The sequence below is a fragment of the Vigna radiata genome, chromosome 5 (genome assembly GCF_000741045.1).
Source record: "Vigna radiata var. radiata cultivar VC1973A chromosome 5, Vradiata_ver6, whole genome shotgun sequence".
Classification (NCBI taxonomy): Eukaryota; Viridiplantae; Streptophyta; class Magnoliopsida; order Fabales; family Fabaceae; genus Vigna; species Vigna radiata.
The window spans coordinates 31,709,175-31,772,645 of NC_028355.1; the positions used below are offsets into that span (position 1 = coordinate 31,709,175).

The 63,471-nt window shown below is 30.7% G+C and overlaps 5 protein-coding genes across 16 annotated transcripts; 3 read left to right on the forward strand and 2 right to left on the reverse strand.

Moving 5' to 3' along the window:
* Positions 1–6,351: 6,351 nt before the first annotated feature.
* On the reverse strand, positions 6,352–8,206 carry LOC106761702 (1-aminocyclopropane-1-carboxylate oxidase 1). The gene is made up of 3 exons (XM_014645272.2): positions 7,626–8,206; positions 6,862–7,219; positions 6,352–6,773 (listed from the first exon to the last, which is right to left on the reverse strand). Exons 1-3 carry the CDS (start codon positions 8,066–8,068, stop codon positions 6,564–6,566), a joined length of 1,011 nt encoding a protein of 336 aa, XP_014500758.1. The 5' UTR covers positions 8,069–8,206; the 3' UTR covers positions 6,352–6,563.
* Positions 8,207–11,981: 3,775 nt separating this feature from the next.
* On the forward strand, positions 11,982–20,512 carry LOC106762034 (ABC transporter G family member 36). Of its 2 annotated transcripts, XM_014645717.2 has the most exons (23): positions 11,983–12,272; positions 12,441–12,818; positions 13,753–13,962; positions 14,096–14,180; positions 14,304–14,463; positions 14,556–14,632; positions 14,705–14,758; positions 14,900–14,990; positions 15,513–15,814; positions 16,072–16,670; positions 16,775–16,935; positions 17,024–17,130; positions 17,223–17,376; positions 17,479–17,631; positions 17,754–17,926; positions 18,013–18,345; positions 18,434–18,724; positions 18,816–18,899; positions 18,994–19,127; positions 19,212–19,439; positions 19,532–19,703; positions 19,795–20,049; positions 20,138–20,512. In XM_014645717.2, the coding sequence occupies exons 2-23, from the start codon at positions 12,460–12,462 to the stop codon at positions 20,405–20,407; spliced, it is 4,452 nt and encodes a 1,483-aa protein (XP_014501203.1). In that variant the 5' UTR covers positions 11,983–12,272; positions 12,441–12,459; the 3' UTR covers positions 20,408–20,512. The 2 variants fall into 2 exon arrangements, 1 of the variants encoding a protein (XP_014501203.1); XR_002668029.1 differs by lacking the exon at positions 20,138–20,512 and having other exon boundaries at positions 11,982–12,272; positions 19,212–19,438; positions 19,530–19,703; positions 19,795–19,935.
* Positions 20,513–32,233: 11,721 nt separating this feature from the next.
* On the forward strand, positions 32,234–37,609 carry LOC106762185 (NADP-dependent malic enzyme). Its single transcript, XM_014645941.1, has 20 exons — positions 32,234–32,497; positions 32,807–33,084; positions 33,719–33,839; positions 33,942–34,016; positions 34,278–34,429; positions 34,540–34,645; positions 34,740–34,805; positions 34,975–35,070; positions 35,184–35,255; positions 35,360–35,443; positions 35,541–35,639; positions 35,741–35,788; positions 35,911–35,964; positions 36,051–36,149; positions 36,242–36,331; positions 36,422–36,499; positions 36,655–36,729; positions 36,820–36,910; positions 36,996–37,124; positions 37,206–37,609. Exons 1-20 carry the CDS (start codon positions 32,468–32,470, stop codon positions 37,292–37,294), a joined length of 1,932 nt encoding a protein of 643 aa, XP_014501427.1. The 5' UTR covers positions 32,234–32,467; the 3' UTR covers positions 37,295–37,609.
* Positions 37,610–43,879: 6,270 nt separating this feature from the next.
* LOC111241592 (protein ALP1-like) lies at positions 43,880–44,967 on the reverse strand. The gene is made up of 3 exons (XM_022780266.1): positions 44,383–44,967; positions 44,066–44,291; positions 43,880–43,980 (listed from the first exon to the last, which is right to left on the reverse strand). The coding sequence occupies exons 1-3, from the start codon at positions 44,965–44,967 to the stop codon at positions 43,880–43,882; spliced, it is 912 nt and encodes a 303-aa protein (XP_022635987.1).
* Positions 44,968–56,973: 12,006 nt separating this feature from the next.
* LOC106762661 (transcription factor MYBS3) lies at positions 56,974–62,892 on the forward strand. 11 transcript variants are annotated; one of them, XR_002668031.1, is made up of 5 exons: positions 56,974–57,627; positions 59,781–59,989; positions 60,467–61,029; positions 62,035–62,213; positions 62,477–62,892. XR_002668031.1 is itself a non-coding variant. In XM_022781434.1 (4 exons), the coding sequence occupies exons 1-3, from the start codon at positions 57,309–57,311 to the stop codon at positions 60,998–61,000; spliced, it is 1,062 nt and encodes a 353-aa protein (XP_022637155.1). In that variant the 5' UTR covers positions 56,974–57,308; the 3' UTR covers positions 61,001–61,029; positions 62,380–62,892. The 11 variants fall into 11 exon arrangements, 5 of the variants coding, with proteins under 5 accessions (XP_022637155.1, XP_022637154.1, XP_022637158.1 ...); XR_002668032.1 differs by having other exon boundaries at positions 62,127–62,213; positions 62,380–62,892; XR_002668030.1 differs by having other exon boundaries at positions 62,127–62,213.
* The last annotated feature ends 579 nt before the right edge of the window (positions 62,893–63,471 follow it).

Consider the following 63,471-nt stretch of genomic DNA (forward strand, 5'->3'; position numbering starts at 1 on the left):
TTCAAATATATCAAAAAGAGCTTGTTCAAATAATGTATACTCAAATTATTTAAATAAAATGAACAAAATCTGATACAAGCATGTTAGAACATGAAAAAATCATTCCATGTCTTCAAATCCCCTAGAACAAAAAACAAATTCACAAACCTCTATTTTTGTCATTATAGGATTTTTGAAATTAAAAAGAAAGAGAAGTGAGAAAGCAAAAATGTGGAGAAAAGAGAAGAAAAAAGGAAGGTGTTTTAGCTGCTCCTTGAAGAATTTTAGTGAAGTGAGGGTGAGAGCACCGTCAAATGAGAGCAAGTACCATGAAAGTGATTTGTGAGAGTAGAGGTTACTTTTTTGGTATACACAGTGAGTGAAGAAAATATTTTATTTTTTGGGATTTCATGAATAAAATAATAAATTAAGAAAATAAAATTAGGTAGGCGGGTTGGTGGGCCAACCCGGCTCACCACGGGTTCAACCCACATGAGCCGGGTCTAAATGAGCCGGGTTGAAATCTGACCCGCATATAAGTGGGTTGTATTTTTCAAACCCAACCCGGCCCGAACCTGTGACGGACCGGGTTGGCTCGCGGGTTGTGACCCATTTTGACGGCTCTAGAAAAAGGTAAAAGATTTTATGAGATTGAAATAAAAAGATGTGTGCTCAAAATAAATTTCAACTTAATAAAATATAAATTATTTTAATTTTAATTTAATTTAATTTAATAAAATATAAATTAAATTTTACTTTATTTTTTTATAAATAATAAATATCACAAATACAAAAATAATATTTATGCTTAATTTATTTATAAATAAATATTAAAATATCTGTAGATATTAATTATTTATAACAAATTTTATTTATAAATACTTATAAATATAAATATTTTTATTATTCTGATGAGAATTGAAAGAAAAAGGGAAGATAAATAAAATGGTAAATGTTGAGAATAAATCTTTCTTTTATCAGCTAATTTAATTTTATTAAATTTACTTGTACATGGTTCTTTTGAATTTTGGGTTCTTATAAACATTAAAGTGAGGCGTCTAAGTGCACAATTATTGAAGTGGAAATCTTGAGTTGCCATTGTTTATGAAAATCCCTCTTTATTTGTGGAGTGGGGCAACAATATTTATAATACCTAGCAAACCACTTTTTCAGGTGGAGAAATTGACCCTTATAGATTTAATTTCTAGATTAATCTTATCACTGTATAATGCACCTTACACACTACCTTATAAAACTATACTTTAAATCCATTTTAATATTCCTGACACCTGGATGGCATACACATATATCCACCTAATAAAATAAAAAAATTAGGCAATGAACATTAAAGTAGATTTTGCTACCAAAAATTTACATACAAGTGAGTCATGTTCAAAAATATATCTTCATACTAAAAGAGGTTTCATTAGATTTTATGTTGTTTTGAATTTGGAGTTAAGATCAACAGTTAATACTTTTCCATATTTTTTCATCAATCTTTTAATGTTGTATTAGGTATTTGTTTCAAACTTAAGTCTGTCATCTATGTTTCTCTAGTTGGATAGATAAGTATTTATCAAAAGTATTCTGACTCTCAAATAAGTCATATATTATGTTCAATCAATTAATACGGTAAAATTTCAAATTCATAATAAATACAATCACATCCTCTTTATCTTATTATTTATTTATAAGTTTTAACTAAAAAACATTATAGTTTACATAAATTTGGAATTAAAAACAATCTTTTAATGTTTTAAAAATATTGACCTAATGTTCAAAAATAGATTAGACTATCATATGATACATATGTCATTAAAAGAAATGGACATAAATATAATATAGATCTACTATATATGATAATTAATTTTGTTGAAGTCATATGTAAGATTATTTTTGAAAGAGATTTATTTAACTCAATCAAAATAAATAACATTTAGGAACAAGAGATCGTTTCGTTTGAAGAAAACAAATGAAAAAAATGCACCTGTTGTATCTAAGTGTATAATAAAAAAGATTATATAAATCCTGATTTTATTGACAAACAATATCATAATTAAATTAAATAGTTGACCATATTTATATTCTATAAACCATTTATAATGTTTATGAAATTTAACTTTTATTTAATTTAAAATGGTGAAAATTTCATCCTAAAAACATATACATGGAGAAAACAATCTCCAAGACCAATTAATATCTGTATTCAAAATAAAATAAACAAACCAATTCAAAACAATTAAAAAATATATTTTTTTTATTAGAACAAAAGTCACAATAGAAAAAATGATATATAAAAGTAAATTCGTTTCCTACCATTTTACTTTTTCTTTAGTTCAACAACATTCTTTCCTCATTTTTTTTACTTTCTTAAAATTCAATCAATTCATAACAAAATATAAATCATTGAGAGTTAGAGACACCCAATTATTTACCATATAAAAAGTATTATATAAACATAAAAAGAATCATGTGCGAAAACTTTAGCACGCAGCACAAAATTTAAATCATTTATCAGAAAAAGTCACCCAAACAAAATAATAAACAAATAGAAGTCGCGACAGCGACTTTTACACACTTTCCTTGGACAGCTGCTTTTACGGTAAGATAAAAAACAAAAAATATATTTTAACAATTATTTTTTATTAATTTATTATTTATTATTGTGTTGAATATTTTAAATTTAATGAAAAAAATACTGTAGTTAAAAAATTTATATTAATATATAATTGTCCTGAAGCAAAATATTAAGATGGTTGAAGCAGTAAGTTCAAAAATAAATAAATAACACAGAAAAGTCTTACCACAAATCACGATTTCCTAAAAATGTTAAACTTCTGAATGGTACAACTTACTCGTATACATAAAATTTTCAAAATCTATCTATTTCTATAATCTTGATTAAAAATTACAGTTGTATGATAAATTTTCGTTGTAGCATTATTAAATTAATGCATTTGAGATTTAAAATTGAGAAAGAAAGGTTGCTATATTTTGATGTTTCTTTATCGAAAATGTGAGTGAAAAAATTAAAGTGATAATTTTATTTTGTAAATTGATTAAATCGATGTTATGTTTTAAGTAAGTTTGAGAAGGGATAAAAAGGAAAGAGGGTATAATTAATGGATATGAAAGCGAGGCTCTGAAAAAGCTTATACAATGCATGTCAAAAGTGCTTTTGGCCAATTTAAAAGTTTTACTCAAGCAGATAAAGCATTATATAGTTGCCAGAAACTAGCAATCATTCAGAAGATGAAGACTATTAGACTAAGCAAAACCATGTTTTTGTTATTGAATTGAGCTGACGAGTCGCCGCGTTCCAAATTCAGTTTAATCTAAATACGTTTCTTTTGCTTTTACAATAATTATCTTTTTTTCTTTTCTCTCTTAAGCCAAATTATCCATTCATCAAAACTCCACTAAGATACAATATTTATTATATTAATTATTTCCTTAAATTGATATATATAAACACTATATTTTACCATATTGAACCTTTCTTATTAATTTCTGAAAATGGTTAGGGTTTAGTATGCTTTTCTTTTTGAGTTATGACAGAGGATTCATGGATCATCTGAGAATCCAGAAATAAAGGTTTGGATAACATGAAGTCTTATCCACTTGGCTGAATACATTTTTCTCAGAATCGCTTTTCTTATAAGAAAATAAAGATTATGATTCTCTTCAGAATCTAGATTAACTCTTCCTTAAGAATGTGTCTCCGTTGGTGAGTGGCAAACACACCATAATTGTTCGTAGAAAAATTAGGTTATCCAATGGGATGCTTAAAAGTGCATAATGAAGCCAACAATCAGGCCCACCAACATCTACGTCTCAATATGAAATTGGAAAGAAGATGCTTATTTACTTCCTTTATTTTCTTCTCCAGTATTATAATTGCACCTTTTCACCTGTCATTTCTTTTTCTGGTCAGTTCATTCTTATTAACTTGTTTATCTATAATGGCAAACACAAGATTTACATATAAAAGCAAAGCCAAAAGGCTTCACTCTTCCATTTATTTTTTGGTAATTTATTCATAATGAACATTTTACAACCATGGTATGGATAAAAAGTAATATGTTTTGAAATGCTTTGTATCATAAGACATTACTTTATTAAGTTTTAATATCTATTTTAATTTTGTTAATTTTATTTAAAATGATCTTCTTACTTTTATGTTATTCAAAGTGATTTTTTCTTTTATAAAAATGATTCAATTTGATTATTTTTATGTCAAGTTTTGCAACACATGGTAACATCATTCTAATGACAATGTTAAAAGTTTAAGTTATTGTTTAAAAAGAAATTATAATTAGGTTGTTAGAAGGAATTCGCTATTAAGATTAAATTGGAGTTGAAAAATCTGGTAAGATTGGCCTTCAATTTGATATGAGAGCTCATTCGTTATTCCATCAACCACGAATCCTTCAAAATCTCTTATTTTCAATTTCCAGAAACCTTAAATCATCAATTTCTTAAAACCTTCATCATCAATTGGGAGATCCCCAGATTCGCGAAAGACTTTCTTCTCAATTAGAAATCAAATTGCGCTCACAAAAACCTCACGAGCACCATCGCGAACCACTGTTCTCCTTCAACAGCAACATTGTTCTTATGCAACTACCCTCTTCTATCATGAAATTGCATAACGCCAAAACCTCCAAATTGTACCACCACCATCATTGAGCTATCTGCAACCACAAATAGACCTGCAAATTCATACACAAAGAAAACTAACTGTTTTTTGTTTTATCAAAGTGAACTAAACTGAACTGTTTTTTGTTTTATCAAACTGAACTAAACTAAACTATATTAAATTGTACTAAATTATAATATAAACTGAATTGAACTACTAACTATATTAATTTTAAACTGAATTGTACTAGTTTTTAAACTAAATAGTATACCAATACGTGTTCTTTTTAATTGAAATTTATTTTAATATTTATTTTATTTTATTCATAAATATCTTATAAATTAATTTTTTAATTATTTGATATTAGTATTTTCTATTTTGTTTACATTTCTTTTTTATTATTACATGTATATAGAAATTATTTTATTATTGTTGCTCGTTAAATACATACAATAATAAAATAAATAAAGTACTAGTAAATATTTGAGAATATTCGAGTTGTTGTTGCTCTTTAATATTGGAATACAACTTTTAATTCTAATTGTGTGTTTCAGTTTTCACAATAAAATATAAAAAATTTAGTATATAAAGCTAATTTAATCAACTTAGAAGTTATAAAATAAGTTACTATTATTATTATATACTAATTTTATATTATATAAGAGAATATGTTAAAGAATATAATATATTTAAAGTATTATTTTTTTTATAGTTTTTTTTTCTTTTATGATTTCTATTACTTAATTATTTGATAAAATTAAATTTAAAAGAAATATATTTTATTTTTATTATTTAAAAAGTAATATATGTTTATTAATAAAAAATATAAAAATTTGTGATAAAAAGATTTTGTTTTAAAAAATTAAAATTTTTTATGTGAAGAGTTTTTCTTATTAATATTTTATTATTAGATAATATTTTCTTGACAAGACGAAACAATTCAACAGGAACTACAGGAAAGAGTAGATACAGTACTGAACTGAAATATTTATAAGTTTAGTTTCTAAAAACTGAATTACAAAATAATATACTGAATTTTTAGTAAAATTGGATTAGTTTTTTTTCATATAATATAATACAATTAACTATAGTATAATAATACAGATCAATTATTTTTGTTCAATCCTAACTCTGGTGCCTACTATTCGCAATTCAACCTTCAAAAAAGCACAAAACAGCAGAAAACCTCATTGTCGAAAACCTAAATCACTTAAATCAAACAACCCAAAAACAAAAAAATTATCACGTCAATTAAACTAATATTGTTAGAAGAAAATTATCACATCGACATTAACGTTTTAAATAATGTCAACAAAATGAATCAAATTAAATCATTTTTTAAAAGAATAAACCAATTTAAACAATTCAAAAATAGGAGAAAACAAAATTAAAAATAAGAGAAGCATAATAAATATTAAACATCGATTAACTTTATTTAATTTTGGATTGGATTATGTTTTTTTTTTTTTTGCAGTTCAATGGGTGGGGGAAGGGGGTGGTTTTACAACATGTCCCTAACTACGGATACCACTTTTTCTTTTATCTTCCCACATTACGTTTTTTTGTTTATTGAAAACTTTATTTTATCTTCATATCTCCCTCACTGGGCAGCTCCTTCATCCCTCCTCTTTTCTTCTAATTTATTTTCCATCAACAATGTTCTTTATTGTCTATGTTGTGCATCCTCATCGTTTTTTTTCTAACCCATCACCGATATGATAGAACTATCGAAACAAATTATCATTGAATATCTTCATAAAATGAACTTCTGTTGAGTGTCTCGAAAATAATTCTAAAAGAATTCAAAAAAGGGGTGTCAATATCACGGGTAACGGGTACAATTCTGGTCTGGACTTTGCGCATGTTTGTTCTTCACTCATCTCCTTTCAACTCGGAATGTAACAGTTATATTTTGCATTCAATAACAAGGACAACATAAAGAAAATTAGAGACAAATCAGGACATGACACACAAGGGTCAAAATCATGGCCAATAGGACTTGCAAGCCCAGTGAAATAGTTCTTTCACCACTGTCTTCAAAATTGCTCTTGTTGTTTGGCGCTGAACAGAGGAAAGCCATTGAAATGCAGTCCTCTTTCTCCCCTTTAAATATTGGCCTTCCAATCACGTGCTTGTACTGCCCATCACTGAACATCTGAAACAAAGCAATGCAAAGCTGCTTAATATCACTGTTTTGTAAATTAATTTCATTTTCTTTGTTCGAAACCAGAAATTGAGAGAACCTGAGTTTGGTCTCCAGCGGTGATTACAAGGGCTCCTTTTTCTGGAAAGAAAGAGAGCCAACCTTTCTTAGAGTAAACCTGAAACTCAGAAGACCCACCACATAGATGCAAGCACAAGCAATGAGAGTATCGGTTTCCCCTCATCACCATTCTAATCACATCATAGTTTAAAGAGTTACCACATTCTCCTGACGTCTTATCAGAGCAGTGCTTATAAACAGAACAAACTGTCCCACGTTCAATCCCACCAATCATTTCCATAGAATTTGCAACTTTTCGGGGAGAATCTTCGAATATCACTTGCAAAATTTTCTCGGCCACCTTCTCTATCCTTGCCACAAGATTCTCCATCTTCTTACTGAACGTTGAACAAATTTAAAATCAGACTAATTTAAACTCACGTCGTTAGCATCATTTCATTTAAGTAAATCTATTACATTAGCCATTGCTATTGTGTAACATTAACTTAATTAGATGGCAATTATATATGGACACCTGTTCTTTCAAAATTTAACTCCTTAACCACTTTTTTTAATTATTAATATAATAATAATAAATATAAAATTTGGACATTTTTTGTTATTTTATATTAATAAAAAATTGTTAAATGTTTGTATTTTGAAAAGAAAGTGTCAAAACATATTTTTCAAAATTACTAGAAAATGAATGTATATGACTAATATTTTTCAAATTACCCTGCAACTTAGTTAGTAGCAACTGAAATGAAATGCATGCTAAATTAATTAATTAATTAACTAGTTTACTTGAAATTGGAATATCGGGCTGCCGAAAGTTGCTGCATTCTGAGGTTGAACTCCTTATCTCTTCCCCAGACGAATTCGTCATCTTCCTCGAAACCCCACGGGCTCTCCACTGACCTCGTCACGCCGCCTCGCTTCTCCGGCGGCACCTGGAAAATTGCGATGGAAGCTTCCGCCGGCGACGCGATCACGTCCAGTGGAATCCCATGGTTGAGCAGTTGAAAGCATCCGACAGTTGCGAAAGAGTCCGAAATGACGTGACGAAGAGCGTCGTCGGAACCTAAGGAGCGAAAGTCAACCTTTGGAAGCGGATTTTGGTGGTTGTTGTTAATGTTGGGGAGACGGAGAGAGGTCTCCAAGAATCGGCGGAAAACGTCGTCGTTGGAGAGCGAGGACGTTCGCCTGGCAGCGGCCACGGGAGATGGCGGCGGGGCACGGAAATCCATTGCAGTCCGGCAGAGAAGAGAACGAATCAACTTTTTTCATTCATTTCTGAGTGTTGTTTTTTGTTATTAAAAGAAGAGAAATAACAGTGAAGCACCATTCATGTCTATAATCACCATGTCCTACCTTTCCTTTACACCATCATCGGACACATTTCTTCAACTTTAAAATTAATTATATTTGTACTTTCGTACTTAATTAACCTTTTAATTATATTTAATCTCCATTTAAATATAAAACTAGAATTAATATATCCTTGTGTCGTTGGCTTTGTTCCCCAGCTTTTTTTTTTTTAATTTATATACGTACTTTAACATGCGACTTTATTAACTGGGAAATGATATATGGTAAAAATTAATAGTTTTTTTTTTCAATAAATCTCTTCGATTATAAACCTAAAAAGAAATTATTTTTTTTTTCTTTTTGAATGGATGTATCATCTTAAAGAACGTATATGAAGTAAGTTTGATTTATATTTTTCCATGGTATCGTAGAAAATATGAATGTTCTACGAAGAGTTGAGAGATAAATGGAAGAGGGGGAGGGTGCTAACTTTCTTAGGATGAGGGGCTTGAATAGCATATTTGGAGTGGCACTAGCAGTTGTTAAAAAAATCCTCGTGGAAGTTGAATAGCCCAAAAAAAGTAATCGGCCCAGTTTCTCAAGCCCAAATTTGAACTTCAAAACCGAAGATTATCCCCGAGAAATAATGGGCAGACTCAAGGAAGAAGCTTCCTACATCTCCATGTGTTTCTTTCTGCATCCTTAAATAAAACACTTTCTATTTTGTCATTTTTGGATTGAAGTAGAAAACAACTTTTGGATTCAGATTATACGATTCAGAAGTAAATTTTTTCTTAAAAAAATAATTTTCAAATTACACAATCTTAAAATTAAAAATGACTTTTAAACTGTATAATCTAAAAGTTAAAAATAACTTTTGAATTGTATAATTTAAAATTCAAAAATATATTTTTTAAATTGTACAATTTGAAAATTATTTGACTTTCAAATTGCACACTCTTAAAATCACTTCTTTTTTTTTCTTAATATACAATTCAAAAATATTTTTTTGAAAATATAAATAATTTTTGAATTACATAATTTTTAACTTTCAAATTTTATAATAAAAAAAGAGCACAATAAAAAAAATTAACATGGAAATGCAGAGAAAAACATATGAAAGAGCATGAAACTAAATTTAAAACATTCAAAAGTTGCAAATCAGATTTAGCTTACGTTTCAGTAAATACGTTGGTCAATTAGCATTGAATTTAAGCTAATATTAATTTTCCAATATTCAATTTTATAATCGATTGAAAACCAGTTCAAAAGTCGATTTTTAAATTTTTCCACCAACAGGTTTTGTAAATGAGAACAATGAAATTTCAAATTTCAATTCGTATAATTTGTTTAAAATTATTTTTTTTCTCGACAAATAGAATCAATTTAATTCAATCCTATAAAATATTGTTTTAAAAAATGTTTTTCATCCTATTTATATAATATAATTTATTCATATATTATAATTTCTTCATGAATAAATCAAACTATAGATGTTTTTCTAGGGAATTACAAATGAAAAGGAAATTCGTATTCTTTCATAGATATTAAATAAAAAAATGAAATAAGATGTCATAAAGTTGAATAAAGATTATACCAAATCAATTATATAGTATAAATTCAATGCCCACAAGAAGCACAAACACAGAAAAGATGTTCCATAGATTTTATTTCAAACCATAACCTCGGTTTTGGAGAAAAAATGTGGAGCTTTTGACTAAATGGATGTGAAGCATTATGAAATAGAACGTGGAAGTTGAATGTTGTCAGTCATAAGTTGGAAAAACCATGCCTCTTTACTTTAGCTTCTCTATCATTCCATTAAGCACTTCTATGTCAAACTGACTTCCACAGTTGAAGAAAATTATTATTAAAACTATTTTTTTTTTCGTGATCTCATTTACATATGACATACTAATATTCATATAAAAGAAATGTTTGGAACTAACTAATAAATCAAATCTATGAAAGAAGGGGAAAATTCTTACTATGAGTCCAAAGTAACATTTAATATTTTTAATAGTATATGCACTATTATCCACCGATTATAAATTGATTTCTTGTTATATTAAAAATTTTTGAAAAAGAATAAAAGAAGAAGATAAATTACTTAAATTCTATGCTGGTCATATAATGAATTAAGAGACATCATTGTACAAATACGATATCCAACCAAGAATTTGATATCAGATTGATGTAACGGCTTCTAGAAACAAAGAAGAAAACATTCACATTAATTATACGTACGTCACTTATTTATCTACTTGGAAAACAGTATTCACCCAGGATAATGATATTTATTTAGAAAATATTTTTTTTTTACAACATTTGAACATTGGTTACGTGTTAAGTGATTGGTCAAAGATTATTTCACAATAAATAATAATAATCATAAATATTATTGTAGAGTAATTTTTAACCAATCACAGATTGATATGTAATCAATGTTCAAATGTAGTTAAAAAAGTGTTATCTAAAAATATCATTATTCAAACAAAAATTATCTTCTTAAAACTAGTTAACTCAGAAAAAGAATATGATTGGAAAAATAATTATTATTATGTGAAATTCTAATATAAATAAGTATTTTTTAAAAAGCGAGCATAGATTTAAGTGAGTATTTTTCATTATAATAATATTCATATTAAGTTTTTCGAACATAATAAAATAAAATTTACACTGATTTTGATTGACACGGTCTAAAGAGGGTGGCAACCAAGTCAATCCCCCTTGAATTAAAAAAAAAATAATTAAAATTGGATTTAATTTATGAATAATTCTTTACTTATAATATAAATATTTATGAACACTCGTGAATGTTGTTTTTATTTATCTTTTTATATCATATGTTTATCTCTTTAGATACCATATAGTATATAGTCTCTGTATTACTTTCCTTTAGAAACAACATTAATTCCAGTGGTCAACTGAAGTTAAATTTCTTTGTCGGGTAACAATAGGTCTCCTAGTAAAGAAAAACAACATAGGCATACAAATTATTAAGCATAAGTAATCTAATATTTTACCATCAACATCCTTTAATATGATGAGATTTGAATTTACAGTAAAGTTTTCAACAATACTTACATTGTCTACATTATAAAAATAAAAATAAAATGGTTTAAAAAATATGAGTGGTTAGGATTGATCTTAATGTATTTTTCTTTTTATATGGGTTTAGCTGTCTGCAGAGAAAATCCGAGAACGGCATGATAACTTAGTCAAACTTTAGGTTCCGTGAAGATAAACTCAAACTTCATTGTGAATAATATTCTATTGCATAAAAAAAATGTTAAGCGACACAAGGTAGTGAATCTTTCAGAAGTAATACTTTATATATTGAATTATTCAGTTTATAGAATTAATCGAATTTTTTCCTGACCAGGTCCTCAAATTAAACAAATAAGAAATTACTAGAAAATCGTTCCTTCCATTACTTATCTTCATAATAATTTTTTATATCACTCAATAATCTTTCTGCATTTTATTCCAAGTTATTAGTCATGTTTCATGACGCTTTACTTTTTGCTACAAATATAATTACTTAGATATACTAACTTTTTATTTTTTATTTTCAAAGACAGACTAATATTTATAATTTAAATGCATCAATGATGTGATTAATTAATTGGAAGAATATTTTCCAATATTTTTCATTTTTTCCGTACAAAAACAGAGTGTGGGGATATACTGTTCACTGTTCAACGTTCATGTTTGAATGATCCGTCTTTCTTGCATTTAGCACACTACACACATAATAAGTCGTTAATTAATTATTCATCCATTTGAATAAAGGATTAAGACTAACGACAATTCTGCCACCGAACCAATCTCTCTCTTGGTCTCCTCTCTCTCTCTCTCTCTCTCTCTCTCATTCTCTCACTCATTTATCACATATTCATCTATATATGCATAATATAGTTTCCATTATTAGACTATATACAACACTTTCTTCATACCAGAAAGCCTCTCTATTTTAGTTCCAAATCTTCTCTCGTCAGTGGAAAACATGTAAATGAGAGAAACAAAATATGAGGGAAAGATATGAAAAAACTAACCTTTTACTTTTAGTTTCAACCCCCCAACAACCAAACTTTCTTTGCTGAGCAGAGAAGTTGAAGTTCTATAATTCGATACATTCATGTAAGTTCTATATTTGCACAAGAAACTTCCTAATATGTTTGATTAGTTTGAAATATGAAACAAGAAAACTGGGATTCTCATCTTTTATCTTTCTTTTTTTATGTTTTTTCTTTCATGGTAGAAACATCCTTGTTGTAACTTTGTTGTCATGTCATGTTTGAAATCCAGAGCTGCAGAGAGAGATAAAATGGAGGGTAGCAATTTAAGCAGAAGCATAAGTAGGAGCTTGAGCAGGTCAAGTTGGAGAATGGAGGGTGTGTTTGCGAGTGGGAGATATTCAAGAAGAACATCAAATATTGATGAGGACGAAGAGGCTCTCAAGTGGGCAGCCATAGAGAGATTACCAACCTACGACAGACTAAGAACAAGTATCCTTCAAACTTTTGCAGAGGGTGATCATGCTCGTCCCAACACATTGCAACACAGAGAAGTCGATGTTAGAAAGTTAGATGTCAACGAAAGGCAAGAGTTTATAGACAGAATCTTCAAGGTTGCCGAAGAAGACAATGAAAAGTACTTGAGCAAGTTCAGAAACAGACTTGAAAAGTGAGTTCTTTCTATCTTTCATCTTCGCCCTTCTGCACCAGAATCAGAGAAACTTCAGCCATAGTTTGTTTCTTATATGTTATATTATATATTCACGAACGACTTTGCTTTCTTCCATATTTACTTCTGACTTACTCAATTATGTTTTGAGTGGACATTTTGTTTTCCATTGAATTCCTTTACATACGTTAAAAGAAACAAAAATGAAGGTTAAGGTTATGTATGATACAGCTTTGACTTCGTTTGAGGCTGCCGGCAAGGTAAGTTTTTTATTTAAGCGTGCACATGACGTAACCACTCATTTCTAATATTAAACGGCGTGTCTTTGTCATTAATCAAAACCAACATAAAGAAAATGATAAAAAGATCAAATTCAAAAATTAAAAAGTCTGATTTTAAGGAGATGGGGATTATAGTAACCCACAAGAGAAATATTCCCAATGCATTATTGAAGAGAGATGGTGACATGGGGGAATGAATCATGAACAATAGTGAGCAAAGAGATCTATATAAAGAACTTATTCATGTGATTGAATTTTTTGACTTTTCTCCGTGCTTCAAAGTTGTTTATTGTCTCACTACATTTAATTATTTGTGGTTCTGAGAGGGTAATTCAATACATATGAACAAGTAGAGTGTCAATGTCTGAAATGATACGTTACCTTCTGGTGTAGAAATAGAAAATGACCCTTTCACAAAATTCAACTACAGGTGAATACTATGTCTAGAGATCCTTTACTTTGCTATCTTTTTTTTTCCCTTACATTGTCATGTTCACTTTTTTCTATTATGTGGACAAGTCATTGCTCCAAAATCATGTCACACTCACATGTTTAAGGATACACTTTTTTTTTTCTAACAAATTGTTACCATGTTCAATACTTTATGCAGAACAATTAATATGAACTTGTTTTTTCAATTGTTCCAATTGCAGGGTTGGTATCCGACTCCCAACAGTAGAAGTGAGGTTTCAAAATTTGACAGTTGAGGCTGATTCCTACGTTGGAAGCAGAGCTCTGCCAACACTACCAAACGTTGCATTGAACATTGCTGAATCAGCTCTTGGCTTGTGTGGGATTAGTACCGCAAAGAGAAGAAAGCTCACTATTCTTAAAGATGTCTCCGGCATTATTAAACCTTCTAGGTACCACCTCGAGATTTTCATCATTAATTAGCTCGAACCTATCTAACTAAAATATTTCAAGCCTGGTTTATTTGTTCATTATTATAATTCCGGTTGGTGTAATGTAACCATTCCTATTGTTCTATTTATATAGAATGGCCCTTCTGCTTGGTCCTCCATCTTCAGGGAAAACGACCCTTTTGCTGGCGTTGGCTGGAAAATTGGACAATGATTTGAGGGTAGATTTTCCAGCCCTTTCATTTTCTTGACTAAGCTATAATAGGAAAGAAAATCAAAATTCTTAATTTATACTTTTCTAGCGCGTGGAGTTGAATAACAGGAGTTTCCTTTGAATGAAACAGGTTCGAGGAGAAATCTCCTACAACGGGTACAAGCTCAATGAGTTTGTCCCAAGAAAGACTTCAGCCTACATTAGCCAGAATGATGTGCATATTGGAGAAATGACTGTAAAAGAAACCTTCGATTTCTCAGCTAGATGTCAAGGAGTTGGAACAAGATATGGTAATAAAAAATCAGTGTAAAATCCTTAACTAATTTTGTAGTTCAAGTATCTATAACTAGTAGAAACTAATCTGATAAATATGTTACTCTAGACCTATTAGCCGAGCTTGCTCGAAGGGAAAAAGAAGCTGGAATATTTCCAGAGGCAGAACTTGATCTTTTCATGAAGGTATTAATTAGTTATAAACAACCCAGAAGTTTGACATTTATTGAACTGTTCTGACATTTTGAACAATTTTAGGCCACTGCAATGGAGGGAACCGAAAGCAGTCTCATTACTGACTATACTCTCAAAGTGAGTGATTTATTATGTTTACGGTTTATGATTATTCATTCCCACCCAGAAAAGTCCAAACCATGATCTCAGAACTTACCTATCTATCTTTTCAATGAGCAATGAAAGATAATAACTTGTTAGTGTTTGATGTATGGATAGATATTGGGGCTTGATATTTGCAAAGATACGATCGTGGGTGATGAAATGCACAGAGGAGTATCTGGTGGCCAAAAGAAGCGTGTAACAACAGGTAATAACTCAAATCAAATCCTCTCTTCTCAATTCTTCTGTCTTCTGTCATACTTTTCTACTTCATTATTTTTTCTGTCAAAGATCTTTTTATATAACAAATACTAACCATTTTCTCTATAACCGTGACTCATGAGTGTGAGGAGAAAAAAAAATGTTTCTTAATAAAATAAATGGTGTGACTACAGAGATAAAATTATATTTACCATTTTTTTCTTGGACTTAGTCCTTCTTTTCTACCTTTTATATACTATTTTTAAAAGAATCTTGCTGATTACATACATAACTGTCCTTACCTAAACTTTGCTAAGTTTAAATATTAAAAAAATATTTTTTTATCTTCAATTCAATTCATAAATTATTAATATCCCTTTCAAATCGATTAAAAAAATACACATTTAAATAAAATCAAAGAAGGTTGAAACTCAAGCAATGGTTTACCAATTCAAAGTGACAGTGATATATATTATATTAATTGATTTTTGAATGAGAAGTTATGTTATATATTTATATATAAATATAGGAGAAATGATTGTTGGGCCCACAAAAACATTGCTGATGGATGAAATATCAACGGGTCTTGATAGCTCCACGACATATCAAATAGTGAAATGCTTCCAGCAGATTGTACACCTTACGGAAGCAACCATATTCATGTCTCTACTCCAACCTGCTCCGGAGACGTTCGATCTGTTTGATGACATCATCTTGATATCGGAGGGTCAGATTGTTTATCAGGGCCCACGTGAGCACATCATTGAGTTCTTTGAATCATGTGGATTTAGATGTCCTGAAAGAAAGGGAACCGCAGATTTCTTACAGGAGGTATTCCTTTTCAATTACTAAAATACAATATCCCGATAAATCCTCACTTAAAAATTATATGTTCAAAATAAATAAATAAAAAGTCAAACTGACACATGTACAAGAAAAAACTATTTGATTTAACTTGTAGAGCATAATCTTTTTATATGATTAAAATTTTTTATTGTCTTATAAAAATTATATTATTATTAATATTTTTTTTTCAAATTTAAAAAGATGAAAAGGGAAAGCAAATGATAGTTGTTAATTTTGTATAGGTTACTTCAAGGAAAGACCAAGAACAATATTGGATAAATAGAAACATACCATATCATTACATCACAGTAAGCGAATTTGCAAATAGATTCAAGCAATTCCATGTTGGAATGCAACTTGAGAATGAACTATCCGTGCCATTTGACAAATCAAAGGGACATAGAGCAGCTCTTGTTTTCAAGAAATATACAGTGCCCACAATGGGACTTCTTAAGGCATGTTGGGATAAGGAATTGCTACTGATCAAGAGGAACTCTTTTGTCTATATATTTAAGACAGCTCAAATATGCATCATTGGTATCATAGCTGCAACTGTGTTCTTTAGGACCAAAATGCATCAAAGGGATGAGTCTGATGCAGCAGTTTACATAGGTGCCATTTTGTTTACCATGATCATGAACATGTTCAATGGTTTTTCTGAATTACCACTCACCATTGCAAGACTTCCTGTTTTCTACAAGCACAGAGACCACCTTTTCCATCCTCCTTGGACTTATACCCTCCCTAATTTCTTACTAAGAATCCCCATTTCTATCTTTGAAGCTATTGTTTGGGTACTTCTCACATACTACCCAATAGGATTTGCACCTGAAGCTAGCAGGTAACCTTAATTATCCTTTTTACCTCATATTTTATATGTTTTTACGCCTACCCATGATGCAAACTAGTACTAAGTGTCACATTGGGTCCTTATCAAACTTTCAGGTTTTTCAAGCACCTGTTGTTAGTTTTTCTTGTCCAACAAATGGCAGCTGGGATGTTTAGGCTCATATCTGGAGTTTGTAGAACCATGATTATTGCTAACACTGGTGGAGCCCTCATGCTGCTTCTTGTTTTTCTACTTGGAGGTTTTATCCTTCCTAAACGTAAGTGACTAATCCTCTTAATCAATCGTGTAAAATTTTCAAAGAATGTGTTCACCTTGATGTTTAAGCTTCTTAATGTTATCAATAGGTGACATTCGAGATTGGTGGATATGGGGTTACTGGATTTCACCATTAACATATGCGTACAATGGTTTGACAGTGAACGAATTATTTGCTCCAAGGTGGAGCAAACCGGTAAGCAGCATAAATTTTCAGTAGTAGATCAAAGTGTTGATTCAATGGCTTAACATGAAGTTATTTTTCACTTGAATTTTCATATTTTGTAGGCTAAAGATGGTGTAACCCCAATCGGTTTGGCTACGTTAAATAACTTTGACGTTTTCGCCGAGAAAGGATGGTACTGGATAGGTGTAGCGGTTCTCTTGGCCTTCACTGTTCTGTACAATGTTCTCTTCACCTTTGCACTCATGTACCTTAATCGTAAGAACTCGTAACATAACAAAATTTCGATGGATTACTTCCTTCACTGGTTGTTTAGTGCTAATACTGCTTTATTGTATCTTCTGTAATTTGATTCACTAGCCATTGGAAAAAAACAAGCAATAATATCTGAAGAAGAAGCAACCGAAATGGAAACTGGAGGAAACTCTAGGGAAGAGCCTAGACTTCTAAGGCCAGAGCCCAACAGAGAGATAGCTCCTCAGCCATTATATTCTACTGATGGAAACAACACACGTAAATATCAAACTAGTTAGAGCTTTGATATTAAGGGCTTTTTGCTTAGCCATAAGTGTAACTTGTGTTAATATAACTAGTGAAACTTCTCAATAGTATTGTCTTGTACATAATAATTTCAGGAGAAGTGGCAATGCAACAAATGAGTGGCCGAGGTCATCCTAGTGGAATGAGAAATGTTGATTCAATGCGTGATTCAACCCTTGGTGTTTCCCCGAAGAAGGGAATGGTTCTACCTTTTCAACCACTTGCAATGTCTTTTGACAGTGTTAATTATTATGTGGACATGCCTGCTGTAAGAACCCTATCACACCCTTTTAGCATAACTTTATATCATTCATAAGTAATGGTAAATATCAATGAAACTTTAACTTGTAATAGGAAATGAAAGAGCAAGGAGTGACAGAAGATAGACTACAGTTACTGAGGGAAGTAACTGGTGCCTTTAGGCCTGGAGTTTTGACTGCTTTAATGGGAGTGAGTGGAGCTGGAAAGACAACTTTGATGGATGTTTTAGCTGGGAGAAAAACAGGTGGCTACATTGAAGGAGATGTTAGAATATCAGGCTACCCAAAGAATCAAGAAACATTTGCAAGAATTTCTGGCTACTGTGAGCAGACTGATATCCATTCACCCCAAGTTACTATTCGAGAGTCTTTGATCTATTCTGCTTTCCTTCGTTTACCTAGAGAGGTCAATAATGAGGAGAAAATGGTTAGCACTAAATATTATCTTTTTCTTTCTTTTCTGTGAAGTTGCATAGAAGAATGATTCTTATATTCCTTTCTCTTGCTCTTCATAGAAATTTGTCGATGAAGTAATGGACTTGGTTGAGCTAGACAATCTCAAGGATGCTATAGTTGGGCTTCCAGGTGTTACGGGGTTGTCTACCGAACAAAGAAAAAGACTAACAATTGCTGTTGAACTTGTTGCAAATCCTTCAATCATTTTCATGGATGAACCCACTTCAGGTCTCGATGCAAGAGCAGCAGCCATTGTGATGAGGACTGTGAGAAACACTGTTGACACTGGAAGAACAGTTGTATGCACAATTCACCAACCTAGCATTGATATCTTTGAGGCTTTTGACGAGGTACCAACAAACTCATAATTTGTATGTTTCATGTGTTTTCTCTCTTTATCTCCATTACTCTTTGGTAGATAAACTTTTTCTTGTGCACCAGTTGTTGTTGATGAAGAGAGGAGGCCAAGTGATATACTCAGGACCATTAGGAAGGAATTCGCACAAGATTATAGAATATTTTGAGGTATTACAACAAAATAATTATGATTTTTTTATACCAAATCATGTGATAAGGGATTCAAGTTTAGCATCAAACTCCATGTTCGTTCCTTGATCAGGCAATCCCAGGGGTCCCAAAAATTAAGGACAAGTACAATCCAGCCACATGGATGTTAGAGGTAAGCTCTATAGCAGCTGAAGTTCGACTTGGAATGGATTTTGCAGAGTACTACAAAACATCATCTTTATACCAGTAAGTCTAAAAACATCTAGGATACTAAACTAATGTTGTCAAGTTAGTTTGATTAAGCTGACATGTATACATACTTATGAGTAGGCGAAACAAAGCTCTCATAAGGGAATTAAGCACACCTCCACCAGGAGCAAAAGATTTGTACTTCCCTACTCAGTATTCTCAGTCCACTTGGGAACAATTCAAGTCTTGTTTATGGAAGCAATGGTTGACTTATTGGAGAAGTCCAGATTATAACCTTGTCAGATTTTTCTTCACCTTAGCTGTAGCTTTCGTGGTGGGGACAGTATTTTGGAGGGTTGGCAAAAAAAGGTTTAAAGTTGCTACCTTAATTGAACAGATATCTAACTTTGTTCTCTAAGCATTTTGTTATTACAGCTATTTCTTCTGTCATATTTCTGCAGGGGAAGCTCAAGCGACTTGAACACTATTATAGGAGCTCTATATGGATCTATATTTTTCGTTGGTGTTAACAATTGTCAAACTGTTCAACCAGTAGTGGCAGTTGAAAGAACAGTGTTTTATCGAGAAAGAGCTGCTGGAATGTATTCTGCTTTGCCTTATGCCATTGCACAGGTTAAAGGATGCATTTTTTTCAAACAAATATGAAGTTTTCTGCATCTTGTACTTGTTGCTTATTATGCTAGCTTTGTTGGTTCATTTGCAGGTTATCTCTGAAATACCATATGTATTTGTTCAAACTATTTATTTTGCATTCATAGTGTATGCTATGGTGAGCTTTGAATGGAAAGTGGAAAAGGTCCTCTGGTTTTTCTTTGTTAGTTTTTTCTCCTTCTTGTACTTCACATATTATGGGATGATGACTGTTTCCATTACACCAAACCACCAAGTGGCATCAATCTTTGGAGCAGCTTTCTATGGACTCTTCAATCTCTTTTCTGGTTTCTTCATCCCAAGACCAGTAAGTACAGTTCAAGTTTGTTTGTTTTTTTTGTAATACTCTTGTGATTTTCACTAACATAATTGCTTTATCTACCTTGGCATTTCAGAAAATTCCAAAATGGTGGGTTTGGTATTATTGGATCTGCCCAGTAGCATGGACAGTGTATGGGTTAATTGTCTCACAGTATAGAGATGTAGAGATAACCATTTTTGTGCCTGGTGAGAATAATCAAACAATCAAGCACTATATTGAAGACCATTATGGGTTTAAACCCAACTTCATGGGACCAGTTGCTATTGTTTTGGTCGCTTTTCCAGTCTTCTTTGCCTTTATATTTGCCTTCTCCATCAAAACACTAAACTTCCAAACCAGATAAAAATATATATACCAGTAAGGAAGTTATGCTCTTGCAGGTTTTACCACTCAATTTAGCTTGTGTATGTTCAGAGATAGCAAATTTATACACAAATTTAGAAAACCATGATAGCATTTTGAGTCTGTTTGTTTGGAAAATATAAATTATATTGATTCTGTAATTTCTATGCTACTATTGTGATCTAAACTATGTTGTCAACTTTTTGCGACATGTATTACTGTTATACTTGCAACACGTAAAAAAACTGTTTTTACTTTTCTATTGACATGTAAATGTGTTACTCCGCGCAATAGTAAGACTCTCTTTTCTCAAATAGCTTTTCTTGGACGTACTAATATGTATTCTATGTATTTTTTTCGTACAAATTTTGTTGGGCCCGTATGAACAATATTAGAAAGAGGACAGTAATACTATGAGATTTTGTTTCGTATACTAAAGTTGGGCTTTCCTCTCTTTTTCCTTTCTGCACCTTCTTTTTTTCCTCCTGCACCTTTCTTTTTTTAGCACCCCCAAAATACTCATAAATCCAAATTATGTATCATTAAAATCATAATATAAAAGTAAATATTTTCTCACCACCTTCATCTCTTAACTTATTCCAAAGTTGATAATTCAAAATATATTTTAAATTATGAAATTCAAAAAATACCTTCAAATCTAAAAATATCTTCAGGTTGAAAGATTCGACATCCAAAATATCTTTCAGTTAGTATTGGTTGATTGGGCTGCTGAAAACACCAAAAGTATTATTTTTTTTTACATAAATACAAAAAATAGTGATGATCTGGAATGATGAGATAGAATTGTCTATATCAAACCGTTGAAATTGACATGTTTGGGTTTTTTGTGTGACAATTATAAAGGATGAAAATAAAAAAGCCCAATTGCCCAGAATTAGCACAAAGAGACATTAAGGTCAACTTTTGGTTCTAGGAATATGAGTTTGGATTATTTTTATTTTATATAATTATTTAAAGAAAAAGAAAGCAGGATGAATAAATAAAATATTTATAGAAAGAACATCGATTATGGGAAAGCGTGTGGTGCGCAATTGGCAGGTTTCAGTGGTCCTCCTTTCTTTTCTGACCTTCTTTTAAAGGACGCGGCGACCTGAACGTGGTTTATCTCTGCCCACAAAACCACAACTTATTTTAACTACTTTCAAAATGCTCATCATATTCTTGTATTTTAATTACTTTAATCTTTTACAGCACGCAATACAAATTATAGAATATCTACATTAAAGTATATGCACTGTATGAAAATATCACAATTTTATTTGTAAGTATTTATAACATAAAAGGGAAATAGTTTCAATTTTAATTGTTTAATCAATTATGTTTCCCTTGTTATAGAATATTTATGATTAGAGTTAAGTTATTTAAATTTTAAAGATAATAATAAAAATATTATATAAGTTTTAAGTCCATTGAAAATTTAATATATTCATGTTTATTAAATTTTTTATTATATTGGATACTTAAAATTTTATATTTTTAATTATTTTTTCTGTTTAATTTTTTATATGTTGTAATTGTTATGACATCATTTTGTTTTATTATTATATAAGATTGGACAAAAATAACTAATATGTATTGTATTATAATTAATTGTACTATATTATATTAAAGAAACTGATCCACTTGTACTAAAAGTGCAGTATACTATATTATGATTCAGAACTTATAACAGTTTCGATTCAGTTAACTGTGAGAACTAATTTTCTCTTCTCTAGTTACTGTTCAACTGATTTGTCTTCTCAAGTAAAATACAATAAAATAATGTAATAAAAAAATGTAAGAAGTGTACTAGAAATGTAGTAAAATTAGCATTTTATATCTTGATTAATTAATTTACTTGTGAAACGATATGTTTGTGTAGTAAATAGATGAAATAAACATATTTTCATCAATGGTTTTAATGATATCATATATGGAAATTTGCAATAAAATTTATAATACAATAGTAAAAGAATTAACGTAAAATCGATATATAGTGGAGAATTTGATGACATTTAATTTGACAATTTAAATTAATAATTTTTAGTTTATATAGTGGAGAAATAACTTAATAATTGGAAAAGTAGAGAAATAACTTAATAACAAAAGAAATATAAATAAAATAGAAAATAATAATATCAAATAATTAAAAAATTAATTTGTAAGATATTTATGAATAAAATAAAATAAATATTAAAATAAATTTCAATTAAAAAGAACATGTATTGTTATATTATTTAATTTAAAAATTAGTACAATTCAGTTTAAAAGTAGTACGATTCAGTTTAAAATTAGTATAGTTAGTAGTTTAGTTCAGTTTATATTGTAATTTAGTACAATTTAGTCCGTTCAATCCAGTTTGATAAAATAAAATTTATATGAACTGTAATCGTTTAGAAAAATTAGTTTTTAGTTCAGTATAAATTTCAGTAATATAATGCAGTTCAATTCTTTTTGTCCATTCCTGTTATTATACATATTATTTGAACATGTGTAATTAATATAAAATGAATTATCATTAATATAAAATAAGTGACATAGTTATGTTTCTTAGTTATTCTTTATTATCAACTACAATCAATGATTTGTCATTATTACTACTATTAACACATATGATCATTATTATCTAACATGTTTTAGTTAAAATAATAAAAATTATTTGAATAAAATTATATAACATTCAAGTAGTATGATTAATTAAGAGATACTCAATTAACAAGACATAAAAATAATAAATATTTAATACATAAAAAAATTAATAATTTTTTATTAGAAATACTCATATTTATTATATACTTAAATTTTTAATTAAACTTAATAAAGATATATAAGAGTCAAAAGAAAATCTACTAAAATATCTATATTCTCTTAACAAATACTTACTTTCATTAACATTTGGAATCAATTATAAATAAAAATTAGTGCAATATTAAAAGTTGAGAATTATTAATTTGAATTTATGTTTAAACATTAATTTTTGGATAACTTTTATTCATATTTATTTATCCTTCGTAACTTTTAAAATCATCTTAATTATTGCTTTATTAATTATACTCTTATGAATTTTTATTTTTTAAATAATTTAAAAATATATTTATTGCATCAAATAATTGGATAAAATAAGAATTGTATAGTTATTTTATTAAAAAAATATTTTGTTCCTTAGTTTTTGTAAAATATTTTAAAATAAAATGCTAAATTAAAATTAAGAAAAAAAGTTATCCTATTTTAAGAATACTATATAAGAAACTATCCTGAATATTAAAAATAAAAATTAAATATATTTTTAGAACATAAACTTAGACAGTAAATTAAAAATTTATGTGTCAAACTTTAATATATTTTAATCCATAAATTTTAAAATAAAATAATATATTTATAATGATAAGTATTTCAAAGAACGAGAGAAGTAATCAATTTTGACAATGACTGTGTTATTTGTAGGTTATTTCTTTTATAGTTTTAAGTGTAAACTATTAATTTTAGTCATTTAATTGAGCTACGCTGATAGTTCTTTTGATGAAAAATTTAATTTAAGTAAAAAATATTATTGTGTGTTTATTTCATCCAAGTTACAAATTTACAGTTTTAATTTACTTCTTCAAATGATTTTCCATTATATTTAACATGGTTAAATAATTTTTTACTTTTATTTTGTATTCAAATTGACACTGTAAAACTTCAGTATGTTCAGATTATTAATTTAAAAATAATAAAATCATTACAAAGACCAAAATAATATATTATACATTATGAAATACCAAAATCTTAAAAACATGTAATGACGCTAACCTTAATTTGCACAAATTTGAAAGTACCAAAATCTTATTTAAATTTTTTTATTGTTATTTTAAATTTAAAATAATTTAAAATAATCATATGTTTTATTTTAACTTATATGGCTTCAGTTTTTATCTCTGAAGTTTAGTGAAATTTTGATTTTTTTTAAAGTGAGGTATATTTTGTAATTATCTTTTAAACAGTATTTCATTCTTATCTAAAAAGAACAATTCGGGTTTTAAAGTATAATTCTATTGAATTACTTAAATACCACACCATGTTTTAAGATTCAATTATTTTTACTAGAAAAAATAAACATGAGATATTTTATCATAAGTGTTAATTAATATAAAGCAGAACTTTTTGACATGGACACTTTTCTTAAACTTTATATGTTTCAATACAATTAGTACAAAATTTATAAAAAAAATATATTAACTATTTTTAGGTTTTATGTCGTACGAGAGGAAGAAGCCTCCACCAGATGCATCTTAAGAAACAGTGACGCATTAAAATGCTTTGGAATTATCGCATTGCTAAAAGGAACAGCAAATAGGGTTGGTGAACGTGTTATGGTGATGGCTTGAAAGTTTGATGATATGAGAAATTGGTCATGTGAGCCTAAATAGCTTGACATTTTGGTTGGACGTTGAAACCAAAACCATTAATATAATGATACCAATTAAATTAAAATCTCAATTTTTCCAAATTGGATGATTTGACTACACCAAAACCACCTCTATATCCACCACTTAGAAATTCTGACAAGAGTTAAATATTTTCAGTATTTTTAATAAAATCTAGACTTAATTGGTACCTTTTGTTTTTGTTATATTTGTTTGATTTAGTTTTAATTTTTTTTTTCTGTTAATGATATCTTAATATTTGTTCAATTTAGTTTTTTTATAAACGGTGTTTAAATCGTTATAAGTATAGTGTCAAAGTCAGCAATAAGTAAATGATGTAAGTTTTTTTTAACTGACATGGTTGTCTCTCGTCATCTTCATTCTGACCACTTCATCATCTTTCATCTTTTAGAATTTGGGAACCAAATCTCTTTCACCATCGCCTTCTTCAAAATTTCTCTTCTTTTCCTTCACGCTCCCTAGACCTACATCCACCCCGGTTCCCAACCCCAAGCCAATGGCCTCAAAGCCGTCATCCGTCGCCCCGACATCGATGGCTATCAGCCCTTCTCCTCCAAAATCATCGTCGAACTCAAGAAGAGGAATGAGTCCAATTATCCCCGAATAATGTGTTATTCGCCAACGTGGTTTTCATTCTCATTCTTTTATCCATTTTGAGTCTTTACATGTGGGGGACGCTGCTCATTAAAGTCACATTTGAGAGATCCACATCCAGGAGGTCTAATAAGCAATTGAGCATTTTTTTTGGTTTTTGGGACTTTACTCATTTGATCCTTTATGCAAATCAAGTGCTAGTTATATTTGTATCTTTGTTGTGGATAACCCCCTTGGTTGAGATTTTTGTGAATAATGGAGATGGTGTGACAAAGAGTGGATTTGGTAATGCGGAGAAATTGGTGGGGAAAATGGGGTATCTTGCCTTTTGATTTTGGAAGCTTTAGGAAGTGGTGCTTGTTGGGGTCTAGTTTGTTGCAGATTGTGGCTTTGAGGCCTAACCTGTAGATTATTGTAAATGGGATTATCCCTACCCCCATTGAACCACCACCATGTGAGGAATGACAGCTTTGGTGGCCCAAGCTATTACAAAATAAAGAAGAAGGAGATTAGGAGTAGAGATGGCTCATCAACCACCAAAATTGGGAAGAAGATTGGTTAACCTTGAACCTCACTATGCCTTTCACAAAAGAAAAGTAAAAAAACCCTAATTTCAAAATTCATCCTCATCAAAAACCCTAAATGACATTTCTTTAAGAATTCACCTCATTGTGTCTGAAGGGAATCCACGTGGGTAGTTAAATGCCATCTCATTAGTCTTTTGCACACTTGGACTGTCGGTCGTTAACGATTTAAACACCATGTGTTAGCTGTTGGCCATTTTACCTTTCGCCGTTGATCCTACCCCAATTCAGAGGAGCACATTACCCTCATTCCTTCTTCTCTCTTCCTCTATTTTGATTTTTGTATTGTGATTTGGATTCACTATTGTTGGTAATTATTGATTGTTGGTTGTGGATTAATGTTATGTAGAAGGTGAGGGCGATGAAATAATTTCCAATGATGGAGCAACTAGAGAAGGAGGAAGTTGTCCTTCCATTTTAGAAAAATGGAGCCGTGTTGGTTTAATAGTCTTTATTTTTTATGATTATATGTACGATAATGGTGTTGGGTGGTTGAAGATAATCATTGTTGCGAAAACTCAACTAGATAAGGCTTTTAAAGATTAGGGAATCTACGATGTTTTTGAACCATCGTTAAACTTTTTTAAAAGGAAGACAGGTCTAGATTTTAAGTGTTGTTAAAAATTTAGGATTTAGGGTCTAGAGGTTGCATTATTTTCTTGTGGATTGTTTGCAAATAATATATTGGGTTTCACATGGCTGGTTGCAGAACTTTGATGTTGCAAAAGGTCACTGGTAGAGGTACAATGGTGTAGAGTGGCGAGGAGTTACGAGAAGTGAGTGGTGTGGTGCGGATGAGCTTTGCGGGATGCAGATGTTACACAACACAATGTGATGGAGCTTTGTAGGTTGTAGAGTGCGCGATGTGATACGACAAAGCTTCACAGGATGTAGAGGTTTGTGTTTGTATAGTACGGATCGTGAACTGATACTAACACAAGTAGAGCGCGTAGTAATGACAGCACAACTAGAATGTTTTTGTGCTACACCACTTTCAACAATGACTGTAAATGAACCGATGTTAAAAATTTCACCATAATTACAAAAATGTTATTGTGTTTCATTTGACAACATTTATTTTTTAACCATCATTATTTGGAGTCGGAAAAGTTCCTTGTGAATGTTTCACAAAAACAAAGGTAATGGAAGTGATAAATTAGATTGTCAGGCTTTGTGTTAAAGTAATGAAGAATATAATTCATGTATTTCGCCACTAGATCCTTATGGTAGCAATGTTTTCAAGCAATGATTTTCAATTTCTTTTAATTAATTTTAAGAATTTAGGTTAGGTCAACGCAATAATTTAAATTTTTAAATAAATTCATAAATTAATTATAAATTTTTATTTTAATTAAATAAATAAATGATACATGTCAGGCATGTATTACCATACATGTCAACATCTTTAATACTGAATTAAAATGCGATAATGTAATTGAAAAATCAAAATCAAAATCGTCTTAGAAATATATAAACTAAACTATATCAAAGTTTCAACCAGAAATCATTTTCAATTTTATATAATACATTAAATTTAAAAATAAATTTATTCTTTATTTTTATTAAAAACGTCTCAACATAAATATTTAAGTCAATATTATATATGATAATGTTATCTTAATAATGATAAGTGATCACATGAAAATCATTAAAAACCATAGTAACTTATTATTTAACACATTCTTAATTAAAATAATAAAAGTTATTTGTCATTATCTACTAATAAACAAAAACAATTAAAGAACATGAGTCAATGAATGAATAAACTAAACTACAAACAATTAATTGAAAATCATAGACATTTTTTTTTATTTCACAGAAGAAATTATATTAATAAGATTTTAATTAAGCATACCTAAATTTATAAATAATATAGTTGACAAAATAATATCAACTTTATTTCATTATATATTAATTATTCAAAGTATGATATATAAATTTATATCTCGAAAAAATATTTTATGACAATAAATATCCAAAAATTATTAATAATGAATATAAAAAAAATAAAACTAAAAATGTTAATATTAAGGTATAGATAATATATCATTAATTAACTTAAATGTTCTTTAAAATATATTAGTTACTTGAAGTACTTATATACAGTATCATAAATTTCAACAATGTATTAAATTAATTTTATTGACAAAGCATCATGTGTTGGTTTGATGACGATTTTGATGGATGGATGTACTTTTTTCTTATTGTTACTTATTTTTCCTCTGACTCATGAAAAGGTGAATGTATAAATCCATCTCTAAAATAATTGTGAGTATTTTTGTATTTAAAAAATGTTTTTTGTTCTCTTTTAACATAATAATAAGTTTATAATTGATTATCACATGTTAAACCAGATTTTATATTATCAATCTTAAACAATGATATGATTATGTCAACTAAATCTAAACACTTATTTTTACAGATAATCCATGGTCAACAATCAATAATTGATTATTAACCGTAAATATTTGCTTTTACATGGATTATGAACAGTGAATAATTAATTATGAAGAGTAAATAATTAATTGTATAAAATCTCATGAAAACTCATTTTTTTATAAACAATCAATTAAAAATATAATTAATTAAAATGTTTTAAAGTATTTTTTATTGATAAATAAACAAATTAATTGACTATTGTTGTTGGGATTTGTAGAAATTTTTAATAGTACTTGCACATGTTTCATTTGTTTGTTTGAAAAGAAAGTTTGTTCAAAATTTATCAAAAATGTTAATCACATTATAAGATAATTATTTATAAAATCAATCACACGTCATGTTATATATATACACATTTTAATGACATAATTTTTAATTTGAAATTTTTCGTATCAATGTTTGGTGTGATATAAGTAATTTTTAAGTGTTTTTAGTACATTCATAAGTATTTTTTAAAGATATTTCAATGACTAATTTGTATATATTGTAATTTAATAATTTAATATTACATTCAAAGTGAAAAATCTAACTCAAATTATCTTGATTAGCTACTACACTAAAATTTTCCTATTATTAACAATTTTAAGTAAAAAAAATTAATTTTCAGAAAACATTTTTCAACCAACTGGCCCCTTTTAGTCATGTTTTTAACAATTCCTTATTTTACAAATTTACTTCATAAACTCTATTTCATAAGATATTAGTTATTTTAAAGTATCTAAGGGTATCATAAAAATTTGTCTTGCATAAATATTTCACAATAACTAATAATGAAAATGAAAATGAAAACTAAACTAAATAATATTAAAATATAACCAACATATTATTAAATGAAGTTTATATCACATTTATTTGAAGAAAAAATAAACATTATAAATTGAGGTCAAATAACGATATTTCTAAAAAAAATAACGGTATAACTTTGACATTTTCAAAATGTCTTATAATACTTTGTAATTTATAATTTATAATTTATTTATTAATTTTATTAGCATTTACATTTAATAATTTTTTATTATGCTTAATTTTTTACTTGTTTAAATTTTATAAAAACAAATAATTATTATATTAATTGTAGTATTTATTTAATTACTGTTAAATTTTTCATGTAGTTTAAATTACAAAATTTAATGTAACAAATTGAAATAAATGAAGATTGCAAAAAAAAAAATCAATATCGGGAAATATATTTAAAACAAATAAAAAATAAACTTGATCAATATTCATGTAATAAAATGAGTTAATCAAATAAATTTTTTTATAAATCTAAAAAATAATGTAAATAATAAAAAAATAATAAAATAATTATTTTTTGAAAACAATAAAATTGCAATCATACAATAATATATTTTTATCCAAAAATTACAAGTTTCTAATAAAATATATATATATATATATATATATATATATATATATATTATATAATTTTATATCACTTTCAACTAATTTAACTTTTCTTTTTAATTATTTCAACATAAATTAATACTTTTAACATGATTATATGTATCAATAAAATAATTCATTTTCATTACGTAAAGTTGTAACATTATAAAATTAATATTTTTCATGACGTATATATTTACGAGTTAAATTTACACATAATCGTAATATAGTAAAATGGTTAAACAAAATCATAAAACTATTTTAATTGTCATTCTTGTTCACTATACCACATATTTACCTTCTTAGTTTTATAAAAAAAATGATAATAAATTTTATGAGATGAAACTCAATTAACTTATTTTTTTATTTGTACTTTAATTTTCCAATAATAAAAAAAATCAAATATTGTTTATAAAAATCAATTTTAATTTTTATAAGTATTTTCTAGATTCTTAATGTAGTGTTTATTAGTTATTAATATAGTAACAAAAGATGTAATAGCATAAAAGTTTAGAAAAGTATATTTAACAAACCACTTTCACTAAAAAGAGATTTAACCACATGTTCACAATCAGGAAGAGGATCTGACAAGATCTAATCTATTTCTTCATTTATTTTGATCTTTAACTAAACTGTCTAAGAGTTTATATCATTAGTACAAAAATTGTTTAATTAACATTAAACAAGTACAAAATATAAATTAGTATTAAAATAATATAAAATGAATTTGATAACAAGAATGTTGTAAGTGTAAATGGAATTAGTAAGATAGAGAGAATCATGATGAGGTGGTGTAGGACATGACATAATAGCACATTGAGTGTTTGACAACACTGCATTGTTATCACCCACAACATCATATGGTCATCTCCATCTATGACCCATCCAATGCAACTCTCTTGTACCACAAACCACTCTAATTTTCAGCCATTCATTTCTCTTTTCACTGTTGCCAAAACATCAAACTCCAACAATACATAGACACCTAATTCCACATTTAATTTATAAAAAGTCGTGAATTTTAATTATATTTTAATATTATTTACGTGTTATTACGTAATTAGAAACATAAAAATAAATTTTACCTTCTTAACAAAGGGTTTTATAGATTCACACTAGTAAAAACAACCATCATACAACAACAAAAACAAAAAAACATCATTCTATGTTCATAGTAATCACAGTTACCTGTACCAAAACACGAAGATGCTGTTTGTCATTTCCATATAATTTTAGAGTTACCATTGTCTGTCGTGTTATAAGTTTATATGTTAATTTAACCATGTTGGGGTTACTTTGATTCATATTTATTTGAAATACAAAATTATTTTAAACATTTTTTTATTAAAAAACAATTTTATTTAATACATTTTCTCATAAAATAAAATATTTAATCATAGTAAATAGAGCGTATTTAATCATCCTTATCCAATTTATAACGTATTTAACATTAACTATTTTCCATAAAAACACTATTAACGATGACAATTTTGTGAGTCTAATAAAATTAAACCCATTAATGTATTATTCAATGCACTATTATTAAAAATGGAAGGAAATGTGATAGATAAAAAAAAAGTTAAAATTAATAATACTATTTGGTAATGAATAAAAGTATATCTAATTGATATTAACAAAATGTAATAACTAAATATTTGTATAACACTAATAGATTAATTAGTGGAGTCTTATAAATAAACATACCTAAAACAAAGGGTGTATGTGTATGTAGTTGAGACGGAAGAGCACAACGGAAGAAAATACAGGATCTTGTTTTGGTGTTAAGTGGAACGACGTCTAAACCCAAACAACATACCGACAACTGCAAGAATTTTTTGATTGAATCTCACGTGAAGTTTTGTGAAAACAGACACTACTTTATGTAAATCTCAAAGGAATGGATCCAAATCAAATGCTTCATCTGACGGCTCCAAACCATTTGATCAACCTTCCAACATCATAGTGTCACTGTTGAACTCTTTATACCTCTTTCATTGGCCACATGTCGTAACATAATAATGACACCTACATCACATTGGAACTTCCCACCATTTGCAACCCCTTCCTCAGCCATACATTCTTTCATTAATTAAACTCACTACTGGGAAAAAAAAAATTACAACTTTTAATGATAAACAAGTTTAGGGCAAGATTTATAAATTTTATATTGATGAATAAAATAAATAAATTATGAAGCAGTCTTAAAAATACTGGAGCTCTGTAAATACAGGTAATGCCCCACTGATTCTGGGTCTTTTTGTTTGAATATTCTTTGGAAAAAAAACATGGAAAATGCTTTTTGAACAAGTCCAGGGTAGTTTGGTAATATCATGGGAAATACTGTTTTGTTCATGCACTTGCACGCACCCACCCTTTATAAGGTTGGTTGTAGGAAAGAGTTTCTTGCAAGTTGCTTGTTTCTGTGTGATCTGTGCTGTGTTGTGTTTTTTGTTGGTGTGTTGAGTGCAACAAAGCTTGTCAGATAAAAGGGGGAGAGGGAGGAGCAGAGAGACAGAGAGGAAAAGAGAACTGAAGAGAATTTGTTAGAGTTGTCTCATTTCTTTCTCTCTCCCGGTGATACACCCAGCAAGACAACAACAACACCACTCTCTTTCCTCTCTCTCTTTCGGCATCATGTTCTCCTCAACCAGATGCGCTTTCCTGGTAATTTTCCCTCACACCGATCTTTTGATTTTACTTTCCCCACTTCGAACACATCCAGATTTGCACCATTTTCTGTTAATCTTTTGATTCCACCTTGCCTTGTCTTCCTTTTCACTTCTGCTCAAGTTTTTTTTTTTGTGATATGAATCAGTTTCTGTCAAAATTCTCCAAAATTTCTGGGTTTTCTGGTTTTATGATTTAGCCAAAAAAATGGATTTTTCTTTTGAATTTCAAGAGAATGGCTGATTTGTTGATCTGGGTGCTCATAATTTGTCTAACTTTTCCCTCTTGTGATTATTTTTCTCTCAGAGCAACTCAGGGTTAGGTGGGTGTGGAAGCATGGGTGATGCGCCGAGGAGGCGTTTAACTCCTATGAGGGTGGTGTGCATGACCCCAAGCAACGGCAGGCCGGGTGATAGAAACAACAGCGTTGTGATGGAGACGCCTTTGAAAGAATTGAAAAAGGATTCTCCGGTGGATGACGTTGACGGTAACTCCATCTCCGCCGGTGGTCCTCAAGATGTGTACGGCGAGGATAGGGCGACGGAGGACCAGTTTGTTACCCCTTGGAGTGTCTCCGTTGCTAGGTACCACTCTTGATTTTATTCATTATTTTCATGTTTTATTGAGCCTTCACGTTCTTTGATTTTAGATTCAAATTACAAGTTTGGATCTTTGTGTGTGTCGCTGCCAGAATTGGGAGTTCTTGAGAATGGACTCAACAAGGTTTTGGTATTTTATATTCAGAGAGATCTTAAATAAGCGCTGTGTGGTTAATTTATATGGTCATTTTTTTCTGTTTCATTTCGGCTTTATATATCCTTGAAATGCCAGGTAGCCTTGATGGTTTATGCATCTTTGTGTATCTTGAAGATACTTTTTCTATTATTGTATTTGAATTCTAAATAAAGGAGTGTCCCTCAGGATGTGACTAATTATTGTAAATATCACGGGTCCTTAATATATAAATCTTTCTAATTTTACTCCAACTAGACTTTCAAAATCGAGATTTTTTTTTGGGGGGTTGCATGGAATATGTTCCTTCTCTTGTTTTCGTGTAGGCTGAATGTGATGTCCTTGATGGCTTAGTTCAATTGTATTTTTAAAATGGAGAAAACAATACTTTTTTCTAATGTTTATGTGATACTTTCTTACTATAACTTGAGAGACTATTTAGCCATCATGCGTGTTCTTGATTCTCAGCCGCTTCATGTTTTGTAGTGGTTATACATTGTTACGAGATCCTCACTTCAACAAAGGGCTTGCCTTCAGTGAAAAAGAGAGGGATGCTCACTACTTGCGTGGTCTTCTTCCCCCATCAGTTATTCCCCAACAAACTCAGGTAATAATCTGAAAGTTTATTTTTTTATTTTATTTTCCAACACAGTAAAAATTGTGTGTGCACTCAACATCGATTCAAATTTATTACTTATTTATTGGTCAGGTAAAGAAAATGATCCAGCACATACGCCAGTATCAAGTTCCATTGCAGAAGTACATGGCAATGATGGATCTTCAGGTGTGGCCTAGTGTACAATTATTTCATTTACTATTTTCCCAAAACGTAACTATATCTAACAGTTTGAGAAAATGTTCTGAAAAGATGCATTCATCTGCGAAGGATTTTCTATTCCCCGTCTGTTGTTTTTCACAGCAACTTTTTGAACAATGGCAAAAGTTCTTGTCGTCTTAATTTTATTTATCATTTTGATATTCATCTTTGATCTTTCTTCATTGTTAAGTTATTAATGCTTTCACTTTAATATGTCATGCGTTGCAGGAGAGAAACGAACGGCTATTTTACACACTTCTTATTGATCACGTTGAAGAGTTACTCCCTGTTGTTTACACTCCAACTGTTGGTGAAGCCTGTCAGAAATATGGGAGCATCTTTATGCGTCCTCAGGGTCTTTATATAAGTTTGAAAGAGAAGTGAGTTTGGTTTTGATTTCTGTTTTATTACCCTGGAATCTTTGTAAGTGGTCACTGGTTGTATTGATTTTGTTGTTCCTTTGTCTCTTGGGTGGTACTTGAACTTAAAGGGGGAAGATCCGTGAAGTACTAAGGAATTGGCCTGAGAAGAACATCCAAGTCATAGTTGTAACTGATGGAGAACGGATCCTGGGTCTTGGTGATCTTGGTTGTCAGGTAATTTTTATTATACCTGTTCACATTTATTATTTATGAGTTATATTGAACCACAAAATCTGATGTTGTAATCTCTGCTGTGCTGTATTCTAAGGGAATGGGAATACCGGTGGGGAAACTTTCTTTATATACAGCACTTGGAGGAGTTCGCCCATCAGCTGTAAGTATATTTGATCACACTGTTATCCCATAAGTTATGCCTGTCATAAACATATAATCATCTGTTTCTTTGTCCGAAGATGTTAACTTTTTTTTTTTCGGACATTAAAGTTTGTTGTGCATATTGTAACTTTCGTTTCTTAGTAATCCTGTAATGTTATGTTTTTCAGTGTTTGCCTATTACCATTGATGTGGGTACAAACAATGAGAAGTTGCTGAATGATGAATTATACATTGGGCTAAAGCAAAGACGTGCAACTGGGCAGGTTCGTGATTTATTTTCCTTGCTCAATCTTGTGGAATTAGTAATTTTTAATTTCAGGCATCCTAATTTCCTATTATGTAAGTACCTACTCTGTTTCAACTTCTTTGGTTCCAGGAGTACGCCGAGCTTATGCACGAATTTATGACAGCACTGAAGCAAACTTATGGAGAAAAGGTCCTAATTCAGGTATTAACAAGTGTTTCAAGAGACAATATTTCTTGGCATATTAGAGTGTAGTCTTTGCTAGTTTCGTTTTGCTGATTTCTATACCTGTTTTGTCTTGTATTTAGTTTGAAGACTTTGCAAACCACAATGCGTTTGATCTGCTCGAGAAATATAGGTCAACACATCTGGTCTTTAATGATGATATTCAGGTAAGAAATTTCTGTTCACCAATGAATTCAGGTACTTACCTATACTTATAACCTATAACCTATAAACAGCCCTGATATTGTGTCTACTGTGTTCCAGGGAACAGCATCGGTTGTCCTTGCTGGATTAGTTGCAGCTCTGAAATTGGTTGGTGGTAATTTAGCTGATCACAGATTCTTGTTTCTTGGTGCTGGAGAGGTGAGTGTGTACAATTCTTGGCTCACGTTCCTTATTGGTCATAGATAAAGAATGGCCTGTTTTTATCCTTCTGGCTTAATTGCATCGTCTTGCGGTTGCAGGCTGGCACTGGAATAGCAGAACTCATAGCACTTGAAACATCAAAACAGGTTTGTTAGCTGCTTTTAGTGTTGTTGTGTTTTTTTTTTTTTCCTGTGGCGGGTGGTGAGAATGTTGAGATGTGAACAATGCATGAAATTTAGTTATTGAGAAACTACATCTGTTTATGCAGACAAATGCTCCACTGGAGGAAGTGCGCAAGAATATTTGGTTGGTGGACTCAAAGGTTGTCTAAAACCCAATTTAGTCCCACCTGTTCGAAGTAAATTCTCATCTTCCATTTCATTAATCTTTTTGTTTAAACTTTAACAGGGATTGATTGTTAGCTCCCGCAAAGACTCACTCCAACATTTCAAGAAGCCCTGGGCTCATGAGCATGAACCTGTTCAAAATCTTTTAGATGCTGTTAATGTATGATTGTTTGTCTTCCTATCCATTACACGACATATACACGGCGCAAGTTTGAATTCTGACATTTTAAATGTTATTATTTATTTAATCAGCAAATTAAGCCAACAGTGCTGATTGGAACATCGGGACAAGGAAGAACTTTTACTAAAGAGGTGATTGAGGCTATGGCCTCTTTCAACGAGGTACTATTTCAACTTATTTATTACCTAATACCTTCCATGAATTTCATGTTCAAATAAGCTAATCAATTTAATATATGATAATGCTTGTAGAAACCTATTATTCTTTCTCTTTCCAACCCCACGTCACAGTCAGAATGTACTGCTGAAGAAGCTTACAAATGGAGTCAGGTTATTAACACACGGAACTGTATTTTTTGCATTAGAATTTAATATTTCAATATTGTACAGCAAAAGACTCAATTTTTATTTATTCGTATAGGAGTTTTGATTGACCAGTACTGAATATTTTATTTGTTCCTTTGTTTCTCGTGCATCTCCATCAGGGACGTGCCATTTTTGCAAGTGGGAGTCCATTTCCCCCGGTTGAATATGAGGGAAAAGTGTTTGTGCCTGGCCAGGTCTAAGTCCTTGAGATTTTTACTTACATTAAAAAAATGTCACATCTGAAATAAGGTCTAACTCGGACATTTTTGTTTTTTGTTCATCAGGCCAACAATGCATACATATTTCCTGGATTCGGACTCGGTTTGATAATGTCTGGGACCATTCGAGTGCATGATGACCTTCTTCTGGCTGCCTGTAAGTACAACACAAACACTTGAACGTTATTTGAATTTTGCAATCCTATGATGTCATTTGAGATTAATATGTAACAATGCAACAGCTGAGGCTTTGGCTTCACAAGTCAGCCAAGAGAACTTTGACATGGGACTCATATTCCCACCATTCACCAACATCAGAAAGATTTCAGCTCACATAGCTGCCAATGTTGCTGCTAAGGCTTATGAGCTTGGTAAGCATGTTTTGTTTGAGATTTGTGAAAAGAAAATGTAAGTAGGAGTGTTGTAAAATTGAGAATACTTTGTTTTGTCAGGTTTGGCCACTCGGCTTCCTCAACCAAAAGATTTGGTGAAGTTTGCAGAGAGTTGTATGTACACTCCATCGTACAGAACCTACCGGTGAAGTGAAAAATAGAAAAAAAGAAAATAAGCTGGCATCCTTTTTGTTTTGCGTTTAGAATTTAAATTGTCAATTTTTTAATTTTTTCGTTGGTGTGTTCTTGTAAGTTATTTGTATGGTTGGGTGGGTTAGTAGTACTAGTAGGAGGTTTTAGGGCGGTTGTTGTAGAAGTGGTAGATGGGGTAGTTGAACTGATGAAGGTAGCTTCAAAAATCTGCTTCTGCTATAAATGTTATGCGACAGACATCAATCAAAATTAAAATTAGAAAAGGAAGCATCTCTAAAGTTGCTCATATAAATGTTTTGGATTTTCCTCTATCCCATCCTCTTCCATCTGTCACATTTATTTCTTATCACACGGCTTCACCATGCAACATTTTCTCCTCTTTGGATTTGGAGACGTACGTTGTTTAAAGAGGAGAGAATTTCTGGGAGATTAATGATGGATTTTTGGTGTTCTTTTTTTAAGAGATAGATGAAAGAGCTTTGATAATTTAATGGATTTGATATATTAAAAAAAATATACTTAATAGATTGAAATATAAGATTTTTTTTCTCATAATTAAAATGAATAGAAAATAAAATTTATTTAGTTAAAATTAATAAAAGTATAAATTTCAATTACAAGTTATATATTATTATTATTTAACATTGTAATTATAACAATAATAAAATTACGTTATTGTATATTAAATTAAAAATATATTAAATCATAATAAAATTTACTAATACTATAATTACAACTATTATTAAGTTTTATTTTTAGTGTTATTATAAAATGCAAACAAAAAGGTAATCGTGATTGAAATCGATAATATTAACATTTTCTTAAACTAAACTTTTCATAGAAAAAGTGGAATTACGTATAATGTAATTTAATTGTTATAATAAGTTTATCGGTGATATTTTTGTAAAAGAATAACAATTATTACATAGTAAAATGAGATTTATCATAATAAATAAAGAGGAAAAACTTACTATAAGAGATTTAATAGATATATCATAACAAGTGGTGATAAAATTAAAATTATGTTTAAAACTTATTATGACACATTTATAAAGACCAATCATAATAAGATTTTATTATTATTTTTTGTCTTGTTTTAGTATCATTTTGGTTTAATAGCCAATTTTGTCCTCAGTTTCGTTGACAAATCTCAATTTAGTCCCTCGTTTTAAAAGTGATTAAAATGGGTCCTTACTTTCAAAATTGTGAGTCAAATTAGTCCCTTCCGTCAAACAGAAACAAACAAAGTTAATGGCTTGATGATTTGGCAGAATCTATAAAATAATATCTCTTATGCTAAATCATTAAACCCTTAAGACCATTTGATTCTGTTTAACAAAAGGGACTAATTTGACTCAAAATTTTGAAAGTGAGGAATCATTTCAAACACTTTTAAAACGAGGGACTAAATTGAGATTTGTCAACGAAACTGGGGACAAAATTGGCTATTAAGCCTATCATTTTATATAATCATCTATTTCTTGTTGTCATGCATAGTTATGTGTATGCTCCTTCTTGTCGTCCACAAGTGTGTTTCTCTTTTATTAATTTTGGTAAAAAATTCCAATTCGAAGAACCTTAATCTCAGTCTAGAAGCCCTAAAATTTGAAATCTCCAGTCTCCGTTTTTTAAAAATTGTAATAAGTTGACCTTTCCTTTCTCATTTTGGTGGTTGCAACCTGTTTTATTTGTTCGATCTCTTGTGAGCCACCTCTAGGTTCATCTTCTTTCTTGTTGGTTTTCAAAATCCCCACATTTGCCATAAATGTTTGTTGCGAGTTTGAGGAAAGGGGCGTTCGGTGATGAGGAAAGTGTCGCTTAGAGTAACCTATATTTGTGGTGGGCTGCAATGGTAGAGACATACTGTGTCTCGACAACTTGCTTCAATCGGTAGTTGAGGTGTGCTTCGATTACTTCTTCCATGGCGAAGATGGAGATCTTCATGGCTGATGGCAAAATAAATGGATTTAAGTAGATTTTAAAATAAAATTCGTGTTATTTTTTTTTTGGCTTAATAACACTAATGGTCCCTATTTTGGTTGACAAAATTCGAATTGGTCCCCATTTTTTTTTTGTTCAATGTTGTCCTAAAGATTGTAAATTTCGTTCAATTTGGTCCTTTTTGCAGATGCCGTTTAAATCGTTAACGGCAAACAATCCAACTGTGCAGAGTAATGTTGATGTGACATTTAACTGGCCACGTGGATTCCCTTCAGGCATAGTGAGGTAAAATCTGAAATAAAACTAGGACCATTTCGAACACACTTAACGAAAATAGGGACTATCAGGGGTATTAAGCCTTTCTTTAATGAAACCTAATTTTTAATGAGGGTGGATAGCCAAATTAGGGTTTTTAACCAATCTTCTTCCCAATCTTGGTGGTTGATAAGCCATGTTTACTTCCCAATCTTCTTCTTGTTGTTGTTGCACTAGCTTGGGCCACCAAAATTGTCATTCCTCACTTGGTNGTGGTTCAATGGGGGTAGAGATAATCCCTATTTGCAATAATCTACAGGTTAGGCCTCAATACCACAATCTGCAACAAACTAGACCCCAACAAGCACCACTTCCTAAAGCTTCCAAAATCATAAGGCAAGAACCCCATTTTTTCCACAACAGTATGAGTAAAGCCCTAAACCCAAACAAAAAATGCTCAATTGCTTGTCAAATGAAAACCCCGTTGGTGAAGAACCCATTATTCGGAGGTGATTAACTTATTCTTCTTCTTGAGTTTGTCGGCGACGGATGGCGGCTTTGAGGCCATTGGATTAGGACTGGTGACATGGGTGGATGTAGGTCTAGAGAGCGTGAAGGAAAAGAAGGGAAAGTTTGACGAAGGCGAAGGTGAAACAGGTTGGGTTCCCAAATTCTAAGAACCCTTAATTTAATTTTCAAAAAGCAAACCCTAATATCTGCAATTTCAATTTCAAAATGAATAAATCCACCTCATTATGCCTCTACGGACTCCACTTGGGCAGTTAAATGCCACATTAACACTTTTCTGCACAATTGGAGTTTCTGTCGTTAACGATTTAAACGGCGTCTCCAAAAAGAACCAGATTGAACGAAATTTACAATCTTTAAGACCACATTAAACAGAAAAAAAATAGGGACCAAAACGAATGTTGGTGACGAAAATAGGGACCATCAGTGCTATTAAGCCTTTTTTTTTAAGATTTAGGGTGTGTTCTTTTGGGTGGATTTGAGGGAGATGATTTGAATGGATTTGAGGGTAATTTTATTGTTGTTTCTTTGAGTGGATTTGTGGGTAATTGAGAGTGGATTTGAGAGTAAAGTTTGTGAGAATGAGTGTAGGATTTGATTGATGTGACAGATTTAAAAAATTAGTTTAATTGGTAAAAATTATAGATTACCAAAATGCCCCTAGGTATTAAAGTAATATAAAATGTGATTTTTTTTAATGTTATATTTGAATGTATAAATGTTAATAAAGAGAGGAAATTAATTAATAATAATTGAAATAATAAGTAAAATTAATTTTTAAAATGTTAAAAATTTATAATGTTGTAAAATAATTTTATTTTTAAATATAGTATTTGTTTGTAATAAAATTTGTTAGGAAATACTATTAATTTATTTGTCTACGAAAGTGAGATTCATTAATTTTAAGCAAACATATAATTAAAGGAGTTATTATATTACATGATCTAAAAAAAAATCCCAACATAATAACATACAATTATATTATTAATAGTTTATGATGACCTTGCTTCATTGAGGTATCGTTGCAATGCATTGAAACGATATTGTTGCGGCATCCCTATTGGACGTCTTGTATAGGATGGATGCGAAGATAAAAAGTCGAACCACTGTCTGAATAAATTCTGATCTGCAATGTTCATAGTCTGTAATAAGTTTTCAATTTCTTCTGTTGTTGGATTACGTGGTTGAATCCTAGCATTTAAAAGGGAATTTTGACGCTCCATTTCCTGTGTTTGTCGTTCAATAGCAGCAGATAGTCTTCTTCCTTGATTAATTATTTGTTGCAGTTCATCTATGATTCGAGAATCCATCTGATTTGCATTTAATTTCATTGACCAATAAATAAAAGTATGAGAATGGTAGGTACTGAAAGATAATATCATTGAAAAATAGGTAATGTAAGTTATCAAACAAATAAGTCAATTTAACACACACAAGTCATGTAATGTATTCTCGGAATAGTAATGAACTTAATCATCTAAGTGGTGAAGAATTAAATTAACATTTTGATTAAGGTGAGCAAATTGTCGGTTCATGTCAAGGGATAGGTTTGCCAAGTTATCTTCAATACGTTGAACCCGCACTTGCATTTGTTCCATACCCTGCATTCTGTGTTGTAAGTCTTGTACCCCCTCCCACATTTGAGTCATCATATTAGGATTTGAAAGATCTTGAGGAGGTTGCACAGGGTTGTGATGATGTTGTGGTTGGTTTTCTTCTTCATCATCGCCGTCATGATGTTGCCAAACACCATTGACATTAACAATATTCAATCTCTTCAAAGAATTAATTGAGAAATGATGTCTGCTCCCAATATGATTGCTGGCATCGGCATCAACATGTACTCCACAATATTGCATTATTTGGGTGATGAGGACACCATATGGTAGGGGTGTGTCACTGACCTTGCATTTAAGCATATGTTGCATGATGTGATGAGGCCAATTTATAGCTACATTATTTTTAAGCAGTCATATCATAAAGATATCCTCTTGCAATAACTTTGCAAAATTTGCAGGTTGTGGAGTCAGCATGTGCACAATAACATAATGCAGAAGTCTATCATTAATATTCAAACACCCAACTGTTTTGAGATGTTGACCCTGCATCTCTGGTCTTACCACAGTAGCTAATGCCATGTCCCGGTCATACGAAAAGTCATCTAGGATATTTGAAAAAGATAACTTTTGACCCTCATATTTCATATTTGCAACATTCAACCAATCAGCAGGTTTCAATCTAATTCTTCTTTTGTTCACCTCACTGATCAAATATCCATTTCCTGAAATCTTCAGATTTGAATAAAAAACTTTGATTAAATTTGGATAAAAGGGTCCTTGCAATGAAAGAAATTCAACCACCCCTTGAAATATAAGATTATGTTGGAAAAATAACCTTGAACCGGCAAATGATTTGAAATTCATGATCTTTGGAAGAACAATATTCCTAGTGTAAAAATCAGTTGCATAGTTTTCCATCTGGTGGCTGTGAGTGAAGAAACAATGCTGATCTAATTGTTCTTCAACAAATGGTCTGATATCAATTGCATCTTCTGCCTCATTTTGAGTTTTTTTTCCCTTGCGAATTTTTCTAGGCCTTTTGGTTGATGAAGAGGCCATTTAAGAATTTCTTCAACAAAACAATATTGTGTTGAATAACAAGGTTAGTGATAACAAAGTATTGAAAATAAAAAATGAGAACAACCAAAGTCAAACCATTACGTAATTACCATAACAATAATGTCAAATAGTCATACCCCATCCAGTCAGGCTGTTCAGGAATGTACTTAATATTCTGATTCAGATCAACATTAACACGAGGCGCATCCCGCCCTCGACGTATTTGACGAGCGGTCCGAACACCGCTCCCTGTAGCTCGATCCGCAGCCCATAACTCCACCATTAAATCGTAATGGCGGATACTGTTCACTCTCCACTTTGCGGCATTTGGCCTCGACTGCACAATAAACATTACAAATATATTTTTTCATATTATGTGATATAAAATATTGCCAAAATCTTTGTATTTATTTTAATATACCTGAATGAGGTCCATCCAAACTTCGTCCTCCGCATCAAATCGCATAGTAATGGGGTTCCAAGCAAAACCGCTTAATCCAGAAAAGAGGTCATGAACCTCACGCCATTTATCTTTCAAGACTTTCTGACAGTTTTTAACATTATTTTTTGTAATTGCGACATACCCAGAGACATGTAGATGATCAACAATGTTAGTATACGCTTGGGATATCCAACTCCCATCAACCCTATTACCGATTCTTGATTCCTCAATCATACAGTGCAGCAGACGTGCGTCTGTGTCCACAGTCCATTTCATGAACTCTCTGGTAGGAGCAGAGGACTCGGTGGCGGTTGTCTTACCTCTATTCATTTTATACCTACTTGATAAACAAAATAGTTAGAAATTTAGAGTAAACATCCATAATATATCTTCATTGTCATACTCATAACATCAAATAGTCATACAAACACAATAAAATACAATAACTAAGAGTTCTGATAATCTCGCCACATATGATCTGCTATGGCATCCCTAATACTACTACCCATCCTATGATCCTCTTCCCTAACTTGAGACGATGAAACATTATGCTCTTCTCTTTCATTCAACTCATTATCAACTTCATGAAGTAATGAGTGATCATGATCCACGCTACGAAGGAAGTTGTGTAAGATACAACATGCTAAGATAATCTTTGTCATCGTCTCCAATTCATAGTGTGGTTCAGTGCTACTTCCAATGATAGGGAATCTTTTTTTCAACACACCAAAAGTTCTTTCGATAACATTTCTCAACGATGAATGTCGATGATTAAACAACTCGCGTGCATTTTGTGGTCATCTGCGTGTATATTCCTTAAGGTGATATTTGACTCCTCTATATGAAGTCAAAACTGTGCTTTTCAACATAAATCCAGCATCACCGAGGTAGTATTTTCCTACAATTTTGCACATGTACATCTATTTAGTCAGTACTCACATATATAGGTATTTAGTCATCAACATCGCAATGTAGACACTGACCTTGGGGGATAACCAACGGATCATCTCGATCAAGAGCATTTTTTAAAATTCTTGAATCTGATGCAGTGCTTTCCCACCCAGCAAGAACGTATGTGAATTTCATGTCAAAATCACACGCGGCGAACACATTTTGAGTTGGCCAATCTTTTATTCCTCGAAATCTCGGAGCATCAGATCTTGGAACCTTTACACGAACATGAGTACCGTCTATGGCCCCTACACAATCCTAAACATAAAAATATGAAGACATGATGAAAGTCTACATTTGTTATCATACTTTAATCACACAAAGTTTACAAATGTTTTTAAATCGGTACCTTAAAGTAAGGGTAAAATCGATTGTTGTTCAAGATATATGGTTGAACCTCATTTCCTGAGGGTTGAATGAGAAATTCAGATTCCAAACTTATAACTGAATCCAACACATTGTGAAAGTGTCTGCTAACCGTCGAACCCGATCGATGGAAGAAAAAAGCGACACTTCGATTCTTAACATTATGGCCAATTATATGAAGAAATTGAGCCACTTGTTGCTCCACTGTCGACCGAATGTTGTCCTTAACTAACCCAGTTGATCTTAGTCTTTCACAAAGATTAATAAATGTCTCTGGATCCATCCTAATAATGTCGCGGCACCAATTAGTATGCCCAAGATATGACATTAATTTCTCCCTACGACGATCTCTTTCTGGTAGGGAAATGCTTACACTACTTGAATCACTCCAGTACATTTCCAAGATCCTCAATGCGTGTGCAACAATGCATAACATTGTTACCGCAGCCAAAGCAGTGGTTATTTGTAAGTGTTGACGTATAATTGAGATAATATTGAAGTCTACGCCAACCACATCATCATCTATATCTTCACGGTCCAAATATGATAAATCTAATTCTTCTTCCATCTATATTTACTTAACCAAATATAAATACTATAATTAAAATCATACATTCATATATTCATTAAACAAACCTCATTCGTACATTCATACATCATATCTTAATATTATAAATAATTATTATACATTAATACATTAAATAAATATTACACATTAAATTTCACATAATACATTAAATAAATATTATACATTATTTTCACATAATACATTATTACATTAAATAAACATAATACATTATATATTCATATAATCAGTTATAAACAAACAAAAAACATAATACAATATATATATATATATATATATATATTCATAAATCTAATTTTTCTTCCAATATATTTAATAACCAAATATATACAATTTAACAACTTAAAAAACACAACTCAAATACATAGTATCATTAAATTGATATATTCATATAATCATATCTTAATTAAATATATTCATGCATTCATATAATAATTATACAAAATACATTAAATATATTCAGTACAAAAACCACACTTTCATTCATATTAATTAAATATAGCAATGTCATACATACCTCTTGAAGACAGTGATGATCCTTTCAAGCAAGATTTGAAGTAATACTCAATACGCTTTCAACCAAGATTTGAAGCAAGAATTCGACCAATACTTACTAGGCAGTGATACTAAGATCCCAATAAGATACTTATTTGTAATGGCAATATTTAAATAAATTAGTCACAATTCGAAAAGCAACCTATAAAAAAAAAACACATATCTTATATGATATAATGGTTAATTAAAAATTCAAAACAAAGTACAATATCTACCTTCACAAGTTACTTTAGGAAGTTCTAGTTGGAGGGACTCCTTTCTGAAGGATTGCTATTGCTTTTGTGGCTTCAATTTCAAAGAGACAAACACATTGCAAGGAGTTTGCTCCAAAGCTTGATAAGTACAATAATTTTGTGGACAAGGCAATGAGGAGAAAGTAGTTTAGATGGTGAAGGACATCTTCATCTGCATCAATGGTTACACCAGTAAAGTTTTATTTTATGATGCTTTAACATGGTAATTTCTTCTTCCATCTACTGCTTGAGCAAAGTTTTCCATATTGCACTCAATTTCCAAATCATTTTGTACAAGTTATATATATTATCATAATGTTATGGTCAGTAACACCATTTACAGTAGGTTTTTCAGACTATAACTAAAGTCATTACAAACACAAATTAATAAACATCTGTATCTCGAGAAAAAATAAACAAAGACAATGAAAATGAATTTTATACCAACAAATGCGTACAACTTGCTCTTTCGAAAATGATCACGTCCATAAACCACCACAAAGATGCTAAATACTTCTGCACATGAGAAAAAATGGTGTTCTTCTGCCCAGGAAAAGCATGAAGGACAACACTTTCAGCGCCTCAAACAACAACAACATGCAGTTCAGCTCAAAGAGTATTCAACGATGTTTAGTGCAAATGTGTAAGTCATAACATTCTTCGTAGCTTACCAAATACTTCACCTCCATAGCAGACCAAATGCACCTTATGCTTACAAAAAACCTGCAACACATACAAATGGTTAGGCTACTGCAAAATAAAACTAAATGGTTAAAGTCCCTGTTTCTGTGTTGCTGCTGCTGCATCTACGAACCAACCTCCATCATCTGCGCCCTTCTCGTCAACACCAAAGGCACCATCGCCAACATCAGTCACAGACCACTCCGAACACCAGTCACAGACCAACCTCCATCATCTGCGCCCTTCTCGTCAACACCAGTCACAGACCACTCCGAACCGGAAATGATGCCGGCAGAATCGAATCAACCCGCACACAGCTTCCGTGGAACCGGATACAATGATCTGTATTGGAGTATGCCTTCCTTCGAAGTCCTTCCACCACTTGGAACCAGATACCCGAACTTGGTCGAGAAGATGGAACCGGATATGCCAAGTCCTTGCGACAACCTCGATCCGGATACGTCGTTAATGGAAATTGTTGGAGAACCTCGATCCGGATACGCCAAACTTGTATCCGGATACACCTGTTTTGAAACTCCTTCACAGTTCTAGAACCAGATGTTGTCTGCCTCTGAACGACATCTTCTTCACTTCTTTAATCCCTCCTTCCACGCTTGGTTGGTTGCATCCACTCCGTCATCATCACGAACACCGTTCTTGGTCCTCCAATTGTCTTGCTCATGTTGGAAATCGTAGACCTTGAACCTGCAACAACGACATAAAAAATGGAAAGATAGATTACCTCTGCTCCACAGCTGCTCACTCTCAAGCCAATACTTCAGCAGACAGACTCACGCAAAGCTCCTCAAAGTGAATGTCTTCAAACTTGGTACCTCTCTATGTAAACACACGCATGAGTTAATACACACACCAAACTTATCTACCAAGCACGGTCTTATTAATGGTGTTTCTGGTCAGACTTTGTTTTCAAATTCAAACATCTTTGCCAGCCAGGATTCTCTCCTTTCAGTCGATGGCAGTGAATGGTTGTGTCAAGCAGGGAATCTCGGCACTGGAAAGGGCTGCAAAAGCATTGTGTAAAAGAAGGAAATGCACGCCGAGCACAGTGCATACTGGGTCATCACATGGCAGCCAGTGCAAACTCGTGAAAGCACAGTGCATGGCTTCTTTCTTGTCAAGGCATAGTGCATGGCTTAATATTAATTTTATGTTTCATTTATTAGGTTGTTGTTGGAATTTTATTTTTCGTACAAGGGTATATATGTCTTTGCCCTAACAATCAGCGTAAATCCTCTAAAATTAGCGGGATGGGTTGAACAGTGATATCCCGCAAATCAGCTTAATTATTTCATCGCAAATCATCACAAATTATCACATGAGAACAGACCACATCTCTCAAATTCATCCTCAGCATATCAGCGTGAACAACGTTTTTCACTCAAAGGAACACAACGTTAAAGGTGAAAGTAAGTGAAAAGTATATGAGAGTTTTTGAATGATTTGCTTGATATGATAAATAAAAATAATAATAAATTAAAATATAAGATTATTATTTTACCTTAAGATAAAAACTAATATTTTATTAATATTATTATTGTTATTTATTATTATGATAATATTTATTACTATTATATATATTTTATTATATATATATATATATATATATATATATATATATATATATATAATATCCTACTATTATTATTATTATTCATTATTATTATTATTATTATAAACTCAATACATAACACCACCCACCATGCAAATACAAACTTACACTCATGGGCCTCACTCAGACACAACACACAAAAAAACAAAAATAAGCCTAGGCATACGAAAAACAGGTTGCACCATAGGGACATAATGATAAATCAGTAGTTCATCCTTCAAATCTCTTCTAAAGTGATGAGATGACATAAATAACATATTCTACAAATTAGCTTTATTCCTCTCTTACAAATTCATTCAAACAAATGCATAAAATCTCCTCAATTCATAATCATATAAAAAACAAACGAACACATCTTTGATTAAATATGGGAGAGATTCACAAATCGACTTTTCCATAATTATTGTCTCTATTTAAAATGACCATTGCGAAAAATATTTCAAAATTAAATAAATCTTTTAGAACAGGATTCATCAAATATTTCAGAATAAAATTTTTAGAATATGATTTGCCGAATAGGTTTTTCGGAACATATGAGATACCTCTTCAACAAACATTCCATCAATATGAAGTACATGTAGTAATTATGGGTTGCAGGTAGTAAAATCTTTTGATGTTTATAGGCTCCAACTTTGCCAACTTTGTTTTCTGCATTTCCATATATTTCTTTCTGCACTTCTGTATAATTGTAAAAAATAATTCATTTACATCATTTTCCCTCTTCATCTTCCTCTATCACCTTCATCTCCACCTGTGTCCTCCTTTTCTTTCACCACCGATCTCTTCTCTCATTTTCTTCTCTTTTTTTTTTCCAAAAAATATTTCAAATTATGTATTTTGAAATATAAAATAAAAAACGCATTTTGAATCACAATAAAAATCAGAATGTATATTTTATTTTATATTTATATTTTAAAATATACAATCTGAAATATAATTTTGTATTTTAAATTGTATATTTTAAAATATTTTCAGATTCTACGTTCCAAAGCTTAAAAAAATAATGGAGTAAAATTAGAATTTTTAAGTGAATTGAGGTGCAGGAAAAAACTATAGAGGTGCAGGAAGGAAGAAGCTCTAGAGGTGCAGAAAGAAGCTGCCCGCAACTTTTGTGTTAGCAAAAATACACAGGAACTGCCAAAACTCATTTCTGGTAAGTAGTTTCTAAACTATTATTTAGCAATGATATTTTAAAATATACAATGATTACTTACTATTGTTGAAAATATTATGGAAATAAAATTCAAATTATAATAGTTATTACTATGTTAAAAATAAACATTTTTTAGGAGTATTTTGAAAAATAAAAGTAAAAGATAGAAAGAAAATCTGAGATGACCGTTGACCAGCAGCAGAAATGTTGAAACTTACACGTATATTATTTGACCGTGATAGATGATAGATCAACCGTCCACATTTATTGAACTTTTCATCATCATGACTTTGCTTACCTTATCAGCAACAAGGCTACATCAATTAATTAATGTCCCTTCTTGATTTAACATCTCCTAATCCATTATTACACATTTTCACTAATTTAATCACAACTTTAACTTCATTATATCTTATATTAAATTCATAGGTACAAACAATTAAATACATAGGCTGTTCTAACCCTTATAAAATGAAATATGATATTACATATAACAAACGATTTTTTTTTACATTCAAAATTATTATACTAATTCTTGTAGCATCAAATATGGATATTCTTTTAAGATGTAATAACAGAACAAAATAAGTATTTATTTATAATTTATAATACCAAAATTAATATGTCAGTAAGAATGATTATTTGGTGTTTTTCTGTAACGATCGACTTCTGCGAAAAAGGAGTATAAAAGTCAACTAAAACAAGAAAACAAATGTCACTAATTAAAAAAAATATCGAAATTCAAAGAAAAATAATTTAATCAAATTAAAGCATAAGAATACAAGGGTAATAAATTGAACTGTGTTAAAGGTATCACAAAAAATTGACAAAACGAGAATGTAGGAAATCTGAACAGAAAAAATTACTAATACTCTAAAAGCATGCCGCTAAAGTCAAAGGTTTGAACCTGAAACGTGTTTTTTTGTTCCATTCAACTTGGATTTTCTCTCACATCAAACAAAATTTACAATATTTATGATTTTAATTTCTTACTTAGATTATATAAATTCAGTTTTATGCTATTTCAGACAGAAGAAAAAAAGTAAAAGTATTTAAAAAAGAAAAAGAAAAAATAGGTCAAGCCTGCTTTTCTAATCCGTTATTTTCCGTAATTTTCCATTTACATTAATATACTTTTAAAAGATAAAGACAAAATGAAACATATTTATATTCATTATATATATATATATATATATATATATATATATATATATATATATATATATATAACAAAATAAAATAATAATTAAAAAAATTATAATTTTTTATAAAAGTAAGAAATAAGAAAAGTATTATCAAATAAATATAAAAAATTTATGTATGTAAAAAAAATATCATTTCTTCACTTTTAAATACTTTTTTTATATTTCTTCATTAATTAAAATTTGCTAAAATTATAATAAAATATGACTGAAACACGTTAAATAAAGAAACCTATCCAAATTTTTTATTTTCTAATCAATTTTAAGCATTAATAAGATACAACTAAGTACTCATCCCACATACAAAATAGTTATACCAAAACAACTCCAAAAAAAAGTTGATTTTGTTCTTAAACACCCATATAAAGGTAAATTAAACTAATTAAGATTTAGATGTGTATGAAAATTGCTTACATTTTTATGTTAGGTGCCTAATAATTTGTTATATTTGTTTACTACTACCTAATTTCATAATCTATTTATTATTTATTAAGCAACTATTTCAATGAAGTCATCTTTAATATAATTGCTCATAAATGTTTGTATTAAGTTAAGAGAATTATGACTAGAGTAAATTCCCTGATATTACTTGTATGAGAATTAATAAAAAAATATATATTTATTTTCTCAACAATTTTATTTAAAAATACATATTAATTAATATAAAGATAAATTAAAGATAGAATGATTACTGCAATATGATTTAATTTAGTATTTTCTTGAAAGCATGAAATATCATGGGATGACTTATAGAACTTAAAAAAAATATTATCTTAACGATTTTACAACTATAAATAATTAAGAATAAAGATAAACAATATTAAAATTTTAAAGAATATATACAATACTGATGTATTTATGAATATTTCAACTTTTTCTTAAACCTTTTTAGAAGAGAAAAAAAAATTAAAATTATCTTTTCATAAATTAAATTAATTTAGTTTATGCATATAAAAGTTTTCTTATATAAATTATTTTATTATTAATTTAAGCATGAATCAATTGTAATTAATAAAAAGTTATAGTTTTACGCATTAAAAGATTATAAACTAGTTGGTATATATTTAAGGTCTTAAAAAATTCAGTTTTTGCATAATAAAGGTCCCAGATACGTGAATTTCAAATTTATCTATGTATACCAATTATCATATTAGTATATATTTTTTTTTATTTCAAATTTTAAAATGACATGATAAAAATTCAAACACAAACATGATCATGATGTATTTATATAAATTATATCATAATTAAATTAATTTTTATACTGTAATTTATCAAACTGTAAAAGATTACAACGTCATAATATAAATAAATATATAAATATCATAATATAAATATCAAAATAATTTTGTTTTATTTTTATGAACATCCTATATTCACGATTATGTTATTATTAAAATATTTTCTTTTATTTTACATATTGTGTAATATAAAAATAAATTCTTCCGACAGAAGGTATGACAAAATTTAATGTATTTCGTAAGTAATTCTTAAAGACAACTCATCACAACATCCAAAATAATATATATTTCATTTACAATATTATTATTTACAAATTATATAAATATTTTATCACTGTCTTAAAATAATATATCTATATCTATATATATATATATATATATATATATATATATATATATAATTAAAAATAATAATATTATGATTATAATAATGATAAATAATAATAATAACAATTAGTTAATTAAAGAAAAAAGAGAGGAAAAAGGAGAATGAGATAGTTACGTGTAGACAAGTCCAAAGTCATAATCTTGGAATAGAAATTCATAACAGATGGAAACAATAATAAAAAAGAATCAAATTAAAACTGAATTAGATACAATTATAACAAAACATCTTAAAAGAAGTCTGAGTCTGATAGATGGAAAGAAGGTGAAAGGAGATACGAGAAAAGAAAGAGAGTAGGAATATATTCAAACTTTTCATTTAACTCAAATAATCAAGGTGGCAATATATTTATGATTTATTTGCTTATTTGATTAGTGAGATGTATATAATCTTATTTTATCTAATTGTTTAATTATTTATGTTTATCTTTAATATGAACGAGAATATGTTAGTATAAAGAATTCAAAATTCACACAAGATCTAATAATTTAAAAATAACAAGATTTAATTATTTTAATATTGAATAATTTTAATATAAATAGCTTTTTTATAAACGTATTTAATTGTATTATTAGAAACTTTTTTTTTAGAGTTTTTAGATTTTTTACTAATCCATTTTCATCATAGTTTATTTGATTAAAGAACTAAGTGGATAGAATTGAGAGTAGTTCTCCCTATGCCTCATCAACTTCGTCTTGCATCTCCCAGAATATTTTGATTTAAAAAAAAAGCTTATCCATGCATTGAAAAAAGCAAAGTCCACATTTCTTTTCCCAGTCTCGCATTTCACATCTCAAAAACCCTACACCCCCTTCTTCTTGAATGGAGTAATGAATAAATTGTGCTAATAATATTTTAATGTATTATTCCTTGTTTGGGATAAAAAGGGAGAGAGAAAGGGTCAATCTTCTTGTTTCATCGTTAAAAAAGGGATTCTATATAAATTCCAAGATGATTGATTTTACCTACTACTACTATAATCAGAACACAATCTTTACTTTTGTGCTCTTATAATGATCATACTACATCTCTACACTGATGAAGGCAAACGAAAAGCCAGTGCCGACAATCTGATGCAGCAACAACCTCCAATGAAGAAACTTTCAACAAATGGCCATGGAGGTGTAATATCAATGAACTTCATGTCAGTTGACATACAAGGCTCAACAGGGGGATTTTCCACCATGATAGGGGCTCCTGCGATGTCGATGACTCGTCAAATTTCAACCGACAAGGTGCCAGGGAGGGAGGTTGTAGATTAACAAAGGAAGGTGTCTGCCACTCTTGCTCAGGCTTGGAAGGATGACATTGATGTAGGACATTTGGTGTCATCAATGGCTGAATTGTTTGGCGAAAGGGTGTTAGAACTTCCTCTGCTGCACATTGCAAAATCAGTTAACAACAACCGCATCTCCCAAGTGTGACTTTCCTCAGCCGCATCTGCCAAGTGCGGTCTGCTTAGGCACCTCCTGCGAAATCGGCTAACCGCATCTCTCAAGTGCGGCCTTCCTCAGCCACATCTCCCAAGTGCGGCCTCCTTCAGCTGCATATCCAAATTGCGACATCCCTCTGCCGCATCTCCCAAGTGCGGTTATGCACAATAATTAGTAGGAAGAAATTACACAACCAACTGGACGACTGCTAGAAGAAGAAGTGCTAGATCTCGCCACCACAGCAACACTAAATAGCCACCAACAACAACTAGACCGAGCCGAAGATAACACCTGCTGGCGGTAAAATTAGGCAAAGGAGAAGAAAGAAGAAGGGGGTGTAGGGTTTTTCAGATGTGAAATGCGGTAGTGGGAAAAGGAGTGTAGACTTTGTTTTTCTCAATGCATGGGTCAAGTTTTTCAGCTTTTTTTGAAAATCAAAATATTCTGGGAGGTGCAGGACAAAGTTGGTGAGGTGTAGGGAGAACTACTCTAGAATTGATTATGATAGCTAAATATTAATTTTTGACCAATCAATTTATCTGTTTGAATAAGTTGGGTTTCAACCATTTTTTTCTTTTCTTGTATCGCTTGCAAGTGGACCTCGTTTAGCTTATATGTATATTTTGAGTATTTGTATATTAGATGTTCTAATGATATATTATGATTGTGTTTTTGTTGTTCATAGGAGTATAGAAGTATATATAGCTTGGTGAGTTTATGGAGTAGTTAATTTGAGATTTTGGTCATATATTAAGTAATGTAATTACTTTAATTTTAATTGATGGATAAGTATTGATTGATGCTTATAGGCTTGTATGGTAGGGAGTCTGCAAAATTTGACCATTGACTATGTATATTTGTACACTCTTGTATTCCTGATAGTTAGCATTCTGATTGTATAAGTGATGGTCACATGTCCGTACATGTGAATTGATTAATTATGACTAAAGCTTAGGAAGACAATTATTTGGATCATCAACAATCTTTGTTTACTCCCTCTATAACCTCATTTTTTTGTCATTTAATTCTTTAAAGTTATCAATCATATTCAACTTTAATTCTTAGCAAAACCAACCTTTTTGCATACAAATTATTAAAAATATTATCTTCCTTTCATTACTTATTATAAAACTATACAATAACACCTTATCCTTTTCATTATTTCAGACAGGATCAAAGACCATAGTGTTCTCGGGCTTCGCACACACAAAAGAAGAAAAAAAAAAAATATCTGCTCTCAAGTTTTCTTAGTTTTTTTTTTCTAGTAGAGTTTAATATTTATTTTTCGTATAAATTCGTTTTAGCAAATCAAACAACAGTAAATAAAGAATGATAACTATTTTATTAAAGTTAAGAAATTTTTTTTGTATTACTTTTCTCTAAAATAATCTTAAACCACAAGTTTTAAATATTAATAAAATGTTTGATTAATTTTGTAAAATATATCATGACTGGTAAATAAATATCCATAAAATTTATGATCATTATATAGTGATATTTATTAGGAAAATAATATTTTAACACCATTTTTTATATCATTTTGACACTGCACACGTATTAAAATGTGATTGGACGATTTCAAATTAAAAAAGTTAAGACATAGATATATTTGGAAGAGAAAAACCAAAGTTTGTTTTTTAATTTGAAATCGTCCAATCACATTTTGACACGTGTGCAGTGTCAAAATGATATCAAAAAATGGTGTTAAAATATCATCATCCTATTTATTAAGTCAATAACATTGATTCTATGCAAAAATATAATATTTTATATTTAACATAAAGTTCGAAACTTTATTAAATTTTAAATTTTATTATATTTTTTAGTATTAGACGGAATGAACTGTACAAAATAAATAAATAAAGAATAAAACTTTAATCAAAGATAACTTTTAATGGTTAATTGTTATTTAATTAGTTATTACATTTTAACTTATTTTTTTAGTTGTCAAAATGAAATAAAGTATATAAGTTTTCCATATCTGAATAAATAACAAAATTTTGGATTTCTAAGTATTAGGATTATGAAAATCATATTATTTTAAAATTAAAATCATTTTATTAAAACAAATCTATACAAAGAGATATTCCTTTTAGATTAGGTGAAGAGAAAACACGGTGACATGTAATGGCGTGAAGCCCACGTAAGGTTGGTGGGGTCCACCATATGTTCCACGTGTCTTATTATTAATCCGTAAAGCACATTCATTGGCTTTTTCTAGAGTCCTAATTTGATCCAAACACCTCCCAATCAATTCACCACAGATTAAATCAAATCAAATACCATCCATCCATTGCCGATAATTGTGCATTCTTCCTTTTACATTAAACAATTCAGATTTAAATTACTATTCCATGAATTAAATTCAATATATATAATATTTATTTTATATTTAACATGCAGTTTTTCATATTATTGAAATTTCGATTATATAATAACCAAAGGATTAAATTAAATATTGGTGCTTCAAATATTTCCGCACTAAAGAGTCAAAGTCAAACACAAAAAGCTTTGTCTTAGAATATTTTTAGAGATTGCAAAAAAAGGAAATCCTTATCCAAATAAATAATTATACTAGATAATTTTTTATTGAAAGAATACAACATAATACTACAGTCTCAGAATAATTATCACTATCTTTATTAGACAGAAGCATGTTTTAAGACGTAAATAGAAAGTAACTTTCAGATTTATTTTTTATTTTCTTCAAATTGTATTAACGAACCATTTTCATGACAAAAAGAGCTGATATTCATGCCATTAATTACATTTAAAATATTTTGTCCTAGTGGCTTAAATAAAGGAAAAAGTTGTAATAGTTTTTTGTCAAGCAAAGTGCGTTTTGTTTAACCAAACTTAACCTTATTTAGAACATTATATAAAGATTTTCTCTTTTGTTCATATTTTATTTTTAATAATATTTTTTAAAATTAAATATTTTTTATTTAGTCATTTCCTTTTTCAATTGAACTATTTTTTAAATTGAAATAATTATTTAATAAAATAAATAGATTTTGTCTTTTTGACTTAATTATATTTTATTATTATAAAAATGTTATTTTCCCCTTTTGACTTAACGTTGTGTAAACTGTAACTATTACTGAATATTAAAAAAAAAAATGTACCGAGCAGTGCAATATAGGCAATGTCATGGAAGCACTTATATTTATGATTAATCCATTTTTGACTGGCTCACTCTACAGGCACGTGTTTGGAGGTGTAATGTACGTGCCATCACGTGAGAACAACACGCTGCGATTTTTTTTTTTCTCTGCATGCTTCCACGAAACGGCTAATATTTCTCATTTAATAAGTATTTATGTAAATCAATTTATTATATTAAATTTTATGAGAAGGGATGTATATGATTTATTTATAGAGAATATAAATATAAAATAAGTGTAAAATAAAAATAAAAAGAATAAATTGAAGCCTAGGGAATGATGAGAGGATGAGATTGGAAGAAAAGGGAAAGGAAGGAAGAGGAAGCAGCGATGGAGCGCGTTCCACTAACACAAAATGATAAAAGAGGAATTAATTTAGAATTCCAGATTTAACCTCGAGGATATTCCTAAAACCCGGAATTATCCATCACCACCACCACCCTATTCTGTGTTTTACCTTAATTAACCAAACACATGCATTCTTTCCATATCCCTTTTCTCTATCCATCATAGTTCCAATTTCCTTTGGCATAACCATTTTATATTTTCCGTTCTTCTCCTTATTCCTCTTCTTCTCTTTTCTTCACTTTCTCCCTTCATCCATCCTTCCCTCCTCCCTGGACCGAGTCACGCGGTCAGGATCGGCATGACTCGGCGGTGCTCCCACTGCAGCAACAACGGCCACAACTCCCGCACCTGCCCGTCGCGGGGGGTGGGCGCCGGCGTCAAGCTGTTCGGGGTGAGACTGACGGATGGATCAATCATAAAGAAGAGTGCCAGTATGGGAAACCTTAACCTCGCCTCCACACACCACCATTCTTCTCCTTCTTCTTCCAACCTTGCCGCCTCCTCTCCCAATCCAAGCTCTCCTTGCTCTGACCCGCCCCATGAGCCCCAAGGTTACTTGTCCGATGACCCCGCCCATATCTCCACCTTCGCTAACCGCCGCGGTGAAAGAAAAAAAGGTTCTCATCGTTTCATTTCTCTATTTCTTTAACTTTTTATTTAGCCTATAATTGGAAATCGGAATCGGAATTGGAATTTATTTTATTTGTTGGTTTCACATTTTGTTTGTCCTGTTAGATTTGTTTTTCATTCCCTATTTGTGTTGTTTGAGGATTTCTTATTTCTTGCATTTCATAAATGTCTATGTTAAGTATCATGTTTTTTCCAATCTCTCCTGTCTTGGAACTAGTGTATTTTGGTTGTCTCGGCGGTGTTTTATGCAGTTGCTGGTCCTCCCAGTGACAATGGCTGTATTTAATGTCTTGATTGGTGGACAATTTGGATGAATGCGGATCATTTATTATACAGCGTGTATGATATCACACTCCAGTTGGGAGCTCATGGCATGCCCGTTCATTGAATTTGTATTTTTTACACTTCATGATAATAGTGATTAAAATAATATTAACTAATTCTTCCATGGGCAAGCAAGGGGTAGTATATTTCCGCATCCATTTAATTTATTTGGAATATGGGAACTTGGGGCATCCATTATGGTGCAAGCAAGTAAATGCGCTTTTTGACAATTACTGGCATTTCTGTCTTTATGGAATCTGTTCAAACCTGATTGAGAGTTTGTTGCTTGAGTCTAATTACCTCTCTAAGCAATGTTCTTGAATGGCTTAACTAGTTTAGTTACTGTTGTTTGTATGGCTGTTGCACATTTATTTGTTTTTGTAATTTTGGCAAACAGTAGCTTTTGTTTATTAATCATGATTTGCTTGATAATAGGCAGAGTTGGTGTCGTAATTAATTATCATGTTTGGCTTTAAGGTAGACACAATTATGACTTTTGGTTATTTCCCCCTTCGGACAGGGGACATACTTGAATGCTTTAGTAGTTTAATAGAAAAATCACATAGGGCTAAATGTATGAAGTATTTTCAAAGGGAAACTCAATCAAATTATGTTTATGCTTATTATTTGCATATTTATGTGAAGGTTTTAAGTTAACGGTTTATCTGAATGACTGGTGCCTTCTTTCATCTGAATGACTGCTGCCTTCTTTCATCTGAATGACTGCTGCCTCCTTTTGATACCAATTGTTGTGTAATAGCATAAATTGCATGACAACGTATTTTCAAGTGTTGAAATTTGTTGACAAATATTCATTGATATTCTCTGCCCAATTTCAAAGCCAACAATTTTGTTGATGATTTGCTATTCATCCTAAGGTGGCTTTGTAATGCAATTTTTTTTGCCGAAAATGCTATTTATTATTCTTGATATTCCGTTCTCTGTAGGCTATAGTTTGTTTAACTTGGACCCTCTTCTAGAGAGATTTTCAGTCACATGAAAACTTTAACTCTTGAATGACGATGTTCGGTTCTAATCAATGGTCAACAGATAGTTAACTTCAGTAAATTTTGTTACTTTTTTACAAGAAAAAGAAACGGATTCTTTACAATTTTACTGACAAGGAAACTGGTTTATGTACAGAAAACAACAGAAACAAAAAAAGGTAAAAAAGAGTATTTAATACGCATACAAACTCACTCATTAATTTTAGTTACAAAGGAAAGTACTATTCCCATGGTTTTTTTAGGGTCCATTTTTGAAATATATATATATATTTTTTATTTGAATTTTATATTTAAAGTTTAAGCTAACCTTAATTACTTTTTATTTTGTTATATACCCATATCTTTCTCCAAAGGAACATGAAACACACTTAAAAAGGTAGGAAGTAAGGTAGTTAGTTGAAATTAACTCTCTATTGACTCTAATCCCATTATGTCATACCTATTACCCGATCTATAATGTTTGCTACCTTGGTACTTAGTCCCCCTGTTCCTATTTAATGGTCACTTTTTGAAGGAAAAATTGTTCCTTTTTCTCTGTAATTTTAACATTTAAAATTAAGTTTTTGTTTCCTATTTATGCCCTTACTTCCAATTTGATCATGCATTGAAAATTGTTTGGAAAGAGAAAACTGATAGAAGTATAATAGTAACTTATTTAAAATTGTGTTGAAAATAAGGGATTAATGTTTTTCTTGATTTAGATGAAAGAATCTAAACAAGACATAGGGTGGGAGTACCTTATTTTCTCACATACCCTTTTGTGTCTGGTGATTGGATTACTTTATTCAGTATTTACTCGTTTGTTTTAGGTGTTGCGTGGACTGAAGAAGAACATAGGCTGTTCTTAATTGGTCTCCAGAAGCTGGGCAAAGGAGACTGGCGTGGGATAGCACGTAATTTTGTCGTAACAAGGACCCCTACTCAAGTAGCAAGTCATGCCCAGAAGTATTTTATCCGACAAAGTCATGCTACCAGGAGAAAGAGACGTTCCAGCCTTTTTGACATGGTTCCGGATATGGTTGGTTTTATTCATCTTATCACATCTAATTGGCACTCATGCACACATCTTATTATGCCTCAATGATTTCTAATGGAGGGAAAATTAGTGTCGTTCTTGCTTGTGCATGAACAGCCATACACGTGAATACATGCCATGTCGTCTCTGCTATAAGTTTAACAGTTTTTGTTATTGCCATCGCACATCTAGTTTCTTGTGAATACGTGTCATGTCTTTATTGAAAAACACCAAGGTTTTGCTTGGGTTGAATATCATGACAAATGACAACTTTATTGGACATTCAACTCTGGATTTTGCTTTAGATAAACTTTTCTGTTACTATGATGCACTTACAGTATTCTGTATTTTCAAAGTAAATGGGTCATCCTTGTTCTTGCTGGATACTGCCAATTAGTTATGCTCTAAGATTCTTTGTAAACGTAGCGGTGATACTTTTCCTCTGCATCTCTGGCTAACTTTTATTTTTAATCATGTCAGACTTCAGATCCACCTTCTGTGCCAGAAGAACAAGTTCTGCTTCCACCTTCTGAGAACTCGCAACCTTGTAATGGAAAATCGCAGCCTTCACTAAATCTCTCCCTCAAATCAGAATTTGAACCCATGGAAACTACTTCTCAAGAAAACGTGGAACAGACCAATGAAACTATGATGGGATCAAACGGACTGACATCAATGGCTCCTCATGGATTCTTCCCCACTTATTTACCTGTTCCATTTCCCATATGGCCATCAACTGCAACTCCTTTTGAAGAAGTTAAGGGAGGAGAGACATCCCATCATCAGGTCCACAGGCCAATCCCAGTCATTGCCAAGGAACCTGTGAATGTTGACGAACTCGTGGGAATGTCTCATCTCAGCATTGGGGAAACACAGGTACGTGATAGAGAGCCTTCCCCACTTTCCTTAAAGTTGTTAGGGGAACCCTCTAGGCAGTCAGCATTCCATGCAAATGCTCCAGTTGGTGGTTCGGATTTAAAAACTGGCAAGAACAAAGCAATTCAAGCGGTTTGAGCTTTTAAGGTCTGGTGAAGATAGCAGCAGTAATTAAGCCTTCTTTTGCTCTTCTTTTCATTTGTACTATCATATATAATTTTTTTTTCTGAGCCCTAGTGTTTAACCTTCCAATCAGTAGAGCAAGTTATATGGTGGCATGTAGCTCAGGTTAGATCAATTATTGGCAAATATTTATTCTTTCTAACTGTAAACAAATGAAGCTTTAATAATCAAATATCACCAGGAGGTCTTTGTACCTCTAGGTTTGGTTATTTAGGGTTAATTTTGATGAAGATTTCAACAAATAATTACACCGATTGACCAAAACAAAATAAAGTGAATTATGTAAAGTGAGTCTAATGTTTAGTAGTTGTTAAAATCAATTTATGCATAATTTTTTCTACTCGTTTAAATCTATACATACATTTAAAAATACTTAGGAATCAAATGTTTATTTTAATTAAACGGCTCTTATGAGTTAAAAAGTTAATCCAAATTGAGTCATAATTGTTGTCTAGCCATTGTTCCAGCTCTCCCGCCGCAGTAGATGTGTTGTTTGATGTACCAATTCGTATGTTTTGAAAAAAAAAACTGTATATGCTTTTAACAAGAATTTATGATTATATATATACGTGTAAATAACTAATAATTACTCTTGGATAGACCGAATTATGTGATTTGTCTAATGGATTATTCGAACTTGTCAAATGGAAAACTAATGGACTATTTTTAAAAGCTATATTATACGTCTCATTGAGGCTGTTTACCCATAGAAAGTATTTTTTTTTTTTAAATTTTGATAACTGAAATTTAGAATTACTATCAAAATCAATCATGAATAAAATAGTGTAATTAAGATTATATAAGTTTTCAATTAAAAATAACTATGATATCATTATTGATGCACGTGTTTCACAGATTCAGGATAGGAGTACACCGATTAGCGTATAGATAACACCAGGGACAATCAGTGGTTATCCCAAACATGACGTACATGTTCTGATGATAAGAGAGATTACTGTCTTGATCTTTCCAAACTTTATGTGTTGTAGGAATGTCCATGTTCTGAAGATATGATTTCGAAAGTATACAAAGCCTGTATAATATAATCCTTTGATGAACTCAATCGATTTATGATGTTCAGGATTTAGTCAAGCACCGGATTGTGTTTAACAAATCACAGAAATATTGTTTACTATGAGATCTCTCGACAAGTTCTCCCAAAGTATATGTAAGAACACATTGTCTGGAACTATCTCGTATTACATGCATTTTGTGTTGACAGCAGACTAGGAGCATTGTGTGGTATTATATATCATATCTTTTATAGAAAGGTTCATATTCATTACTGGTGGTTGAATCATGATTATTTGCTCCTTTTCCATGTTTGGTACAAGGATCTTGTGATGCTTTAGTGGCCATGCTTGTTGCTTTCAACAGTGTCGTCCACACAGTGGATTCTGTAGATGATTAGTAGAATTGATGCTTTTGCAGAACAAGAATAACCCCTTAAAGCCACTGAGAAGTGAGAAAGCAACCTCAGCAAAACTCTCCAAGATTGCATCAATTCTCACAGGCTCGATTATTCGACGATGAGAAAAGGAAAAGGAAAGGAAACAACTGCTATGCTTTTTCAGGTGCTGTGAGTGTGTGACATGAAATCCATCTCACGTCCCTTTCAATGTCATTGGATCTTCCTCGCTTTAGGAAATAGGAGATACAGACAGTGTTTTCTAGTGGTATGAAAATGATCACCAAAACAGTGCTTTCTAGTACTAATTAAAGCTTATTTTGTTTTGTGTAGTTAAAAACATATAAAGGTTAGTTGAAGACTAATAGTTTTGCTGAGGTTGATGATGGTGGGATTCTTATCAACATAGAAGATAGTGATAAGAGAAATAAAAGAAAAACAATCTCTGCTGAGAGACAGCAGATTCTAATCCTTTTTCCATTCGACTTTTTGGCCCTTTACAAAGAACAAAGAACCAGATGTGACCACATACATACAACACAAAGAAAGGAAGTAAATTACTCTGATATTCTTTCTGATTTTTTCAGATATTGCATACATTCTTTGGTCCTTTTTACCTTTTTAGAAACTGTTTTTAATTCTATGAAATGTGTCACCTAAAAAACACATTACAGCCTATATTCTACAAGGACTTATGGGATTATTATAAACATTTAAAAGACAAGAGTATCGTCTGTAATATCAACAAGTGACAGAAATTATTCCTGTAATTTTTTCTATAAGCTAGAGCTGTCAAAACGGATAACCCGGCTCGACCCGGCCCGGCCCACCACGGGTTGGGTACTTAGTGAGCCAACCCAACCCGGCTCATTTATTGGCGAGCCAGAAAAACTTGAACCCGGCCCGACCCACCACGGGTTGGTGGGTAAACGGGTTGGCTCACTAGCCCATTTAATTACATTTTTTTAAAATAAAAAAAATACAAACATTCTTTAATTTAAATTTAAACAATTTTCAC

Excerpts from the sequence above, each read along its gene's own strand:
- LOC106761702 (XM_014645272.2), bottom strand. The coding sequence starts at position 8,068 with ATGGATTTCCGTGCCCCGCCGCCATCTCCCGTGGCCGCTGCCAGGCGA. Across the intron at positions 7,220-7,625 it reads GCCCGATATTCCAATTTCAA|TAAGAAGATGGAGAATCTTG; the intron begins GTAAACTAGTTA and ends TTCAACGTTCAG. Across the intron at positions 6,774-6,861 it reads CCGCTGGAGACCAAACTCAG|ATGTTCAGTGATGGGCAGTA; the intron begins GTTCTCTCAATT and ends GCTTTGTTTCAG.
- LOC106762034 (XM_014645717.2), top strand. The coding sequence starts at position 12,460 with ATGGAGGGTAGCAATTTAAGCAGAAGCATAAGTAGGAGCTTGAGCAGG. Across the intron at positions 15,815-16,071 it reads CCGCAGATTTCTTACAGGAG|GTTACTTCAAGGAAAGACCA; the intron begins GTATTCCTTTTC and ends AATTTTGTATAG. Across the intron at positions 19,704-19,794 it reads TGCCTTATGCCATTGCACAG|GTTATCTCTGAAATACCATA; the intron begins GTTAAAGGATGC and ends GTTCATTTGCAG.
- LOC106762185 (XM_014645941.1), top strand. The coding sequence starts at position 32,468 with ATGTTCTCCTCAACCAGATGCGCTTTCCTG. Across the intron at positions 33,840-33,941 it reads TTATTCCCCAACAAACTCAG|GTAAAGAAAATGATCCAGCA; the intron begins GTAATAATCTGA and ends TTTATTGGTCAG. Across the intron at positions 34,430-34,539 it reads TATATAAGTTTGAAAGAGAA|GGGGAAGATCCGTGAAGTAC; the intron begins GTGAGTTTGGTT and ends TTGAACTTAAAG.
- LOC111241592 (XM_022780266.1), bottom strand. The coding sequence starts at position 44,967 with ATGGAAGAAGAATTAGATTTATCATATTTGGACCGTGAAGATATAGAT. Across the intron at positions 44,292-44,382 it reads GATTTTACCCTTACTTTAAG|GATTGTGTAGGGGCCATAGA; the intron begins GTACCGATTTAA and ends TTTTATGTTTAG. Across the intron at positions 43,981-44,065 it reads TCCGTTGGTTATCCCCCAAG|GAAAATACTACCTCGGTGAT; the intron begins GTCAGTGTCTAC and ends GCAAAATTGTAG.
- LOC106762661 (XM_022781434.1), top strand. The coding sequence starts at position 57,309 with ATGACTCGGCGGTGCTCCCACTGCAGCAACAACGGCCACAACTCCCGC. Across the intron at positions 57,628-59,780 it reads CCGCGGTGAAAGAAAAAAAG|GTGTTGCGTGGACTGAAGAA; the intron begins GTTCTCATCGTT and ends CGTTTGTTTTAG. Across the intron at positions 59,990-60,466 it reads TTGACATGGTTCCGGATATG|ACTTCAGATCCACCTTCTGT; the intron begins GTTGGTTTTATT and ends TAATCATGTCAG.